The 72,089-nt window shown below is 35.8% G+C and overlaps 1 long non-coding RNA gene across 1 annotated transcript; it reads left to right on the top strand.

The window, feature by feature from the left end:
• Nucleotides 1–30,611: 30,611 nt before the first annotated feature.
• LOC108314388 lies at nucleotides 30,612–50,492 on the top strand. Its single transcript, XR_001829451.2, has 3 exons — nucleotides 30,612–30,624; nucleotides 49,414–49,419; nucleotides 50,376–50,492. It is a non-coding gene; the product is annotated as an uncharacterized LOC108314388 (long non-coding RNA).
• The last annotated feature ends 21,597 nt before the right edge of the window (nucleotides 50,493–72,089 follow it).

Below are 72,089 nucleotides of genomic sequence, written 5' to 3'. Positions count from 1 at the left end.
CCAAAGCTACACATTTATATTCTATAGGACTTCCAAATGCAGCCATAGGTTAAAGCCAAAATAAATGGCAGAAAGAAAGTACTAAAACATTCACAACAGAAATACAAATAACAGGCCTAATGTAAAAACTAATTATATACCTTCAAAAGTGAAATGTATCATTAGTTTGTGATACATTAACACACTGAATTGATATACAGCAATGAGAATCAAAAGTCTATGACACAGTATCTACACATTTTGAAACAATGTTGAGCACAACAGACCAGACAAAAACGCATACCATAGGTTTCACTTACATAAAGTTCAAGCATACACATTTATCTGTGACATTAGAGATTAGTAGGGTGATTATCATTGGTGACAGTGGAATGGATAATAAATGGAGGAGACATGGGGAACCCTCTGAAGGCAGGTAATAGTCTTTTGCTTAATTAGAGTGCTGATTAAAAGGTGCATTTGCATTGAAAATTCATTGAGTGGTTACATTATGACTCGTGCACTGTTTTGTTTTATTTTATCTTTTATGGGTAAATATTTTTTAAATGTCTTCACACTTTATTTAAAAGCTAAGTGAGTCTTTAAAGCAGCAATAATAACTAAGGATTGTGTGGTTAATAAAATTTCCAACAAAAACAAAAACAATGCAGCTATGCTTATTCTCTATGCTTATTTGGACAACATTAGGCCTATTTGTATTACACAGAAAAGTATTTTTGTTAATCTATTTCTTTTCAATTTTTGTATTTCATGCCCTGGATTTAAAGTTACAATTCACTCTTTTAACTGATTTCTGATTATATCTCTGGTATTTGGGACTTTTTTTTTTTTTTTGGTGGCTCTGTGGGCTGCTCAGACCTGTTTCCTACCATGTCTCTGGCCTTCTGGGAAAGCAGCCCATTTCTCATTTTCTTACCCACTGCCAATCAGTTCACCTTCGATTCTCTGCTTCCCATTGTTATCACAGAGTGCCGCTTTCAGAGCCCACCATGTTGGCAGGCTTCAATGCTTCTCTCTGGGATTTGCAATCTCATTCTTGTGTTGGCCTCAGGGCCTGCCAGGCCTGGGTCATTTCCAGCCCCTCTCCTGTGAGAGGTTCCCTCCCCCAGCATTGTCCAGTGGATTGGTGTTATTATGATTATGGGTAATGGGCTTTCCATCCTTCAGCTGTCAAAAGCTCTCGCTGCACTTTATTCCCACTGTCTTTTAATTTTCACTTTTTAACTGAAAGCAAAACAAAACAAACAAGAGGTGTATAATCACCTCAATTTAACATTTGGAATGACCAAAAAAAAAAAAAAAAGGAAAGAAAAGAAAAATAAATTGGCAGTATCTGAGTGCTTTTGAAAGCCTCAGCTGCCTGTTGGCTTTTCCTGTTTTGTTCTATTTCCCTGTTTACCCCCTTCCTCATACCACGCTCCTCTTTCCCCCTTCCTGGAGTCTGAGAACTGTCCACGTGATGATAGCTTTCAATACCACTCACTGGAGTCATTTAACCATGGGTTTTAACCTCTGGTTTGTAGCAGCTTGGTGCACCATTAAATCAGTAGTCTTGTTGTAGCACCAGAAAGAGTTGAAGTGCTATTAAATTCAAAATAATTGCTTTGAAAATCGTGATTGCATGCTGTACCCACTAGTTTAGTCATAGTTAAGAGTGCATTAATCTGTTTTTTCCCTTGCAACCAACTGTTTTGCAAAACTTTGTAGCCTGGCATATTCCATTATCCAGGCTCCTAGATAAGAGTTTCCTGTAAGAAAATTTATGTGTTCCTAATACTGTAATCATGAAATATACATTCAAAGGTACATGGAAATGGACCTTTAAAACTGGAACTGAGTGTCTATTTTGCCTTCAGCTAACTACCCAAGACCCCTTTTAGAGGAAAATGCTTTGACCCCGTGGCTAGAATTTTAGTGAGGGGCTATTTTAAGAACTAGATAACAATGATATGGCAAGCAGCTTCTAAAATAGCCCCAGTGACTTTCAGTTCTCAGAATTCACAACCTGGTGCATACTGTTCACTTGAATATGGATTGGACCTAATGAATTGCTTCTAATGAATAGAATACCAAAAAAAAAAAAAAAAAGATGGAATGACACTTCTGAAATTAAGTTACCAAGAGACTGTGGCTTTTTTTCTTGGGCATTCACTCTTGCTTGCTTGCTCCTGGGGAAGCCAGCTGCCATGTCATAAGCTGCCCTATTGAGAATTCCACATAATGAGGAACTGAGGGTATCCTGGGATTTACAGATAACTAGGAACAGAGGCCTCAGTGTAGTTGCCCTTGAGGAACTGAATTCTGCCAACAATAACGTGCACAAGCTTGTAAGTACATGTGCCCCAGTAAAGCCTTGAGATAACTGTAGCCCAGCCAGGAATTTTGATTGTAACCCATCTAACACGGCTCCACCAGAGGACTCAGCTAAACCATACCCATATTTCTAATCCACAGAAACCACAAAATTGTGTGTTCGTTGTGTTAAGCCTCTAAGTTCCAAGGTATTTGTTATGCCTTAATAGATAACTATGACAATGATAGTAACAACAAAAATTATTACCACTGTTTACATTGTTTCTTATGGTTTAACATTCTTTTAAAATATATTACTACATCTTCAAAACAAATATATACAATAGGTATTATTGTTTCCTGCTATTTCTTTTTCTTTTTTTTTTGATAAGAAAACTGAGATTTTTTTTTTCCAGAAATACTAAGAGGTTGACCAGTGTTCACTTAGCTTGTGAAATGGCAGAGTTTGTGTCAGAACCTTAAATGATAGCTCTAAACCTTGTGTCTTTCCAAAAGGAAAGAGCTTGCTAAACTGTTCAATTTATTATAAATGGAAGTTTCAAAAGCCAATGATTACAGGCATTAAAACTTCTACCAATAGACCTTCATGTTTAGAATATAATAATCTGAAACCTTTGATAATGCAAATTTCTTGGAGACAGCATTACTTTTAATCCCATGAATTCCTGGCATCTCAATATAGGGAAAGATCTCACATGAAGGGAAGAGGCAGAGGAGAATTTAAAGTCTTAGCTTACCAAATAAGGATGAAGAACAAATAAAGATTCAAAAGTTTGTGAAAACCATTACATAGCTCACAAATTAAAGATGGGTATAATTTCCAAATATTTCCTAATAATCCATTGAAATTATGCCATAAATATCCTAAAATATGAATTAATAAATGACTAGTATGTACTCCTAAAAGAAAGACATGTGATGATAATGCTTTTCATATAGTACAGGAAACTCTCTTTCCCTGTGTCACACACACACTTACTCATAGGATATCTAGGACATAGTAGATACTTAAAAAAATATTGAAGCTGAACCTGAAGTGTTTATTTCAGAAGGTTATATATTTGTAATGAACCACAGGAATGGGCTGCATTACTTTGTTTTGTTCAAAATGGCTTGTGTTGCCCAAAATAATGCATTACATAGATGTAGATTTAATAATCACCATGGCAACCCAAATATAAATCTTCCTTTGTATAGCCTCACCATGTATTATTTTAAATACATTTAATCTTTAGAACCTACAGAGAGTTGTTAGCTTGAATCTTTGTCTTTTATTCACTCTAAGACTAATTTAAGAAGAGATATTATTTCTTTAGAGATGGAGATTGGGACTTAGATCAGTTTGCCATTGCTGCTATAACAAATTAGTACAAACTTAGTGGCTTTAAACAGCAAAAATTTATTCTCTTGCTGTTGAGAAGGTCAGAAGTCTAAAAAGGGTCAACAGGGCTACCTTCTTTCTAGAGGCTCTGCTGATGAATTGTTTTCCTTGACTTTTTCAGCTTCTAGAGACCACCTGCTTTCTCTAGCTCTTAGTCCCTTTCTCAATATTTACAGCCAGCTGAATAGCTTATTAAAATTTCTGTCTTTCTGGTCACTGTTTTCATTGTCACATTCTCTACTCCGAGTCTCCTGCTTATAAGGACTCTGAAATGGTTTGGCTCTGTGCCCGCACCCAAATCTCATCTTGAATCATAATCCCCACGTGTGGAGGGAGGGAAGCCATTGAATCATGAGGGCAATTTTCACCATGCTGTTCTCATGAGAGTGAGAGAATTCTTATGACATCTGATGGTTTTTAAAGTGGCATTGTTTGTTTGTTTGTTTGTTTGTTTTTCCTGCACTCTCACTTCTCTTTTTTCTACTTTGTGAAGAAGCTGCCTGCTTCCCCTTCCACCATGATTGTAAGTTCCCTGAGGTTTCCCCAGCCATGCAGAACAGTGAGTCAATTAAACCTCTTTTCTTTATAAATTACCCAGTCTGAAGTAGTATTTTTATAGCAGTGTGGGCAGAAACAAATTCAGACTCCTTTGATCACATTAGGCACAACTGAATAATCTAAAATAGTCCTCCTATCTCAAAATCTCTAACTAATCATACCTGTAAAGTCCCTTTTACCATGTAAGCTACCATATACACAGGTTCCGGGAATTAGGATGTAGATGTCTTTGGGGCCATTGTTCTCTCTACCAGGGAAACTACTTTGGTTTAGAGAGAGAACTAAGAAAAAGAATTCTCAGAGAAATCCTAATATGACAACCCATGAGGAAAGAAAACAAAGGCAAATGTTTTTGTCTGACTGTTTGTTCACCGTAGTGGCAGAGAGCTTACTGATGCTCTGGTCCAAACATGTCTCATTGGCTCATTCATAAATTCACATTCTCACACACTCAGTGTCACATACTGTCATCTTTTGTTCAAATACAATAACAAAATGAGTATGAAATTATTTATATTATTTATAATTCATCCAGCACTACTCTGTACTCAGTACACAGTAGTATTCAGTACTCAGCATCTGATGTTGGGAATATTTTCTGACAGAGTCATTTGAGTGCTCTAACAGTCCTCAAAAAACATTGCTGTCTTTGTCTTGAATTGATATTATATGGCCTATTTGACTTTAAACAATAGCTTGAAAGGGATAGGATACTGAAAAAGATGCAACTCTTTTATGTTTTATACAGAAAGACAAAGGAGAGAAACACATATTATATATTTACTTTGCCTAAGGTTGGGAAATTCAGTTTCCTGATGGAGAAAAAATTAAATACTATTAGAAGACTCAAACTGAAAACTTCGTGTTTCGGACTCTGATTTTTTTTTTCTACTTTATGGCTTTGGGTAAAAATAATTTATGGTAAATAAAAAAGAATCTCTTGTAAACACCATTTTGATCCCCCACAAAAATAATGATCTAATGAGTTAAGAGATTACTTGGAGGCTTCAGAATTTATTGACAGTCTGTTCTAATAAAGGTGATAGTAAACTCTTAAAAAGAGACCACAAAGAAAAAAAGTTTAAGAAAAGAAACTTAAAAATAAAAGCCAATGCTTTCCCTGATTGTTCTCATTTTTATCAGTAAAAGCTTAACAACTGCCAACAATGATATAATATTCAAGTTTCAATAAAATGACTCAGAAAACTATTGTTACTCTCATCTTGATGTTTTACAAATAAGTAGAGAAAGTCAAAAAATCTGAGGAGGGGTCCAAGTTCTGCCATTTATCTACATATATCTGTAACTAGGTTAATTAATATCTTGAAGTCTTGAAGTTTTGTATTTTTTTAATCCATGCTGAAACTTACAGTGTCACTAGGAAATACAGTGATTCACGCAGATTAGTTTCTTGGAGTGCTTTTGGCCAGGATTCATGCTGTTTAAAAACAACAATATAAAAAGCATCCATTCTGCTTTATTTTAAATTTAAATCAGAGAATAATATTAGTTTGATTATAGAATAGTTCTCCAAGTCCCAAAAAGAACCATTTGCTTGTATTTAAAATTAATAACTTTTATAGTTATTTAATCAAAGGCCTATTGGATTCCAATGATGTGACCAACCCCTGCGAAGTACCATAGCAGGCTGTAAAGAGTGGTATGTGAGCCTGGTTTCAGAGAATAGCAGCAGGGAAAATACACCAAATATTCTCCAGAAATATATAATGTGCTTAAAAGAGAACTATGGATTTCTGATTCAGTCACTTCTTAAGTGCAGTAAAATTAGTAGCCTCTCATTGTTTCACCAACACCCTAAGCACTTTCTACCCAAATCATTTCCTCAACCATTTACCAGTGAACAGAAGCTGCTTCAACTCATAAGTATCATTTCCTACTTATTTCCTTCTTAGTACTTATCACAATTTACACGTTTTCTTCGTAGCTATTACTATGTGCTGCACATTTTTGTAATTACAAATGTTAGCCCATTAATTTTTTAATTATTCCTTTACATATAATTTTAATTTGTGCTTATCTGGTGTGTTCCCACCATAGCCACTAATAATTACTAAAAACATAGAGAAATCATGTTTGCATTGAGTATATTGAGTAAGACCTAAGGAAGATTTTGGAGGAAAGTGAAATTATTACATGTTTAATTGTCTAATCTTTCTAAATCAACTCAGTGAGGGTAGTGCCCATAAATTCTGTACGTTACTTCTTCAGTGTCTAATATGGTACCTGGCACAGTACCTAGCAGTTAAATACATGTTCTTTAAATAAGTGATAAAGCAAATGGATTTTTAATATGCCTAGCATCATGTATTGCAGAAATACAGGATTATGTTTAAAAATAACAAATCACAAATTACATAATGATAAATTGGTTATCCTTTTAAATTGTTTTACATCAATATTCATGTAAGTGGTCACTAAATATATTGTTGAACTGGATAAACATCACAAACATGATCTTTAGAGATGAGGCACTTGCAATCTGGTTGAAATATAGACCCCATTCTACCCCACTGCAGTGGATATCATGATATACTGCCTAGTTACCTTTTCAGAAGTTAAGGATTTATTCACCCAGTTGCAGTGTGTGTTGCTGCCATCAGGCAGTCTTCAGCTTTCCACCATCTTTAAGGATGGCCTCAGGTAAGAGTCATCTCTACAGAGGTTCCAGTTCTTCCCAGGACAGTTATCCTACACTGACTGGCCCATATGGACACAACGAATGGGCATTTTTGCCAGTTCTTGGGAAACACTGAAGTGTTATCCCAGTGTCAGACCTTCTCACGAAGATGGTGGCTTCTGTTGTACCTGAATCCTAGTCTGCCTTCTCTCTTGCCAATCTTGCATTATTTTCCCCCATTTTATAGGGGGGTGACTCCAATAATGTTTTCTAAAAAGTATCTGAGAAAATAATTTTCATATTAAAGTTTGCTTTCTGGGGAACTCAAAGTACGTTTGTTGTTGCCAGGGTATTTGAAGGAAGTAGGACCTAGCATGGAAGTTTGCAGCTTTCCAGCAGGCAATAAGGGACTCATCACTGGCTGTTGGTAGAGCAGATTGTTTCTGGTATAAGGGATCAATGCAATTGTCAAAACTTTCACCAGCATTGAATTGTAATATTATACTGATTCAAGCAAATGTGTTAGCTCTTGAAATGTTTACAAAGGTCTGAACTATGGGAAAACTAGTGACTATAAAAACAGTAGAACTGTACATTTTGATTGCTAATCTTGATTGCTTTGAAAAAAGAAACAAAAACAATTTTGGGAGAATAATTAAGCAGTGATTAGAGGCTGCTGTTAACAATAGTAGCATGAGGTTAGAATGTACATGAATATGAATGATGTTGAGAAAATCAAGGACAAGAACAATTGGGATAGAAGCATGTGGACTAACAAAAGAGAGCAGACATAAAATGTGAAGGTCTTCAAATCACATTTTAACACCCACTGAAATTATCTATCATAGAAAAAGCACAAAGCAATTTGGTGGAAACTTTCTATACTTTTAGGTGCAAGTTTACATTGACAATAGGGCCTCTGCTATCACCACTCTCTTACAGAGCATTTAGTACACCAATGGAAAATCCCTAACATCTCTTCAAGGACCCCAGTTAATAGAAAAAGTGGTATGAGGCCTTTACCATGTATGAGCTCTACAGGTCACACAATGTAGCACATTGAGCAGAATCTACCAACTGCCAGACTGAAAGAATGATGGAATAGCCAGTTTAATGCACCGATGAGGCACTAATTTGGGGATAACACCTTGAGGAATTGAGAGTCATCTCAAACTACACTTTGGAGCATAGGTCCAGGAACCCAGGCATGGCTCTGCTTACCATTACTTCCACTTATCAGAAATACAATATCTGATTTATTATCGTTCTTGAAATGTTGAACTCTAAAATTAAGGGTCCCAGTTTCTAAGGGGGGAATGCTTCCACTGGGAACACAGAGTCCTATGGAAATACAAACTACAACTTCTGCTTTGGTACTTCAGACTTCATGAAGAGACTAGAACTCAAGAAACAGAACTATTCTCTTTATGGGGATAGTTCATTCTATTCATAAAGAGAAGACAGGGCTGCTGTTATTGGTGCAATTGTCAAAATGAGAGTAGGATGAACAAATTTGGCATATGCAAATTATTCACTTGGGTGCCTCTTTGTACTCCCTTGCCCAATTTTGATAGTAATTGGGCAAGCTCTATAACCTCTGCTTACAATGAATATGATAAACATGAACTTAAATCCCTAAAGGGTACAGATCTGGGTTATGTCACTGGGGAGACCCGCTATGCCCCCGCTGGGGTACTAGCAGAGTGTGGAAAGAGTATAGAATGGCATCAGATGTGAGAGACAATATTAGTTGCAACTCTGACAGCAGCTGATGAGGAGGGATTAGAGTTCATTCTGCTAGCCTCCCTTACAGGATTTCCTAGAAATCCTGGGGCATCTGCTTCTAGAACTCAGTTGAAGAGAGTCCTCTCCCTCATAGATATACTTGTATTTGGGCACTACCTACCTGAGGATTAATCAATGTTAAAAGCATTAACAACTTGCTCTCTTGAGCCACCTTGAGACAATTCTGAAGGAGCCATCTCAGCTTCAAAGTTCCTCATATGATTGTCTGAGGCTTTTGTTGAGATTGCATAACTTCTTCCACTGCCCAATTCTGCTTTCTTCTGTTGTCTTACACACAGTCACCCCCAAGAGCACTCTCTTATGAACCTCAAGTTCCTGGGGAGCTCAATTTACAACACTCCCTTTCCAGAATAGTATTTGCCCATTCTCACCCCTCCACAGAGCCCATGTTTTTAAGACTCAGTGTCTTTGAACTCTGCCAACTTTGAATTTGAATTTCTGAATCTTGCCTTTTTAAAACTGCTTCTAACTCTGCTGATTGCATTGGTTATGACAGAGGCTTCCTGGCTCACAAAGCCAAAAAATATTTACTATTAAGTTATTTACAGAGAAAATTTAGCAATCCCTGATTCAGATAATACCCTTTCTGTAGTCTTCCAATATTACCATAGAGGGAAGTTGGAAGCTCAGCATCTCTTTCTATTTTATTTTGTGCTGTAATACTGTGATTTTTTTGTGTTTTTATTCTGTTTTACAGTCAAAATAATGCATCATTAACTTCCCTTTTCCTAAGTGCATAACAACTGGAATTAGTTCTGAAACTAATTGTGTTTTTGCATAATAGTATTGATGTTAAATCAATACTACTATGATAATATTGTTTATGATAATAGTTTTGATTTAATATCAATACTATATCATAATAGTATTGATTTAACATCAATAGTATCAATAGTATTATTGAAATAGTAAATCACTAGCATCGATTTAACATAAACTTTTGAGAAAAAAGGAAAAGTGCTGTCTGTCTGTCTTATCTGTCTCAGTCCTCTTCCAAGTGAAATGCACTAACAGAGAGACATATGGGAAAGAGAAATAATAAAATAACTAGTGTGATTGCTTCTGAGGCATATTAGCATAAATCATCAGAAACTTGACTTTCTGTTTGCTAAACTATTTTAGACAAGATAATTACATTAAAGTACTTGGTATTTTCAAGTTATTGCATAATGTCATGAGTCTTAGATGATTTTGTCTGGCTGTGCTCCTGATAGCGAAATCAATGAAAATTTACTGCAGTTAAAGGGAAAGATTTTGGAAGAAGTATGTGGGAGGTCTAGGAGGAACTTCCTTTTCTTCTTTTTTGGACTATGGAAAGATTACCCCAAATGTTGCCAAAGAAAACAAAATGAGAAAAGTTTTAGTGTTGCTCTTCTACTTACAAGAGTCAGAGGATGACATAGAACTCTTTACTAAATGAAATTTATTGTAAGATACTTGTGGTTTAAAACTGAGACAAGAAATGGAAATCAGGTAGAGACTGAGTAACCTTTGTTTGTCTCTCTCTCTCTCACTGCATCTTACTCTGTCATCTGCTCTCTTCTCTTACCGTGGTCAGGCATTTCCTTTATACTTTGGGTATATTTTTCTGTTTCATGTCTATTCACTTAATGGTTTCTGCTTCCGCAGGAGTGTAGCTTACAGACTCACATTCCCACAATTTTACCTAAGGCCTTTTCTCGACCCATGCCTTTAATTTCTGTTTAGGTATACAGTGGTCTTGCTTTCCCCCCTCATTTTTCTCATGTAAGATCTCACCGAGAATCGGATTGACCTGGCTAATTCTGTCATGCTAGCACCCCTTCTGGGATGTTGCTCAGTTTCTTTAGTGGCTATTCCATTCCTGTCTTTTGAAACATCAAGTAATACATTGGCTGAGATTGTAGGTATATCATTATAAGATCTTTATAGGGCTTTCCCTGAATTAGGGACTATGGACAGAAAGCTATACACATGACACACCTGGTAAGTTATTTGTTGTCAACCAATACTTCGACTTGGTTTCCCGTAAAAGCAGAAACTGAAATACAGGCTTGAATATGCAATTTTTTGGGGGGCATGGGAGTGGTTATTTTTGGCATAAATAGAGTGGGATTTTTGGCATAGAGTGGTTTATTTTGGCATACAGGGAGTGGGATTAAAGGACAAGAAGAGTAACACAGAGAAGAAAGAAAAGCTACATAAATTTGTGTTAAGGTGTTGGTCATTGCTATGGGCGATTAGAGGCTCTATCAACAGGGATCTTCTAAGTTTCTTTTTGAAATATATCTCAGACTGGAATGCTCCTGAGACAAAGGGGTGAATTTATCCATTGTCTCCACTTGGTCATGGATAACCCTGTGGGGATTAGCCGCCTACACTGTGGGGTACATATGTGTGAGTAAAGAGAAGATTCTGCGGGTGTTCCTTGCCATAAGTTCAGAAAAAACCCAGATTACGAAGGGAGAGGTATGCAGCATAGGCCAAGATGAGTCACTGTCTGATTGCATCTGTGCAATGTTGTTTGAGAACGTGGCCACGATAATCTTGAAATGGTACACAGGGAGGGTCCAAATCAATTGGTTATATGTTCTATGTATAGAATAACACATATTAACCTTGACCCTTGAATAGTCATTGTGTCTTCTGTCTCTCCTTACTGCTACTACTGTAGTTAGAACTCATCAATTCCTGCCTAGAAGTTGTTAATCTGTCTTTTCTTTTACCTAGTTCCCTCTATTCACCATGTTTTCTCCAGGATAATTAAAACCTGCTGATGTCATTATTATTGTTGTTGTTAATGTCATTTTGCTTAATTCTTAAATAAATTCTTATCCCTTTAGAAAATAAAATTTACATCTTTGTAAGGCACACAATGAACTTATAGTGCTATCTTTGCCTGCTTCTTGTTGCTTCTTTTCCCAGAATACCCAAATCTTGTTTTGAAACACAGTGAAATGTCATTTCCTCCTAAAACCAGACCCACTTTCTTCTGTTATTTTCTGCATACCAGTAATATAGGCTACATTACAATAAAATCTGTCTTCTTATGAGACTATATACTCCTTTTGACTAAGGAACAGATATTATTTTTATTTTATGTTAATTAATTAGTTTATTTATTACTTTGAGACAGAGTCTCACTCTGTCACCCAGCCTGGCGGGCAGTGGTGCAATCTTGGCTTACTGCAATCTCTGCTTCCCAGGATCAAGCAATTTTCCTTCCTCAGCCTCCCAAGTAGCTGAGATTACAGGTATGTGCCGACATGCCTGGCTAATTTTTGTCTTTTTAATAGAGATGGAGTTTTGTCAAGATGGCCAAGCTGTTCTGGAACTGCTGGCCTCAAGTGATCTGCCCGCCTCAGCCTCCCAGAGTTCTGGGATTACATGCATAAGCCACCACGCCTAACCCAGACATTATTTTTATATGTACCTCCAGCTTCAGGCACTACATGTGTCTTAGAGTAGGTGTCAATAATATATACTTGAATAAATAAATTAAAAGAAATTAAATATAATAAGTGTTCTTTTATTCCGTGTATTTTGGATGTTACTTCTAATTTTCCACTTTGTAGTAATTTCTTTATAACCAGCTTATGAGAGTTCAGATGTCCCTTTGCTTTAGATCTTACCAAAATCTTTCTGGCAGTAAATGCAGTAGTTTGTGTCTTCACAGCAAACCCTAACTACTCTAGTTTTGGGGGTACATCATTATGCTGAGCAAGTTGAATTCCATTTTATACACTCAAGTTTGTAAAATGATGTTGGAGCAAGTATTAATTTGAATGCAAATCTAAATTCTTGCCAAAAGAAATAACAGAAATATCTGTATAAAGTTTGATGTATTTTTTAAAAGCTAAACTCAGTGGTACCACTCTAGGTCTGTATAAGCAATATATTCAGAAATAACATTATGCTAATAACTAGTAATCTCTGCTATATATGCAATATATAAATACATATATATATATACAATGTGAACACTTGAAATATGAGAATAACTATGATAGATTCTAATTACTCTGAGTAATCAATTGTTTAACAGAATATAGTTTGAATTTGGCTTCTATACAGGTTTTTAATATAAAACCTTTTCCCCCGAGTGGGAAAACAATGTCTGCTCCCACATTTACTGAGTTTTACATCACTAGAGTTGTTCCAGGAATGTGCATTAGTGAATGTGCTAACATTCCTAGTCTGACAGCCAACCTTCATGGCTTTAGGCAAGTCACTTTGCTTCTTGACATCTCAGTTACTTTCTCCAAAACACAGCAATAGTAACTTTGCTGAATGAGATGAGGATGAGTAGTAATGTATATAAAAGTTCCCAAGACATCAAAGTACTCAATAATTATATAAATAACAATATGTTTTTAATCATTTTTATTGTTTTTAATTCCTATTTATGCTCTCAGTAGTGATATAATAATAATATAGTATAAGTACTTTTTGGAAATATTTACAAGAGAATTCAAGCATCAGGTGTTTGATAGTACCAGATCAGTATCCCCAATCCCATTAATGCTTCTGATAGGTAAACCATCTAACTTCCCTTTTGCAGAGTTGCAAATCATTGAAGGACATGGAAAGGGAAGAAGAGACCATACATAAAGATACAAGGGAAGGTACAAAATTTAAAGGAACAAATGAGAACTATATCAATATTCATAAAACTAAGTAGATAGAATAAAAGGTAAGCTTTTGTTCTATCTATTCCCAAGGTTCCATGAGTCTGTGATAAGTTATTGAGAAAATTCCAAAAACTATATTTCTACTTTTTTACTTCAAAAATTATTAGTTATTTCTACTTGGGTAAGTTCTAGAATTATCCAATATCATGAGATCTGTCCAACCAATCAAATAGAACACGTTAGAATTCAGATAGACAGATGGTTTAGGATACAACTACATTTAAGGGATTATTTATGTTAATTTATGCATTAGTCTTTTCCAAGGGTACACTCAAAATATCGGAGTATTATACACAAGCTAAAATGAGATTTAAGAAAATAAATGCAGAGGCAGATAAGGTAAAAGAAAGGAAAATCATGAATATGCATGTTTGAAATAAATCATTTTAAGCCTCTAGGTCTGGGTTTGAGAGGAAGCATTGCTTTTGCTATTTCCTTAAGAGTTGAGCAGATAAGGTGAGACTATATTGCCTAACAAGGGGGATGGTGTCTTGGTCATTTTAAAGAGTTAATTAGGTTGTTTCACAACATAACTATATTCTTAAAGAATAAGCATGAACACAAACCAGTTTAGACAATATCAAAGTGCAGTTGCATATACTATTTGTGGTATGCCTAGAATAGGTTCCAAGATGAATCCTTGGAAATCACTCGTGTTTGAGCTATAATAGAATGGCAACTCTTCTCACGAGTCTCTCAGGGTTCAAAGTCATATTTGGGATGCCTCACAGAGCAAATGAAGTAAATATCAGAAATGTACCCAGGACACTGACTGTAATTAATTTTCTTTCCCAAAAAAAACGTACACGCAAATGGCTTGTTTTCTTTTAGAAATCGAGCTTGAGACAGAGTGAGATAAACTAATAAGCACCTAAATCTCTTATTTCATTGATCCATTTCTTTCAGTAATTATATCTTATCTTCAAAAGTACACAAAACAACATATGGAGTGCTCAAAATCAATAATGCTAAGGATATGAACATAAATAGTTTGAGCTGATTTTTGTATTTTTATGAGAGGCAAAAACTTTATTAAAGGGTAGCCCTGGTGGGAATGGGATATTAGATATTAACAATTAACAATACCACCATTCTTAGTCAAGTTTCTCAATATATTAGTTAAGAAAGATTCTCTCTTATTTGTAAGCATTATATATATATATATATATATATATATATATATATACACACATACACACACACACAAATACACACATATACTTGTACATATACAAATGTGTATATTTGAATATTTATATACAATATGCATACAAATGTGTGTATTTAAAAATAGGCTTTAGTTTTTCCCCTCATATGAGATATGTCATTTTCCTGTTATATAGAATTAGCAAACTGACTAGAATACTATCTCTGGGATTTTTCTAACCTTTCTTATACTGCACTACTCTGAAAATAAGGAATTTACATCATCCTGAATTTCGATTCTGAAATTAATAGTTAAGAATTAATCATAAAGAGAACACAATATCTTAAATGTGTTTCCAAAGCTGTGTACACATACCAAAGCTACTTAAACCAAATCCAGTACTAATGAGAGAAAAAAGGAACCAAATGTATCTGTTTAACAATGAGTGGTTAAGACACATCTTTTGATTTAGATTAGACCTAATGCATTGTGTCCTGATATCAAGATAAGAAGTTGGTAGAGTCTTTCAAGGAAAAAGGGAGGGAAAAATAGGCAGATTTACTGCAACCAAATATGTTTTTTTATGAGTTTGCAAATTGAAGAGACAGGCAAAAATGAGTTGAGTAGTTAAGGGCGTGAGATGCACCTGATGATGAGATGGGAGGCATTATTATGAGGGTATTTGGGAAAGTGATGCAGATAAATAAACACAAAGTTATCCCAGGCTCCTAATATGTTGGAGAGATCACAATGTCTACGTAAAAGATGAATGCCAAAGATCATTACAACCTTTATATACAATTGCTGTATTCAAATATGCATCCAATACATCTTCTCTTTTTCTCTATTTCTGTCTCCATCCTAGGGGCTAATGATACAGAAGTCAACAAATCAAATTTATTTTCACCCTCACTAAGCATACATTTTTAGTAGTAAAAGAGAAAAAACTGAAATAAAGTGTCAAACAACATAAGTTATTGTAAATTTATCTAAATATTAAAAAGAGAAAAACACAAGCCTGATATGATGATGACAATAAGATCTAGGTGGGATGATTAGCAAAGGCATCTCTCAATGGGAAGCAGGTACGATTCTCAATGAACCATGGGACCGGCTGGCCATTGAAACAGCAGGAGGACAAGCATTCTAAGTAAAAAGATGGGAAGTGCACAGGCCTAGAAGCATAGAGTTTAGCCTGAATAGTGCATGTGACAAGTGCCCTTCCTAGGTCTTCTTTACATGCTGGAATATTCATTTCCTAGCTCCTGTGATGTTTGCTGACCATACACAGCTGCTCTCTTCTCTGCATAATTGTCTTTGGCCAAAGAAGAGACCCAAATGAGTACATTGGAGCGTCACTTGGTACACAAACAAGTCCAGCAAGCCTATGTGATCAGAACATGGTAATCAGCACCTCAGACTCCTCAGGGATGTGTCCAGATCTGCAGAAGTTCCAGCCTAGGAGGATTGAGTTACAGAACATGTGGCGGAGGAAGATAGGATTCAGTTAGGGCTGTGGGAGGATGGCAGCACGGAGTTTTAGTTTGTAAATGATCCCAGGTTGTGACTGTGTAGCATGCTGGAGATGCGGTGATTGTGGGGAATGAACTTAACATAAAAACAAGTTGATATGAGCAGTACAAAAATTGTCCTGTGAAATACATACTTACATTGGCCCAACCCCCTTTCCTTGGCTGGTGCAGCCTTATCCACCCAAGAAGCTGTAAGTGCTGACTGCTAGCAACTTATACCTGTTTCCTTAAGGAATAGCTCTCAAACAAATGGAATCAGCCTCACCTAGGAAGTATCACTATTCCCTCACCTAAGAGCAAAGACATAGTCCCATTACCTCAAGGTAGAAATAACTCTGTGGTGTAATTTGTGCCCAGAATTTTTGTGGAATTATTCAGAAGCTAGTCTTCATCTGAGACCAAATTACTGCTTAACTATTTTACCCTCATCTGTCTACTTTTCTCATATCTTTCCCCTGTAAGCACACCCTAACACATATCTCATCTTTTCCCCTTTAAGCACACCCTAACACAATTCTTTTTCATGAATACTCATTGTAGCCTCTATTTTAGGAAAGCAACTGAAGATAGACTGTTCTAATAACTAAGAGAATGAATGTGGCTGACATGTGGAGAGAGAAGAGATGGACCAAGATGAGACTGGAAAGGTAAACTAAGGAAATGAAATAATCCCTTTAAATTTTGTTTTGTAAGCAAATAGAAATATTGAAAGAATTTTTGATGACGGAGAGAGAAGACAGAGTGCATTTTATAACACACACACACACACACACACACACACACACACACACACACACACACTACTTGTTTTTTCAGCAGAGAATTGATTTGAGTTTGACAAATAAGCGAAGTCTGAACAAAAATGTGGTTAAAAGAATCAGAAAACAAATAGAAGTCTGAGGCTCCATCTTTGATTGATTGATAACCTGTGTTTGAGTTTCATCTTACTACTTCTTTGAAAGGGACATAGTGGAATCATAACTGTTAAAGTTTTGTAATGGTGCTCACACCAAGTCTCTTCCTGCAAAATGTTAGTAAACAGGATAAGACAGAATGATTTCAACAAAAGTTTTCTCCTCATGGAGTTTACAGTCTACTGTACATCCTTCTATGAGAGCACTATTCATTTGATTATGGATTTTATGTAGAGTAAAGCATTTGTTTCTTCTGCAATTTTGTGTAGAGTAAAGCATTTGTGTCTTCTTTTGCGTATTTAATAAAGCTAAAAGTTGTTTGAGACACCTCCGCTTTTTCAGTGTCAAGCACAATGAACACAGAATTAATACATGCATAATAGATATGTGTTAATGATGGTTCAAGGTGACCACCAAAGGTTAATAATATGTTATAATCTTGTTTATTTGCAATTATAATGTAGCTTCTTTGTCTTTTGCTCAAAATGATTTAGTGTTGTAGAACTTTCACACTACAAACTTCTCAAAAGCAATAAACCATCAGGGAAGAAATACAGACACAGAAAGAGACAGATTTTCTGGAACAGATTTATGAATGCATTAAATATTAAAGAGATAATCTCTATTGCTTTGTAGTTTAAGCAGCAATAAATGGGTGTTAGGATTGATTAAATGCTTGCAGTTTACTTCAATGTTTAATTTGCTTTGAACTGTTTATGGAAAGAATGGGTCAAAGGAATAGAAATGTCTCTATCCCAAAGAATTTCTTTTTCCACAAGGTGTACTTGGAGGTGACATATTGTACCTGCAAATATTTTGAATTAGATGAGTTAGGGTTGGCAAATTAAAAAGCAGGAAGTGTACTGCAAGAATAAAGAGTGCAAGTTTCAGAATTAGATTGCCTGATTTTAATTTTGGTCTGTCTTTTGAATACATGGTCTTATATAATTTGCTTAAATTATCTGTTTCTCTATTACATAATATGTAAAATTATCGCAAAATCCATAAAACAAAGTTGTGTGTGTGTATATATATATGTGTGTGTGTCTGTGTGTGTGTGTGTGTGTGTGTCTGTGTGTATAAGTGTGTATGTGTGTGTGTGTGAGTTAAGACATACACAACTTCTTCTTAGCATATAGTCTGAAATATAGTAGGGAATCAATGCATATCAATGGGTATAATTACTATTACATATAGAATTAACTGAGTTGTTACACTGTGGCTGGTTTTGTCCTTAGTCCTTTACCAGATTAATTCATTATATCTTCCACAATTCCATGCAGGCACTACCTTCTTTCTTCTATTACATGTGAGGTCTAGAGACATAAATAACAGGCATAGACATCTTGTGTGTTGCAGAATGGACTTGAGCTCATACAATTTGTTTCCAAAGTCCATGCACATAGATACTATGAAGCAGCTGCATCGGAACAGGTCTTGGAGAAATGCATGAGTGAGTGAATGCAAGAATAAAATATGAGGAAATTTAGTGTGGATGAAGTAAGTGATTTTTTAAGTAATTCAGCTCATAATATAGCACAATAAGAATTCAAGCACCCAGGTTTTAAATAAATACGAATGTTATCTTCATAAGAGCTAGCCAGTTTTCCATAGTTATTCTTTCCAAAATACATTGTAAAATTTCTATTATTCTTGCTCTCCTTGAAAGACCAATATGATTCAGAATTCATGACTGAGAGAAAAACAGCACGATGATGACACCAGCGCCATAATTTTGAGAGGTCTGTGACTTCACGGTTCAGGCATAGTTAGCTAGATGGTTACTTACAAATGTACACACACACACACATTTATAAACGTCATTTCACTTAGACAATAGGCACGTTTCAAGGAATGAACAAGACTGATCAAGATGTTCCTCATGAATGAATTGGATCAAAATGGTTAAAAGAGTCTGTAAAAATAATTCACACTTCAAATAATATCTATTGTAAATATAAGGGTAGTTACTGTTTAACAGCGTTAAATGTCTCATACGTATTACCAAATTTAACCTCATAATATCCCAGTGTGGTAAGTTATATTCCCCATTATTTTTCCTACTATCCAGAAAAGAAAATTGCCCTTCATGAGGTATAGAGTCAAGGTTGCAGTCTCAACAGTATAATTCTGGAAATCATGCTCTTATCCTCTACCATGTATCTCAACATTTTAATCATTTACATCACTTTTCAGAAACTTTAGTAATTACTTTTAGATGTGTTTTAAGTTGTATCAACTCAGACTTTTCTTCCTACATTTTGTTCCTAAAACATTTTGTAAATATCAAGGTTATGGAAAGGCTTTTTAAATTTTATAGAGTTTGTTCAGGGACCCACGGCAAAACATCAGTGTTAAGTTCTGTTCTGTCTAGTTTCTATGCCATATGGTATCATTCTTCTTTTCAATATATGTTAGTGTTAAAATAATATTTTTTTCCTTCAGTTTGCACAGTACCTTTTATAGAGATGGCATAAACATTGCTTTTTCTTAAAAATATCACTTAAATAATTAAATGATTTTACAAGGGAAGAAAAGGACACTTTAAATTTCCTTGGAACTTTCAAATCCCTTTATTAAAATACTGAATAATTTTTTCCCTTGAAACTCTTTCCTAGTGGTATATAGCCTTTTATTTATTTATTTATTCATTTATTTACTTTATCTGGGAATTAGCATTTGTTATCTCAGCAGTCAAGCCTTTCTTCAGATAGTTTTGTTAGTAGTTTGTTGTTTGAGTCTTTGGGTGACTTGTATTCAGGAGTCTTTATTTGGACACTGTGTTGTTGTCAGAATGAATGACTCTTGTACATTATAATCCTTTAATGTTTTAAAAATTGTATGTACATATTTAGATTAAATTTTCAAAATTTTGAGTTGAAACTCACCTACCATGCCATTCATCCATTAAGCAAGTGGAAAAGGATATTCAAAGTTTGTGTCTATCACAAAAATCAATTTGAGAAATTTTTATTTACTCCAGTAGAAAATCTTATTATGGCCAGATAACAAATTTAGCATAAATTGTTAAATCGTTTTAAAATTTTAAAATTTGTTTTATATACTAGCATATGTTCTTTTCCTAAGTATATTTTATATGTACTCAGGAAGAATGCAATTCTGCTGTTGTTAGATACAGTGTCCTACAGAGGCCTTTTAACTCTCATGTGTTTATAGTATTATTCAAGCCTTTATTTACTTGTTGAGCTTCAGTATTTTTTGTTCTATTCAATACTGAGAGTGTCCCATAAATATTTGACGTCCCAAACATTATTGGTAAATTGTCTGTTTCTCCTTTTATTTATTTTGGCCTCTGTTTCAAGTATTTGGCTTTTCTATTGGTCAGTGCATATATTTACAACTGCTATAATTTTGGTCCTTTTATTATCCTAAAATGTCCCTCTTTATGCAAGACCTAATGTTTAGTTTTATTTATTTATTTATTTTTGATATTAGAATAGCCATTTTTCTTATGGTTGCTTTTTTTCAAGAATGTATTTTCCCCACCATTTTACCTTCAACCTATTAATATATTTGAATATAAAATATATCTTTTGTAGGGGCTGGATGCAGTGGCTCGTGCCTGTTATCCCAGCACTTAGGGAGACCAAGGTGGGAGGATCACTTGAGGCCAGGAGTTTGAGACCAGTGTGGTCAACATGGTGAAACTCTGTCTCTACTAAAAGTAGAGAAATTAGCTGTGTGTGGTGACATGCACCTGTAATCCCAGCCACCACTTGAGGCTGAGGCATGAGATCACTTGAACTCTGGAGGTGGAGTTTTCAGTGAGCCAAGATGGTGCCACTGCACTCTAGCCTGGGTGACAGAGCAAAACTCTGTCTCAAAAAAAAAAAATTAGTGTCTCCTGTAAACAGTACAGGATTAGTCATTAATATTTTATCCAGTTTGAGACTGTCTCTAATTTGAGTATTTAATCCATTCCCATTTAAAATCGGTATCAATATATCCAAATTTATTTCTGCAATTTTTATCTTTATATGCCTAATATTATTTCTCAATTTTTAAAAATTATTTACTTTGAATGAATTGATTATTTTTCTAGTGTAACATTTACATTCTTTTAATGTTTTTTGTCTGTTGCTTATTGTTTTCTCAGTAATTACTCTAGGGCTTATTTTATGTGTGTACGTGTGTGTGCATATATGTGTGTGCATATTTTATGTGTATATATATATATATATATGTACATAAACTTACCAGAATTCATTTCAAATTTATGCAAACTTAATCCCAGTGAGACATAGAATTATTACTCCTGTGTAGATCTATTTTTCCTCCAGCTTTCTGTTACTATGATTACATATATCACCTGGACATATGTTATAAACTCAATGACGTTGTTTTAAGTATCGTTTATATATTTTATACCTACTAAATAATCTGAGATAAGAAAAGAGAGCAGGAATGTATGTGAAAAGTTTATTAGACTTGTATTTTTATTTACTGTTTCTTAGTCTACTCGTTTGTTCCTTTGAGTTTAGGTTACCCTCTGTGTCATTTTCTTACTCCAGTACAACTCTGCTTCCTCTCCCATTCTTTGTACTATTGTTGTCAAATGTGTTACATTTCTATATGTGACAGTCCCAACAATAACCATATGATTTTATACATGTTGCTTATAGAATTCCTTTTTAAACCAGGTAAGCTAAGAAATAATAAAATATAAAATCCTACTTTTTAGTAATTATATAATTGCCTTTACTCTTCCTCTTCATTTTTTGTTGTTGATTTATATTTCTGTTAGGATTTACTTACCTTAAGTATGAAATACTTCCTTTAGTATTTGTTTTTGTAAGTCAAGTAGGCTAGCAATGAATTCCTTTGAGTGTGTTTTGCTTTTTATTTTTTTTTTTGCTTTAAATCTCAGAATGTATTTACTTCACTTTCATTTTTGAAAAATAGCTTTGCTAGATATAGGATTTTATGTTTACATTTTTTCCCCTTTAGTTCTTTGTTCCATACCAGCATCTTCTGCACTTCACGGTTTCTAATGAAAAGTTAGACATTTTTTTCATTAAAAAACTTTTTTTTATTCAGTAACTTTTGTGATACAGCTGGTTTTCTGTTACATGGATAAATTATGTAGTGGTGAATTCTGAGATTTTAGTGCATTTATCACCCATTAATGTACATTGTACCTAATATGTCATTTTTTAAAAATATGAGACAACCTCCCACCCTCTCCCTCCTGAGTCTCTCAAGGGCCTTTGCATGCTCATAGATTAGCTCTTTCTTAGAAGTAAGAACACACTGTTTTTAGTTTCCCATTGCTGTGTTACTTCACTTGGAATAATGGCCTCTAGCTTCATTCAAGTTGCTGCAAAAGACATTATTTTCTTCCTTTCAATGGCTGAGTAGTATTTCATGTGTATATAAGCCACATTTTCTGTTTCTATTCATTAGTTGATGGGAATTTAGGTTGGTTCCACTTTGTAGTTGTGAATTTTATTGCTATAAACATACATGCGCAGGTGTCTTTGTCATACAATGATTATTCTGCTTTGGGTAGATATTCACCAGTGGGATTGCTGGATCAAATGGTAGATCTACTTTTAGCTCTTTAAGGAATCTCCATACTGTTTTCCATAGAGGTTGTACTGATTTACATTTCCACCAGCAGTGTATAACTAAGTGGTCCCTTTCCCCCACATTCACACCAACATCTATTGTTTTTAGATTTTTTAATAATGGCCATTCTTGCAGGAGTAAGGTATTGTCTCATTGTGGTTTTAATTTGCATTTCCCTGATGATTGAAGATGCTGAGCATTTTTACACACTTTTTTGGCCACTTGTGTATCACCTTTTGCGAAAAATGACTATTGATAGTCATTTGCCTTCTTTATAATAAGGTTATTAATTTTTTTTCTTGATGATTTGTAGAGTTTCTTTTAGATTCTGGATACCAGTTCTTTGTCAGATACGTAGTTTGCAAATAATTTCTGTCATTCCATGGGTTGTCTGTTTGCTCTGTTGGTTATTTCTTTTGCTGGGAAGACATGTTTTAATTTAATTAGGTCCCATTTAGTTGCATTTGCTTTTGGGGTCTTACATTTGATGTAAGAAAATATCTAGAAAAGTGTTTTTGACATTGTCTTCTAGAATTTTTATAGTTTCAGGTATTTGACTCATATTTTATTTACATATTTGATTCATGTTGAGTTAATTTTTATGTCAGATGTGAGATAAGAATCCAGTTTTATTTTTCTATATGTGGCTTGCTAGTTTTCCCAGCACTGTTTATTAAATAGGGTATCTATTCCCCAACTTATGTTTTTGTATGCTTTGTTGAAGATCAGTTGGTTATATGTATTTGGATTTATTTCTGCATTCTCTATTTTTTTTTTATTGGTCCACTCTGTTTTGGTAACTATAGCCTTGGAGTATAATTTGAAGTCCAGTAATGTGATGCCTCCAGATTTGTTGTTATTGCTTAGGACTGCTTTCACTATCTGGGTTCCTTTTTGGTTCCATATGAATTTAGGATTCTTTTTTCTAATTCTGTGAAAAATGATGTTGGTATTTTGATGGGAATTGCATGGAAACTGTAGATTGCTTTGGGCAGTATGGTCATTTCACAATGTCGATTCTTACCATTCACGAGCATGGGGTACATTTCCATTTGTTTGTGTCATTTGTGATTTCTTTCAGCAATGTTTTGTAGTCCTTGTAGAGCTCTTTTAACTTCCTGCTTGTATATTCTTATATATTTTATTTTATTTTTATTTTACAGCTGTTTTAAAAGTGACTTGAGTCCTTGATTTGATTATTAGCTTGGTCCTTCTTGGTATTTAGCAGTGCTACAGATTTGTTTACATTGATTTTGTAACCTGAGAATTCACTGAATTTGTTTATAAAATCTAAGAACCTGTGGAAGCAGTTTAGGAGTTTCTGTGTATGATCATGTAATCTGCAAACAGTGACATCTTTTTTTTTTTCAATTTAGATGCCCTTATTTCTTTCTCATGCCTAATTGCCCTGACTAGTACTTCCAGAATTATGATGAATTGAATGGTGACAGTTGGCATCCTTATCTTATCCCTATTATCTCAGGGAAAGTTTTCAACCTTACTGTATTCAGTATGGTATTGAGTATGATATTTTGGTCTCATAAAATGAGTTAGGGAGGATTCCCTCTTTTTGTATTGTTTGGAATAGTTTCAGAAGGAATGGTACCAGCTCCTCTTTATACCTCTGGTAGAATTCTGCTGTGAATCCATCTAATCCTGGATATTAATTGCCTCCTCAACTTCAGACCTTGTTATTGGTCTATCAGGGATGCAACTTCTTTTTGGTTTAGTCTAGGAAGGGTGTAAATGTCCAGGAATTTATGCATTTCTTCTTGATTTACTGATTATGTGCATAGAGGTGTTGCAGTAATCTCTGGTGGTAGTTTGTATTTCAGTGGAATCGGCAGTGACATCCCCTTTATCATTTTTTTGGCAATTTTTAAATTACCATTTCAAACTTGATGCTTGTTATTTGTTTGTTTAAGATTTCTAGTTCTTCCTTGTTTAATCTCAGAATGTTATATGTTTCCAGTAATTTGTTCACTTTTTCTAGTTTTCTGGTTTATACATGTAAAGGTATCCATAGTAGTCTTGAATGATGTTTTGTATTTCTGTAGTGTAGGATTTATGTCTCCAGTTTTATTTCTAATTGAGCTTATTTGAGTCTTCTCTCTTTTTTTCTTGGCTAATTAATAAATGGTGCATCAATTTTGCTTATTTTTTCAAAGAACCACCTTTTTGTTTTATGGATCTTTTGTATTTTTTGTATGGTTGAATTTCATTACTTATATTCTGATCTTTGTTGTTTCTTTTCTTCTAGCTTTAGGTTTAGTTTGCTTTTATTTCTCAAGTTTCTTGAGGTGTAGCATTAGGTTGTCAATTTTTGCTCTTTCACACTTCTTGATATAGGCATTTAACACTATAAACTTTCTTCACAGTGCTGCTTTTGTTGTATCCTGGCGGTTTGGATAACTTGTGTGATCATTATCATTCATTTCCAATAATTTTTAAATTTCCATCTTTATCTCATTGTTAACCGAGATATCATAAAATCAGATTATTTAATTTCCATTTATTTGTATAGTTTTTAGGGCTCCTTTTGGCATTGATTTATAGTTTTAGTCTGCTGTAGTCTGAGAAGAGACTTGATACGATTTTGATTTTTAAAAATGTATTGAGACTTGTTCTGTGGCCTGTCATTTGGGCTGATCTACCTTGGAGAATGTTTCATGTATGGATGAGAAGCATATATATTCTGAAGATCACAGGTGGAATGTTCTGTAAATTTCTGTTAAGTCCACTTGTTCTAGCATGTCATTTAAGCCCATTGTTTCCTATTAACTTCCTGTCTCAAAGATCTGCCTAGTCCTGTCAGTGGTATATTGAAGTCTACCACAATTATTGTTTTGCTGTCTATCTCACTTCTTAAGTATAGTAATAACTATTTTATAAATCTGGGAGCGCCATTGTTTGGTGCATATAAATTTAGGATTGTAATATCTTCTTGCTGAATTGATTCTTTTATCATTATATAGTGATCATCTTTGTCATTTTTAATTTTGTTGCTTTGAAGTCTATTTTGTCTTATATAAGAAAACCTACTCCGACTTGCTTTTGGTTTCCATTTGTATGAAATGCCTTTCTCAATCCTTTTACCTTGAGTTTATATGAATCCTTCTGTGTTAGGTGAGTGTCCCATAAACAGCAGATATTTGGATTGCAGCTTTTTATTCATTCTGCTATTCAGTATCTTTTAAGTGTAGCATTTAGGCCATTTACATTCAATGTTAATATTGCAATGTAAAGTACTATTCTCTTCATCATGTCAATTGCTACCTAGTTTTTTGCTATTGTTCTTGCGTTATTGTTTTATAAGCCCTATGAGTTTTGAGCTTACAAGAGGTTCTATTTTGGTTCATGTCAGGCTTTCTGTCCGATGTTTAGAGCTCCTTTTAATATTTCCTGCAGTGAGGGTTTGGTAATTACAAATTCTCTCAGCATTTGTTTGTCTGAAAATGAATGTATTTCTCCTTCATTTTTAAAACTTGGTTTTACTTCATGCAAAATTCCTGGCTGATAGCTGTTCTGTTTAAGAACCTTGAAGATAAAACTCGAATAATTCCTTTTACCTTGTAAGGTGTCTGCTGGGAAGTCTGCTGTTAGTCTGATATGCATTCTTTTATAGTTTACCTGATGCTTTTGTTTCACTGTTCTTAGAATTCTGTCTTTCATGTTGATTTTAAATAGCCTGATGATTATATGCCTTGGGTGAAGATCTTTTTGCAGTGAATTTCCCAGCAAATCTTTGAGTTTCTTGGATATCTAGATCCCTAGCCAGGCAAGGGAAATTTTCCTCAATTAGAACCTCAAATAAGTTTTCCAGACTTATTTTGTCTTCACCCTCAGGAACATTGATTATTCTTCGTTTTGTCCATTTTGCTCAATCCCATATTTCTTGGAGACTTTATTTCTTTTGATTCATTTTTTCTTTATTTTTGTCTTATTGGGTTAATTCAAAGGCTTTATCTTCAAGTGCTGAAATTTTTATTTTTTAAAAAAATTCTTCTAGTCTATGGTGAAAACTAGGAAGTAGTCTTATTGAGTGTCCCTTATGTATGATGAGTCAGTTTTTTGTTGCTGTTGTTTGGTTTTTGCAGCTTTTAATAGTTTCTCCTTTTCTTTGAATTTCAGCAATTTCACTCAGGAGCTGTTTGTACTTAGACTACTTAGAGGTAGTTGAGTGTCTTGAATGTGTAGATTTATATGTTTTCAGCAATTCTGGGAAATTTTCACTGGTTATTTTTTCTGCTTTTTTTTTTGATTTCCTCTTCTTTTTCTGGTACTTCTGTTATGCATACATTGGTGTGCTTAAAGTGCCCTACATTCCTCTGAGACTGTTGATTTTCCTTTATGCTAAAATCTCTGTTGTTCAGATTGCATGATATCTATTAATCTCTCTTTTACTTCACTGATTTTTTTCTTTTGCCTCTTCAGATTTTCTGTAGAAGCTATTTATTTTGGTTATCATTCATTTCATCTACAGAATTGACATTTGTTTCATCCTATAATTTACATATCTGCATTGATACTCTCTACATAATGAGATATTGTCTTCATATTTCCTTTGTATCTTTAAGCTTCATTTCCTTTAGTTCTGTGAACATATTTATAATGGCTAATTTGAAGTCTTTGTTTGTTCAATCTGACATCTTGTCCCTCTCATTGGGAGTTTCTGTTTCTTGCATTTATTCCTGTGTATTGGGCACAGCTTCCTGTTTCTTGCATGTCACATATTTTGTTGTGGAAAGTGGACATTGTGAGTAACACTTTAGTGATTTTGGATACTGACCCCTCCCACACCCCCAGGTTTTATTGTTTGTGTTCACTTAATTGTGCATGTGTATGTGTGTTTGTAAATTTGGTTAAATGTTTTAGTGACAGTTTTTTTCTTCTGTGGTCTGAAGCTTTTGGTGTCACTTTTTACCAGGTGCCATCTTAGGTATGTGTATAATCATACTGGGTGACAGTCTTTCCTTTGCTGTCCCTTTTTCTGAATTCTCTATTAAGCTGCCAGCTTCATTTGATATTATATCCAGGCTTCTAGGCTCCAATAATTATGGGCTGATTGCTCTGTTGTGTGACAATGCTCTGGGACATAAATTGCTGAGCTGTGTTAACTAATTTAATTCAGGCAGAGATGGGTTTTGATGGCAGTCTTTGAGGTTAATTCTAATGCCAGTAATATTCTTCTTGGCTTTCTCTTTCCAGGCTTCTCTGGTGAATTACTCTATGGCTTAAGTTGCTGGTTTTAATTAAGTGGTGTTTTTATTATTTATTTATTTATTTATTTATTTTGAGATTGAGTCTCACTCTGTCATCAGTCTGGAGTGCAGTGGCATGATCTCTGCTCACTGCGACTTCTGCCTCCTGCCTCCTGGGTTCAAGCAGTTCTCCTGCCTCAGCCTCCTGTATAGCTGGGACTACAGGCATGCACCACCATACTCAGCTAATTTTTGTATTTTCAGTAGAGACGGAGTTTCACCACATTGGCCAGGATAGTCTCCATCTCTTGACCTTGTGATCCACTCGCCTTGGCCTCCCAAAGTGCTGGGACTAAAGGCCTGAGCCACAGTGCTGGGTGAATTTTTATTTTTGAGAACACCTTTATACTTGAATTTTCCTCACAATCTGTTTCAACTAAAGTCAGTACTCTTCAGAAGGGACCTAGCATTTCTTTTTAATGGACTACCTTTCTGCAGGGACAAATTCTCTGAGACGTTCCTCTAGGTTCTGAGTGAGATGGTAGTTTCTGGATGTTTTTGGCTTGTTTCCACCGGTGTACAAACTCCATTCTAAGAACAAGATAGGACAATGATGATTGATGCCCCAGTAGTCTTACTCTGATAAACTTATAGACAAAGACCTGATGGAGGAAGGAGTTCAATTTCCTTTTGCTGCACTTAGTAAAAATTGAGCCTCTTAAACTTACAAGTGGAGGAGATAAGACAATACCTCTGGTATGCTCTACTAAGTGATATACAATATATTAATTGGGAGCTGAGGGAAGAGGGACTCTTGTATTAGCTATGCCCACCCAAAGGCAGGAGAATCGCTCGAACCTGGGAGGTGGAGGTTGCAGTGAGCCAAGATTGAGCCACTGCACTCCAGCCAGGGTGACAGAGCAAGACTCTGTCTCAAAATAATAATAATAATAATAATAATAATACTTTTCCTTAGTTATGATTATTTCACTGGGCAGCGGAGTTATTCATGCTGCCATCTCAGAAGTTAGCTTTTCAATATTGAACATTTATCAATATGCACATTATCTGAGATCAGATGAGATCAGGCATGTTCAGAGTGGGATGGCTATAGAAAATATGTACATTATCCAAATATACTGAGGACAACTTTTTGACAACTATCACTTTTCTCAATGCAATGAGGCCCATTTTACAAATCAGGAAACTGATGCTCAGAGAAAAATATAATACTCGCAAAAACAGCAACATTGGGAGCCACATTTGAAGTTCAATATGCCTGGGTCCAAATTGCCTTTTTGCCACTGTTCAAAACATTGTACTGGCTGAAACATTTTGTGGTGCCAGAACAAGAAGTGTGAAAAACTAATGGCGTGGGAGTGGTATGACTAAAGAGTACAGAAGCCAGTCAGATTACCCAGTGGCCACATTGCGATGGGAGGGGCAGGAAACACAAGCAAGGATAAACGTAATTCCTATTTTGGGTTATTGCCCACAGAATAATAAATATTCATAAGCCCATACTGATTAACTAGCTAAATACCTAAATAGATGGAGAAGAAAAAGGTTCTCACTAAAAATTTCAAATTGATACTTTTAAGAAATGAGAATAAAAAATCACAGTAGTTTAATACCATTTAACTTTAAATTTTTAATTAAATTTAAATTAATAAAAGTACATCGCAGTCATAAATTCTAAAGGCAAGATCCCATGGCAATAATACAATTAGTTCAAAGGATTATAAGCAAAATGAGTATATCTTCATAATCTCAAAATTTCAATAAATTTTTTATCTGTTGGTTATGAGAGTAATGTATACAATGTGACATTAGTGATGCATGTTAAATGTCACAGAAGGACAGAGGGAAAACGGGAGTTAATTTGGAAACTAATGAGCATGTGAGAATGAGATCAAGGAAAAGTCCCATGGGGAAGGTAACTGAGCAGTACTGTGAAGAGCAGCTCAGCTTTTTACCAGTGAAAGAAGAAGTTGAAGATAATAACATTGATTTATACAGCATGGCCGAAGGTGGAATAAACAGAGAGAAAGACAGATGTTTCTGAGCAAGTAAGTGCATGGAAAAATCATACATAAAATAAAGTCAGAGGTCTTGTAATCAAATCATAAAGGACTTCAAGTACCTAGAAAATGGATTGGGATGAGAAGTACAGGTAAAGGCAGCTATTTGAGGCCAAGGTTTATGTAATACAAAATAATCTTTGCACTTAGCAAAGTAATAAACACGTATCCATAAATGCTAGTTACCTTTGCTGAAAGTCACAGATATTCTCTGTGCTTTTAAAGTATATCAGTCAAAATACAATAATTGTCGGTAGCTTTTTCTTCGGAGACAATTGTTTACTACAAATGCTGGTTTTCTTTGCTGAAAGTCACAGAAACACTCTGTGCTTTTAAAATATTTCAGTCACAATATACTAACTGTCAGTAGCTTTTTCTTCTGAGACAATTGTATATAACAATTGATTGTATATTTATGCTACAAGTTTTATAAATGCATGGTCATCTTTCCCACAAATTCTTTTTGATTTTGTTTAGACATGGGGCACCAAGGCCAAATTTAGAAGGACATTGACATCCTTGAAATTTTGTCTAGCTTAGTTTTTGATAATTTGTGGGGTTTTTTCTATATGTATCTTTACTAACTTCTCAATTGTGTTTTCTTCTCTGATTTCTGCATTTTTTCCATTGAATCTGTGATTATTTTAAATTTCATCCAAGGGAAATATTGCTCTTGTTTAATAACAAAAAACCAACCATTTTCCAGTACAGCTATGTCCCTGTTATGTGAATTGAATAGGAGAAATTGAAAAATGGCTTTTGAAAAAGTAGTTTCCTTAAAACTTTTTTATTAGGTTTCTTTTTCTCCTCGGTTTATCTCAGCTTAATGATGATGATGATGATGTTTTTGCCTTTTGTTTATTTAGTCAATACCTCCTTATAGAACTCCTTCAATTTTTCAGGTTATTTAATGCTGGATGTGCAGAAAGTGATCCAGCTGTCATATTAAAGACCTTTAGAGTTCGATATGCACCATATAGGAAAAAAATATGGATGTCAGATTATGCCCAAGAAAATCCTAATAATGGTCTATTCTTTCTGTGAGACTTTTCTACGTCTAATCCCCTTATCCTTTATTTTTAGTATAGCTCTCACTGAATGAATATCATCGACTAGTTTTCTAATTTCTACAAAATACTTGAAAGTCTTTTCTTAAGAAGTCTTCTCAGGGTTATTCTATCACGTGCTAACGTCTACCAGCTCCATGCTCTTTTGCACTTACATGTGATTCTTTCTCGTTTTCATTGTTCTTGGTATTTGCCATCTCAAGCAAGGAGTTTCTGGATAATAAAGATATTTTTTTTCTCTCTTCACTCCATGTCCTGAGTTCCTAACACATTGCCGGGTACTTAATGAGATGTAGTAAATGCTGATTGATTTGCTCTCTTAGCGCAACAGTATACTTGATTTTCTCTAAAAGTAGTTATTTAGAATATTGGTTTTTGTAGCTTTCAAAAGATAGAAAATATAAATCTGAATTTCAACTACAGCAGTGAGATAATTTTCTTGTTTCTGTAAAATGGAGATAGATTCTATTCCTGAGATATTGAATCAATAAGTCATCAAGTGGCTGTTGGAGTAAAATTATCTCTTTCCAAAGCATTATTGTAGCTCACAAAAATGAGCATATAATTTGTAAATAGGTGTAGTAAATAAATTCAAGGATATTCATAAACTACAATGTAGTACAGCAACAGAGACATATGAATTAGCTGTCAGTCTGTATAATCATGGCTGACTCATTAAAACAACAACTCGAGCATAGTGGCTCACACCTATAATCCCAGCTACTTGAGAAGCTGATGTAGGAGGATCACTTGAGGCCAAGAGTTCAACACCAACTTGGGCAACATAGCCAGACTCCATTTCAATGAGAATTTAAAAAAAACCCTAGCATTGGTGCATGTTTCTGTAGTCCTACCTACTCAGGAAGCTGAGTTATGAAGATTCCTTATGACCAGGAATTTGAAGCTAAGGCGATCTATAATTGCACCACTGCACTTCACCCTGGGTGACAGACCTATATGAAGCTCTTCTTTGCTTATGTAATTTGTGTTTGTTACAAGTAAAAGAAAATATAATTTAGAAAGTACTATCAGGCCAAAAACATAAAATGGCATCTAGATTTTGTGAGTTACTGCATCATTCTATAAAGGGATGGAAATAATATATACATATACACACATACTGTTTTTTTCTTAACTAGAAGACAATACAGAGGTCATAAGGATTTATTTGACATGTATACTTCATATTTGTGTTTGTTCTTGACACCTTTTTCAAAGATCAATGGGCCATTGTCTTACTCTGTTTATGCTGCTTGTGATAGTTACATGTTCCAAAAATATTTATTTAAGAGATTTTTCCCCATTGAATGCTCCTTGTACCCTTGATGAAAAGCTATTGCAGTAGATCTATGAATTTATTCCTGAAATTCCAATTCTATTTCATTCGTCTATATATCTATCCTAATGTCACTATTATACTGCTTGGATTTCTGTGGGGCTGAAATCAGTCAAGGCGTTGTCCACATTTATTTTTTTAACATTGTTTTGGCTATTTCAGGCAAATGGCCTGAAATGAAATTCCATATGAATTTCCAATTTGGATGTATTTTATTTTCTTTGCTTACCTTATTAGTGTGGCAAGATTTTGCAGTATAATGTTGAATAGCAGTGAAGAAAAAAAGCGTTTTTGTCTTGTTCCTGATTTTAGGGAAAATGATTTCAGGCTTTCAGCATTGAACAATATTCACTGTGAGTTTTTCATAAGTGACTTTTTATCATTTTGAAGAATTTTTTTCTATTGCTAGTTTTCTGAGTGTTTCTATCATAAAAGGGTATTGTTTTTTAATGAGAGCTATGCCTACATCAATTAGGATGATTATGGAGTGTGTATATGTGCCTGTGTGTTTGTGTGTGTTTTTCCTCATTTGATTAATGTGGTGCATTACCTTGATTAATTTTCTTAAGGTCAATCACCCCTGTATTCCTGGAATAAATCCACTTGATCAGGGTACATAATACTTCTATACACTGTTGGATGAAGTTTGCTAGTATTTTACTCAGGATTTTTACATATCTTATTAAGATATATTTGCCTATAATTTTATTTTCTTCTGATGTCCTTATCTGGCTTTGGTATAGGATAAGGCTGACCACATAGAGTGAGTTCAGGAGTTTTAACATTTATTGTAAGATTTTGAAAAGACTATTGGAAATTTTTCTTTAAATATTTGGTAGAGTTTACCAGTGAATCAATCTGGTATTGGACTTTTCCTGGTTAGTGATCTTAAAATTATTGTTATTGTTGCTGATTCATTCTCTTTACTAGTTAAATATACTCAGATATTCCATTTCTTCTTTAGTCAGTTTCAGTAATTGTGCATTCCTAGAATTTTAAACATTGCATCTAAGGTTATATCATTTGTTGTTATAATTTTTAATAATATGCCCTTATACTTGTTTTTTTCTGTTAGGTTGGTAGTAGTATTCCCAATTTGATTTCTGATTATAATTGTTTTTTATTTTTGTCAGTCTAACCAATGGCTTGTTATTTTTATATCTTTTCAAAGAATTAAAATTTTTGTTTGTTTTTTAATGACAAACTTTTAATTTTGTCATTTTATTTGATATATCTTGCTAAGTGATCACCACAATCAAGTGAGTTTACATGTCCAAGGTTACCTCTCTGTGTGTGTGTGTGGTTAAAAAAAAAAAAAAAGTTAAGTTCTACTTTCTTAGCAAATTTCAAATATATGATAAGGCCTTACTACTATAATATATATAGTATATATACTATATATCATTATATATACTATAATGATGTACATTAGTTCCCCATAATTATTCATCTCATATCTCAAATGTATCATGTAACCAATATCTACTGATTACTCCTACCCTCTCAAACTCTGATGACCACCACACTACTCTTTGTTTTATAAGTTTAAACTGTAGACTACTCGAGTAAGTGAAATCATATAACATTTGTGTTTCTCTGACTTGTTTCACTTAGCATAATGCCCTCAATGACCATATTGTGCCCATATGACAGAACTTTCTTCTGTATTATGACTGGATATTTTGTTTTATATATGAATAAAACAGATTGTATGTGTGTGTGTGTGTGTGTGTGTGTGTGTGTGTGTATCTGGTATATATGATACTACAGATACTATATACTTTTCTTATATATATATAGTATATATACTTTTCTTATATATATAGGATGATACCCTCCAAAATTCAGTGCTTGCCAATGTGAGGACATTAAGAGGTGAGGTCTTTAATAGGTAATTAAGTCATGAGACATTCTCCCTTCCTGAATATGATTATGTGTCCTTATAAAAGGGCTTGAGAGAGAAATTTCATCCCTTTTGTGCCTCTGCCTTCTGCCATGTGAAGAAACAGGAAGAAGGCCCTCACCAGATGCCAACACTGTAATGTCAGACTTCTCAGCCTCCAGAATTTTGAGATATAGATTTCTGTTCTTTATGCATTATTTAATCCCAAATATTATGTGATAGCCAGATAAAGACATCTACCTAATAGTCAGATTTCTGGATCATACAGTCGTTCTATTTCTAATATTTTGATGAGCCTCCATACTGTTTGCATAGTAGATGTACCAAATTACATTTCTACCAGTAGTGTATAAGAGTTCCTTTTTCTTCATATCTTTGCCTACACTAGTTTCCTCTTGACATTTTGATAACAGTCATTCTAACAGGTGTGATGTGATATCTAATTATGATTTTGGATTGCATTTTCCTGATGATTAGTGATATTGGACAACTTTTGTGTACTTTTTGGCTGTCTATTTTCTTCAAAAAAAAAGTCTATGCAGTTTTTTTTGTCCATTTAAAATTTTAACACTGTTGTTTTTGCTATTGATTTGTATGAGTTTCTTATATATTTTAGATATCTCTTATCAGTTACATGGTTTCCATATATTTTTCCCATTGTATAAGTTACCTTTCATTTTAATTTGCTAGTATTTGCCTTTATGGGAAACTGTGTGCTAGACTCTATGATGGGGTGTGATTGCAGGCCAGGGCCTACAAGTGGAACCACAAATCTGTTTTCTGTTGCTACAGTTTTGCTTTTTCTAGAATTTCCTTTGTGCCTGATTTTCATTGGCATAATGATTTTGAGATTCATCTATGGTGTTACCTGTACCAGTAGTTTTGCTGAGTGCATTGCATTGGATGGATGTATCATATTTTGTTTATTTTTCACCAGTCAATGGTTATTTGTATGATTATTTGTACTTCTGCTTCCCAGTTTTTTGGCTCTTATGACTGCTGACCTAATATTCACATAAAAGCCTGTGTATGAGCGATTGTTTAATTTCTCTTAGACATGCCTGGAAGTGTCATTGCTAGAACTTACTCTTGTGTGTATGTTTGATTTTTTAAGTAACAGACAAATTATTTTCCTTAGTGGTTGTGCCATTGTGCGTTACCTCTGTATTAGTTTGCTAATTTGGGCATAACAAAGTATCACTGACAGAAACTAGAGATTTATTTCTCATCATTTGGTAGCTACAAGTGCAAGATCAAGGTGTCAGCGGGGCTGATTTGTTTCTGATGTCTGTCTTCTTCATTTGTTGTTAGCCGACTTCTTCCTGTGGCTTCATATGGTTGTTGTGTGTATGTATATCTGCTTTTAATCTCCTTTCCTTATAAGGATACAAGTCATATTGCATAAGATTAGCAGCCACCTATTAGACCCCACTTTACCTTAGTTACCTATTTAAAGGCTTCAAATACACAGTTTGAGGCATTGAGGTTTGGGACTTCAACATTTGAATATTGAAAAACACAAAATTCCCCCAATATGCCCACCAACGGTGTATGAACATTTCAATTTTTCCACATTCTCATCAATATATGATAAGTAGTTGCTGTTTTACTAGGTGTGTGGTCATATCTCATAGTGGTAGTAATTTGTATTACTCTGGAATTATATTGAAATTCAAAGAATCATACTGCAGAGATGTATTTATGAACTCACACCTCTGTTTCATTGTCTTCTCACAAATTAGGTAGCTTAAATCTTTAAACCTTTTATTTCTAAAAATTGTTTCAGTATTTTGTCATTTACAATTAACTATTTTAAGTCCTGGAAGTGTGATTTTTTACAGAAAACAACTCTCCGTTGACATTACTCTGATTTCCTCTTGAATAGTCTTGTCATCTTTATCTCTAGCTACAGTTTGCCTCTTTTTGCATTTATTTTGCTTCTCATATCATTTTGGAAATACAAATGTGTCTGTGTGTGTGTGTGTGTGTGTGTGTGTGCACGTGTGTGCATGGTGATGATTAGCAATATTTCAGCCCAGGTTTGATACTTCTTCCTTAGTAGGTACTCAGTCAATATGTTTTGTTTATTTGTTTGTTTTTCTTACACCCGCTATTGACTTAGTCAAGTAACACAGTTGTAACTGAAGGAGACATGGCAGAGATACAACACATGGGCCCAGGACATCATTATCACAGACTGAGAAAACAACATGAGTAATCTTCCCTAGAATAGAATAAGAACACTAAATGGCAGAGTACATGAAAGAATGGTCAGAGAGAAGTTTAGGAATAGGGATTCATCCCAGAGCAAATCTGGCATTAGCAAAATCACTGAAGTTGCTAATGGACAAACCTAGAATCCAATCTATTTCTCCAGTTTGCTGACTGTGCAGTCTTAGATGAGTGCACTTGCCTCCTAATCTGTAAATCAGAATACTGAAAATATAGCATCATAAGTGAGTTTTAATTTTACCATGTAAGTGAACTTGCTTTGCCAATGCTTGACATGATAAGAAACTTAATAGATGTTAATTGAAACAAAAATGCTCAAATGCCTCAATCATTTGCTTTTGAGAAAATGATTATTTTTTCTGCAAAACTCATTTATATCCATGGCCAACCAATCACCACTCCAACCATTATCATCTCCAAAATGTATCTCAAAGGCACCCATTCCTTTCTCCAAGCACCGATGCTGCCTGGTTCCAATTCACCGTTATTACATATAGAAAAGTCTTTAAAACATTCTCTCTGTGTCCTGATTCTATTCTAACTTCTTTCAAACTATTTCCTTTGAAATAATTGAAATGATTTATTTCTTTCTTCCTTCTTTTCTCCCTTTCTTCCTTCCTTCCTTTGTCCCTAAAACTTCTATTTGATCATGTCACTGTCTGTCTTCCTTCCCATTATTCTTACACTAAAATAGAGGCTCTCTATCAGAGTATCTTCTGATATACACCATACAAGATCTGGGCTTGTGATGATACTGGATTTTATTCATGTCATTCTTCTTAGGAGAAATTAATTGGGACAAATAATATATCTTAAATTAAACAATCTCCTGGAACATGTTTGGTTTTATGTGAAGGTTTTAACTTATGAGGAAGTTCACACTAAGACAAAATAATTTTAGTAAGGAAGAAATAAATCCTGTAGTTGGAGGAAATGGGTGGAGGAGATCATTTCATTTTAAGAGTTAGTTATTTTGGCTCCTTTTGGGTGGTAAGATAGGTTTGGGGAAGATATTCAATTGGATTCAGTCGATTCAGGAACATCTAACTCAGCATTAACCTAGCTTCTCTCCTCCTCATACAGTCACTGCGAAAGAGACATGGAAAGAAAATATGAAATGAAGATACGAATTCATGATCAGCGGAGTTCTTTGATAAGCTGGGTACTTAATAATTCCTTAACTTCTTAAAATATTTTCAGTCTAAACATTACTTCTTCAGGTAATCATTCTCCGTCTATCCATTTAACCACATCTCCTCTGCTTTGTCACCCACCATTGTTTTCCTTCACCCTATTCATTTCATTTTGAGCATGTCACCTAATTTGGTATCCTATGTATGTTTGTTGGGCCACTTCTTCATTGTTTCTTCTATTATTTGATTGACAACTCTGTAAATAAAGATACATATGTAATTGTCAGGGTTCTTAGAAGGGACAGAGCTAATAGGATAGGTGTGTATGTAAAGGGAAGTTTAGCAGGAGAATTGACTCATACAATCACAAGGTGAAGTCCCACAATAGGCCATCTGCAAGCTGAGGAGCCAGGAAGCCAGTCTGAGTCCCAGAATCTGAAAAATAGGGAAGCTGACAGTGCAGCCTTCAGTCTGTAGCTGAAGGCCTGAGAGTCCCTGGCAAATCACTGATGTAAATCCAAGAGTCCAAAAGCTGAGGAACTTGGAGTCTGATGTTCTAGGGCAGGAAACATTCAGCACAAGAGAAAGATGGAGACCAGAAGACCTAGCCAGTCTAGTCTTTCCATGCTCTTCTGACTGCTTTTATTCTGGCCACACTGGCAGCTTATTAGATGGTGCCCACCAAGATTGAGGGTGGGTCTGCCTTTCCCAGTCCACTGACTCAAATGTTAATCTCCATTGGCAACACCCTCACAGGCACACCAAGGAACAATATTTTGCATCCTTCAAACCAGTCAAGTTGATGCCCAATATTAACAATCAAAACATGGTTTCATTCATCAATGTACACTAAGCATGTAGCACATTGCCTGTTAAATTCATAAGAGCTGATATATAACACCTATTTTTACCACTGGATTTGGATTAAGCAAAAATAAAGTTATAAAGGGGCTGGAAAAATTTAGTTGGCCAAGTTTATATATAACTGCAGATAAAATATATTTAGTGTAATTTTTGATTTTGAAAAAGTATTGCATGGAGAGATGCTAAAACTACAAAATTACATTTTTTACCCTTACAGACATATAGGGAACAAATATTTATTTCACTATCCTCCTCAAATTATTCCCTTACTTTACCTTTTTTTGTGTTGTGACTATAGGTGTGGCTATTTAATAAAATGGTGGGGAAGAATTCACTATCCCACCAATCATGTCCCTTATTCCCCACCTAAGGGCTCTTGCCTTCGTTCAATCACAACTATTCAAAAAAGTTATTTTCTTCCATGAACTTAGTAAATGATTCTCCTAAAATTAGGTAACATACAGGACACTTCCTAGAGAGAAGACTCCATACTGGCTTTGATACATTATTTACTTCAAATTTCTCTCCCCCAGTGCCTTTGAATTCTAGTCCTTTGTAACTATTTTCTTCTACAAATTTTAACCTTCAGCTCTACTGACAATTAGAAACACTAAACTGACTCTTTCTCTTCCTGCTCTTGCCAAGTAAATTCCACTGTATAACATCATGCGTTCATTCATCTCCACGCAGAGTTTAGTTATCGCAGGAAAACATATGGAACTTGAAGCCTCGGAGAATCACTCTTTTATTATTTCAGAATATTTGAAAGCAGACAGAAAAATAAACACAGCTTTGGTGAAGCAGTCACCACAGAAACAATTGCTGCTTTCATTTATCTATTTTTATAGGGTGCATTTTAGTTTTATTCAAAGATACATATATTTATTGTGGGACCTGGGTTTGCATTTATTTTCACAGATGGCATAAGAAAATTTTCCTTCTATCTTGCTGCTAGTCACCAGATGACAAATATATGCCCATATTTAATGATTGAAATGGAAAATAATGAAAGCTGAGCTCTCAGTATTCCTTCACAAATTAATAAATCTCTTTACATATAGGAGTCTCCTCTGGGAAAGGTTTGGGTTTATGTGAAGGTTTTACCTTATAAGGAAGTTCACACTAAGGCAAAATAATTTTAGTACGGAAAAAATAGATCCTGTAATTGGAGGAAATGGGTGGGAGAGAACATTTCATTTCAAGAGTTAGTTATTTTGGTGCTTTTGGGTGATAAGATAGGTTTGGGGAAGATATCCCATTGGATTCAGTCAATTTAGGAATATCTAACTCTGTATTAGCGCAGTTCCTCTCCTCCTCATACAGTCCCTGGGAAAGATACATTGAAAGAAAATATGAAATGAAGATACTAATTTATGATTAGTTGAGCATCTGTCTCAAACCTTCATCCAGAGCTCTATACACTGAGCTGGAGGTTATGCCTTGTTATCTAACAAAATAATACTTGCTGAAAGAATATACACCCCCTCTCCCCACCAGCCAATCCGAATTTGGGGCTTGTTCATCCTAAGCTTAAATTTGAAACTTTGTATGTTAGCAGCTTCTAGATTACACCAGGAACAGAAGACAAATCCAGGAGAATTCCAGGGTATAAAGTAGAAAGGACCCTGTCCCATGCAGGGCATGTCCTTGTTTTTAATGAGCTTTCAACCATAGTGATGGAAGAAGAGCAAGACCCACTAATAAATGCGGCCCAGCCAGGAGGCTGGAAAGAAACCAGGTCAGTTACTCTTGAAGGATCTAAAAGTCAACAGAGAGCACAGGCTTTAATACCACACTTCTCACTAAGCTTCCTTCTTTGAGTTCTCAAAATGTAAAATATACTGAAGATTTAAGCATCTCTTTTTTTAAAACAGGAAACATGTTTTTTTTTTTTTTTAGATGGCATTTCTCTCTGTCACCCAAGCTGGAGCGCAGTGATGCCATCTCGGCTCACCACAACCTCCAACTCTCAGATACAAGGATCCTCCCACTTCAGCCTCCTAAGTAGGTGGGACCTCAGGCCCAGCTAATTTTTGTATTTTTAGGAGAGGTGGAGTTTCACCATGTTGGCTAGGTTGGTCCCTAACTTACGACTTGAAATGATCTGCCCGCCTCCGCCTCCCAGTGTGCTGGGATTATAGGCAGGAGCCACAGTACCGTTATCAGAAACAGGGCATTATTAAACACTGGGTTTGTACTAGATTCAAGTAATTATTCTATGGTCTATCATAGAGCAGAATTGTTGCTACAACATTCTGCAAAGCAGCAGGACAACATAGCAGTCCAAATAATTGTTTGTGGAACAAAGCATACCCTGTTTATAAATCTGAGGGGACCAGACTTGTTTCTTTCTCAGAATCCCAACCAGCCTTGCACAAATATGTTCTCACCACATAACTTACGTGCCTGAACATGTGCTGAGAGATCCTCCTCACTGGCCTGAACGCCTTCAGCTAGGAGATGAATACTGACAGTAGTTATTCTGGGAAATGATTAATTAAATTCCTTTCCTGGCAGTTCCATTAATATCAACACAACATGGCAGAGATATTGACATAGTGAGAAAACATTGCCTTCAACAATAGGGCTTTGTTGACAAAACAGTGAAATGCCTAGACCATTAGCAACAATTTAGGAATCCCACTTCTCCATCAATCTCATTTAGCTTACACATCACACACACACACACACACACACACACACACACACACGCACGCACACATTTCTCTCTCTCTTATACACACACCAAATGTGCAGCAGTTAGAGAAAGTGAAATGGAATTATCATTAAATATGAATGCAGGCGGGTTAGAAACACACTAACTATTTCTCCTCTCTCTCTCTCAGTTTTTCTTTATCTCCTCTCCCTTTCCCGCACCACACTTAGCAGGCGTGGATATTCAAAAATATATTCTGATGTTGACTGACGGTATTATTTAATGTAATAACTAACAGAGAATGATTTCACTTACTGATTGTCTGCTATATACCTGGTACTTTACTAATATTATCTCACCTCCTCACAAAAACTTTTAAATATTATTGTCCATTTTACTGCAGACTGAACTGTAGTTCAAAGAAGTTGGGTAACTAACTAGAAACCACACACTAGAAAAAAGCAGAATTGAGATTTAACTGAATTTTTCTTTCTCTAACTTTTACCTTTTTTGCATCAAAGATCTTCTCCTTTATTGTTGATCCCAGCAAAAATTGCAGTTCTCTCTTTCAGCTTCCTGCCATACCTGAGCATCTGTATGTCCACTAAACTGAACTCTAAGATTAATGATACATTGGCGTTTCTCTCCATCAGAGGTTCTGCTTAGTTGTACAGGTGTCTGTCTCCTCTGTAAAGGCTGTTGGCTTTCAGAGAAGCTTTGATTCCTCATAGCTCATTCTAGTAGCACATAATGTTTCATCACAAGTAATTGAAATAGGTGGATATTAATGTTTCCAAAGGAATCACTTAAAAATAAAATTCACAAGGTGCAAAACTACATAGCATTGTCTATACTTAAGTTAATATATGCATTTACGATATGTTATATATTCCTAATCCTGATTCTCAAAGCTTCCTAGAAATCACTATCTTTACCATTTGCAGATCTTTCTTTCACATGTCCCATTCATGAATCCATGTTTCCCTTCCTTTTATTCATTTTCTCTTCCTTCCTTCTTTCTAAAAGCATCAGTGTGCAGGTATCTAGCAGTCAACTGCTCAAAAACATCATGGGAAATAGACAATTATGATGTTACTAGTACAAAGTTAGAGGTATGTGCAGGATATAATGAGAATACTGGACACTTCCATTCTTTTGAAAGTTCAGGAAAGACTACTTGGACAAGGTAACTAGTGAACTGAGTTTGGAAATATAAAAATAATCAGGCAGAAGTAAATAGAATGTTAAGTATTTTATTTTTCAGCAAGAGAGATCAACATGTTTGAAAGATACTAGTTTAAAATCAATCAGTTTCACTTAAGCTCCAGATTCCACAAGTTTCAGATCCAAGGACGAAGACATGATGTATATTATTTCCTATAGATTTCCTCCAGCTTGTTTGTTTGTTTGTTTGTTTGTTTTAGGTCATGGATTTGAATGAGATGAGCATATATTAAATATGAAAAGGTGTACTTGAAGCCATCAGAGTTCAAGCACATGGTTAGTGTTAGTTCTCACTGCTCAAGTCTGGAGAGATTACAAACAAACTGTATGTCACTGAAAAAACTCCCAACATGGAACAAGGGTCATATTACACCCAGTAGGAATGGCTATCACCTATAGACTTGGTAGATTCGGGTGTGAATATCATTTATATCACTCACAGATTCTGAGGCCATGGGCAAGTTATTTAATCTCTTAGGGCCTCACTTTACTCACTAACAAAGTGACTAGAAATACTGTAAAGATTCAGTGAGATAACATATGTGAACTACTTCGCATAGGCCCTAGCAATTAATATTAAATACATAATATCTATTATTACTATAATTATTACTATTGACTATTTCTGCTGTTCTAAAGAGTGGGCAGTGGGTCATGCCTGTAATCCCAGCACTTTGGGAGGCTTAGAGAGACTTGAGGTCAAGGGTTCGAGACCAGCTTGCCAAACATGATGAAACCCTGTCTCTACTAATAATACAAAGATTATCTGGGCGTAGTGGGATGCGCCTGTAGCCCCAGCTACTTGGGATGCTAAGGTGGGATAATCAGTTGAATCCAGGAGTTGGAGTTTACAGTGAGCAGAGATGGCACCACTGCATTCCAGCCAGGGTGACACAGTGAGACTCCATCTCAAAAAAAAAAAAAAATTGTTTTAAAGACCGGGTATTTGTAAGATTTACTTTAGGGCTTTTGTAAAAAATGGGATGCCCAGGCCTCTACAGAATTTGATCACAATATTTGCAGAAGTTTGAACATTTCTGTTCCAAAAAGTACTATACACAATTTCTACATCGAACTAGGATACTCCCAGAGTATAATACTTTAAGACATATTTGTCTTAAGTTGTAAGAATGATATTCTTTTAAAACTCCATTATACAGAGGCTCTGAAAGAGTGTGGCGAAAAGCTGGACACATTTTCGGTGTCTAAGTAATGAAGCAGTTGGGCTTACACAGTGTTTCCCAAATTTTTCCCCCAAATTATTTGTTTCCTACCTTAAACTTGATTTATAAAATGCTAATTAGTAGTTACAGATTTATAGTTCTTATTTCTAAGCATCCTATGTTCCAGGAAAAAAAAGAAGTTCTTTGCATAGATATATTATTTCTTTTTCAAAAAACACGGTAACTCAGTACATTGCTTATCATGACGTCTGGGTTAGTCGTCATTGGTCTTTTGATTAGAGAAGTGCAAATCAAAACCACATTGAGATACCATCTTACGCCATTTAGAATGGCGATCATTAAAAAATTGAGACAGGATGTGGAGAAATACGAATACTTTTATACTGTTGGAGGGAGTGTAAATTAGTTCAACCATTGTGGAAGACACTGTGGTGATTCCTCAAGGACCTAGAAATAGAAATTCCATTTGACCCAGCAATCCCATTACTGGGTATATACCCAGAGGATTATAAATCATTCTGTTATAAAGACACATGCACCTATGTATTCATTGCAGGACTTTTTACAATAGCAAAGACCTGGAACCAACCCAAATGCCCATCGATGATAGACTGGACAAGAAAAATGTGGCACGTATACACCATGGAATATTACCTAGCCATAAAAAAAAAGATGAGTTTGTGTCCTTTATAGAGATATGGATGAATATGGAAACCATCATTCTCAGCAAACTGACACAAGAACAGAAAATCAAACACCGCATGTTCTCATTCATAGGCAGGTGTTGAACAATGAGAACACATGGACACAGGGAGGGGAGCATCACACAATGGGGTCTGTTGGGAGGGGAGGAAAGGGACAGCATAGCGGGGGAGGTTGGGAAGGGATAACCTGGGGAGAAATGCCAGATATAGGTGACAGAGGGATGGAGGCAGCAAACCACATAGCCGTGTATGTACCTATGCAATAATCTTGCATGGTCTGCACATGTACCCTAGAACCTAAATTAAAATAATAAAAAAAAATTAATGTGATTACTGTTCATCCTAAAAACATTTTATAGGATAATTTGTGTAACTATAGCTGGTATAAGGATGTCATTTTAAAATGTTAGGGGAAAAACCCTCATGTATCATCTGAAGTCCAGTCCAAATGGACTATGGTTAGGTAACTTAGAACCACACTCTTGCTTAATTTCCTGTGCCCAGCACTGAGGCGTCTCTTCCTAAAGCATTCTTGTACTTCTATAGTCACTTCCTTATTAAACCCATTATTTCAGCATTCTTACTTTTCTCCATGCACTGTTCCACTCCACTGAGCTGCCTCTGTGTGGATTACAGGCACTGTTTCATTGTGACTGAAACCTAATTGACTTCCACGATAAATATTAAAGGAAGATAGCAAACGTGACTAGTTGTCCATTCAATATGACATGAAATGGCTAATGCCCGTGTGTAATGAGGGAAGACTCTTCTGAGCTTCAACTCTTGTTTTATGGGGGAAATTAGGTGAATTCTCAAGTGATTGTTGACAAGTCTGTGGCAAATATGTGCACCAAGTGAGAATTCGAAATAAAAAGTCCTGTACAAAGTCGTTAAACATCAAGCCTGATGAATTATTCATGTAATGGCTTCACAGGTGGACTTGAAAAAATGTAAATAAAATACACAGAGAACTTTCTCCTTTCTGGAAATGATTTTATAGTAATGAACTAAATGCAAGGAGCACTTAAAGTGTTTAACTGCATTGTATATTTTATGTAAATTAAGAATATTGAACAAATTCCCCATTTGGTACAAAGGAGAAAAAGAAAATGCACCTTTCCTGATGATCAATGCCTCTGAGAAAATGAATTATCTTTATTTTCTCCATTATCTTTTATTGCCACTTTATATACTCTATAAAATATTGACCTGCAAGGTATTCAAATGAAATGTGATGTAATTTTTCTGATTCGCAAGCCTTTTTTATACCCATCAGGCATGACTGTGACCTACTCTGCCTCCCGGTATATGCCTCACAGCTAGCCTGCCAGAATAGAATGTGGTCTAGTGATAGGCAGAATACATTGTAATTAAGCAAATGTAGTCTTTGGAGTCCAAATGTCTGTGTTCAAATCCCATTTCTGCATTTAAATGTGTTACTCTGGACATGTTCATTATAATGGCTAAATCAAAATGTTGTACAAGATAAGAGAGATTGAATACTCATCCATCAAATACATAATAGGATCACACTAAAGTTTTAGCTAATGAAGTAGGATCTGATAAAATTCTTATAGTGGCTAGGCCCATACTACTCCCCTTTAATCCAAAATAATAGCTTTTACCCAAAGTCTAATATTTATGAGCCACATGTTTTTATACACCATTTAAGGTAAGACAGAGAAATGCATCATTTGGAAGATAGATGTGATTGATCCATAAAAGAACAGCATTCCAATTTGTATTGAAAGCCAACATGTACCCGAGATCATGTCAAATGCCAGTTCCTCAATGAAGCTACCCTGATAGAGCTTAGGAGTACAAACAGTGGAGTCTATAATAAAGTTTCCACTGCCAACAGCAAAATAAAAATTATGTGTGAATATATATGAAAAAAATTTTAAGAGACACATCTAAATACAAGTGCTTTAACCTAAGTTTCTTAAAATCAGGGCCTAATATGAAAGGCTTGCAGCCTTGTGGTTTGTGTGAAAAATCATGCCGGTGTACAAAAAAAAAAAAAAAAAAAAAAACAACTAGTTATGCAACCAAAAAAAGAAGGAAAACCAATATCATATGGTTTTTCATATGCATAATGCATAATAAATATGCATTATTGGTCATTTATTTGTGCCACTCATGCTTAGTCACAACTTCTGAGGAGCCTGGTGCCATTTCTCATAAAACTGACTGTTCAGCACAAAAATGAATAGCATTTACTTATGAGCTTCCATCATGCATTGGTCAAAACAGCCCCCAGGCTTCAACTCCCATACATTTCTGTATGGCACCAGCATAAATCATTAGAGTGCTCTTGGGCAGCCCATGTAGAGACATCAAAGAAGTCTCTGGACAGGAAGAAATAATTCCTTGGCAATGATCTAAACAACGTTGCATTACAGTGAAGCTAATGGAACGTGCATGAATGTGGCTGCCTCCACAGTGGCCACAGTAAGAACTGTCAAGAAGAGTGCACTTTGCAGCACTCAGATTGGCCTGTATCCTTCATTGGCTTCATTCTCTCCTAGAGTACATTTCAGGAAGGCCAGTGATGTAGTTTGATGCTTGTCCCCTCCAAATCTCACTTTGAAATGTGATTCCTCAGTGCTGGAAATGGGGCGTGATGGAAGATGTTTGGATCATGGAGGTGGTTTCCTCATGAATGGACCAGTGCCATCCTCAGGTAATGAGTGAATTCTTGTTCTATGAATTCAACAAGAGCTGATTGTTTAAAAGAGCCTGTCTCTTCCCACATTCTCACTTTGTCAATCTGTCTCTTGCCATGTGACACACTTGTTCCTGCTTCACCTTTCACCATGAGCAAAAGCTCCCCGAGGCCTCACCAGAAGCTGAGGAGCTGCTGGCAACATGCTTTTTGTACTGCCTGCAGAAACATAAGTCAGTTATTCCTTTTTCTTTCTAAATTAACCAGTCTCAGGTATTCCTTTATAATGATGCAAAACTAATGTAGCCAGGCTCTGCAAAACATTAGAGAAGGTTTGGTAGAACAAGTTACTAACTCCACTGCTGTGGCTGGTACAGACAGAAAATTTATTATCTTCTACTCCAGCACTTATTTTATATTTCCCTCACCTTTACCCAGCATTGCTGCTGCTGTAGGATGTTAGTCCTACAGCTGGGTCCCTCTGACTCTTTACCTTAATGGGGAAGTCTGAGCCCATGTTTGTCTTGCTCTTATTGAGCTATGGTTCCTGTAATTTCCTATGCGTTCATATTACCAGGCACAGAAATACCAAAAGACAACCCAGTGGCATGATTGGGGCTCATTGTAATCAGAGGCATTTGCCTCTACTCGAATAGCAGTTCTTTTTGCCTGTTGGACCACTGACAGAATGCCAAGGTGATTAGGTGGTAGCATTAGTTTCAAATTCAGTAGAAAACATATTTTTTTTTTCTGGTGGAAATGATCCCCTCCACCAAGCCCAGACCAAGAACACTGATATAGATTTGCCTAAGGTCATAAGGATGAAAAGCATACTTTATGTTTTCCTTAATGGAGTAAAATAACTAATATTAGGTCAAGCTGAAATAAAAGAGTTGCGTCTGAGTTCACAGTGTGGTTCCTCAGCTTATGTATTCTAGCTTCTCTGGACATAACACTATATTTTAGAGCTGTTGATTCTGCAAATATCCCACATATGGGAGTGTGGCACCTGAATTCTTCAAGGATTTGTTCCTTACTAGTACTCTGGCTAAACTTTTTTTTTTTTAAGTCAAAGTCTCCCTCTGTTACCCAGACTAGAGTGCAGTGGTGCAATCCCGTCTCACTGCAACCCCCGCCACCCGGGTTCAAGCAATTCTCCTTCCTCAGCCACTGGGGTAGCTGGAATTACAGGTGCCCGCCACCGTGCCTGGCTATATTTTGTATTTTTGTATTTTTAGTAGAGATGGGGTTTCACCATGTTGGCCAGGCTGTTCTTAAACTTCTGACTTTGTGATCTGTCCACCTCGGCCTCCCAAAGTACTGGGATTACAGGCATGAGCCTCTGTGCCCAGCCTGGTTAAACCTTTAAAGGACTATTGTACTGTTTTTTGAGTTTGTCTATTTTAAAAAAAATTAGAGACTATGTATTACTGTGTTGCCCAAGTTGCGGTGCAGTGGCACAATCACAGTTCACTGCAGCCTCAAATTCCTGGGCTCAAACTATCCTCTTGCCTCAGCCTCCTGAGTAGCCAGAACTGCAAGTATGTGCCACCACATCTGACTAATTTTTGTTGTTGTTGTTGTAGAGATGGGGCCTCATTTTGTTGCCAATACTTTTCTCAAACTTCTGGCCTCAAGTGATTCTCCCACCTTGGTCTCCCAAAGTGCTGAGAGTACAGGTACAACGCATTAAGCCTTACCAAGTTTGTCTAATTTTATATAATGAATGTGTAATTTAACCAAGCCTGCAAATGGGTTACATTCGCAGGTTTATTATTGTACGTTTTTTGCCACAAACTTGTGTCCTAGTCTGAAGAAATGTTGTGCAGAATATCATGAAAACACTAGGAATTTGACAAGTATTTGGTTGGTAGTGTTTCCATAGGCACTGCAAGCAGAAAAGGCAAACCTTTATGTAAATAATCACTGTCTTCTTCAGTGCAGATTTCAAGTAGTTATCCTATCATTACATGCCTATTGGTTCATTAAGGAGAGGGTATCATCTTGAGGGATCAGTGTTGGGCTCTGCTATTTGTTTTAGACATTGAGAGCTAATAGCCACTTGATCATACTTGGTTGGAGGGAGACAAGGCTGTTTGGTCCATTCTAGCCTTCATCCTTGCCAATAAGGCCATTCCATTAATGGACCCTTGCACTAATACTTGTGTGGCGAGCTGTATTCATGTCTTACCTGGATGCCTTCTCTTCAGTGAATACTGTGTGACCATTAACGTGAGACACAAATGTTTTCAAACTTTTGTGCTGCCTTCTCTTTGTTCATTTGTGTACCTTACTTCCAAATTCCTTTGTCCGAATCCTTCACCCTTGCACCTTCTCAGTCTTTTACTCAACAGCCAACCATTCATCCGGGGCTCCCTTTATATCTTTACCCCAGGGCACTTACCTCTTTATAAATAATTGATCACTAGCTATGCTGCACAAAGCTTCACTCATTGGAAAGTTTTGCATCATTGTCCTTTGGGAACACCCTTGGGTGTCCTTTGGTAAAGAAGCAGTCCCTCTGTGGTCAGCACCAGGTAATCACACTTACCCATTTGTGAACCAGGTGTAAAATTTTTCCTCCTCCATTAGTTGTTCATAAAAACAAAGATGAGGAATTGGTTAGGGAGGTGTGTGAGTCAAGGTAAGCATTGGTGAGACACGGGTAATTGATGTGAAAGACAGGGCCACATCTTTGTATAATTTATGTTCACCTTCCAAATCAGTATGTTTCAGCCTGTATATAAAGCATCCATTACCTTCCATGGTGGACCCCTGCTGCACCTGCTCAGCCTCATGTCAGGTCATGATGGACAGCTCTGTCCATGTAGACACTTAATGTCCCTCATTTTCAGTCTCTCATTGTCTCTACCAGGGCCCAGCATTAGGGTGGGAGCTGTTTTTCAGATTCTGAGGTGTTCTCCTCTGTTGGAGGCATAGGTTCTCTCAAGGTCTCAGGAATTTCATCTAAGGACCTCCTATTGGAACATTCCAGAGATTTCACATACCAGTCTTAGCCAGCCTGCGTAACTCTAGCATTATTGAATGAGCTTTCCAGTGTATTAGTGGTTAAATGATCTTCTGTGTATATATTTTTGAAAAAAGCTAAATGCAAAATGTTGCCTGTTGTGTATCCATTCTTATTCTCACAACACAAAAGCACACAGAGACATACACACAAAACCACAAAGAAGCATACACACATCTACAAAATTCAAAATTTTTTTAAATGTATGGGGAAGGCATGCAGTTACTGCAGCTGGTGTGAAAGTCAAATCTCCAACTTTGTTGATTTGATGATAATTGGATATGTTACAAAACATTTCTGACCTTTAATTCCCTTATATGTAAAACCTCAGTATTTGCAGGTTCAACTGACTATGTATTGAAAGTATTCAAAAAGTTAAAAAACAGTAAAAAAAATTTAAAAATCAATACAAGTGGAAATGCATATAAGCACTATTAAGTTAGTGCAAAAGTAATTGTAGTTTTTGTCACTAAAGTAACAGCAAAAACTGCAATTACTTATGCACCAACTTAAATATATAACATTCAAGCTTTTATTTGGTTTAATAAGTAATCTAGAAATTACTTAAAGTATATGGAAGGATGTGTGTAGATTACATGCAAATACAGCACCATTTTATATTAGGGACTTGAGCAGTTTCAGATTTGGGTATCCATGGAGGTCCCTGGAACCAACCTCTCATGAATACCAAGAAATGACTGTATGTATATTTTGCTGCAAAGAATAGCTTGGAACATGCACACACACACACATACACACACACACACACACGCAACATGCACCCGAAAGTATATCAGAAAGCTTTGGGAAATCTGGGAATCTACTGAAGTGGAATGTAAAATTGTGTGTGCATAAGTGTACAATCATATGTGATTTTTTGTTAGCTCCAGTTTTGATGAGAAAAACAGTTTATTTTATTGCATTTCTTTTCTTTATTATTATTATTTTTAAGTCTTTTCTTTTATTTTTTCTCATTCACTCACCTTCTACAACTTATTAAAAATTTTCCATTGGAAGGCAGGTCTAAATCCCCTATCTTGCTTTACCTTACCAGGGGATGTTCTGCATATTCAGCCTTGTTTCTGACCTTTATTTATTCACTTATTTATTGCCTTCAGTTACATCTTTTGCAGATAGAACGATTGGAGTTTCAAAAGAAAATGATAAATTTTCACTTGAAGGAAGAAAATATTAACTGTGCTTTATTTTTATGAGATGAAGGCCATCGTTGTGTCTGAGCAAAGGATAAATGTTTAAGAGTACAATTTCCTTGCCTCTGGGTGTGAAATACTTCAGAAAGGCAAAGTTGACTCAAAACTTTTAAAATTCCAGGGCAGTTACAGTTTGCAAATTTATCTTTCAACTCTTCCATCTGAAACAATCATCAGACTTCCAGGAATAGGTTTCATAGGTTAGTCTTCATTGCAACATAGTGTATTGTAGATGAAAAATGTATTTTGCAGCACAATCAAAATGATAATTTTTTCAATATGCTTCTTGAAGCTGTTTTTGCCACAGAAGACAAAGCATATACAAAGTGTATTGTGCCAAACCTATACTAGCCAAGAATGTATCAGGAAAAAGAAGTCATTATTCTGGGAATTTATAACATTTCTTTTCCATGTAATCCTATATATCCACATCCTTGTTGGATTTCAGTGAGACATCTGAATCTCTGAAATGGAACTGTAGCATAGTAATTTAATGATTTTAACACAATATTTGACTTTCTTTTGATAAATTTTTTAAAAATATACAGTAAATAGAACAAAGAACGTCTAGGAGTTGCTTTCAATATTCTGTGAAAACAACATACAGTTTATAGTTTTAACTATATGTTAAACATATAGTTTAAACAACAGGTAGTTAGAAACCTTGGGATGTTATGGCCTTGGGCAAGATACTTGTATAGGAGGCTCAGTTTTCTCATCTGTTAACTTAGGTCAGTACGTCTTCTTCAGATTGTGTTTTGGAGGTTTGAATAACACAATATATGTAACACAATTAGCATAGGCCCTGATAGAAAATAATTAAAACCTGGCTTTTATTATTATTTAATAATGCTGTCATCAAAATGATAATACAATTTCTATTTATCTTTATTTTTATTTATTTTTTTTTTGAGACGAAGTCCTGCTGTTCCCCGGGCTGGAGTACAATGGGGTGATCTTGGTTCACTGTAACCTCTATCTCCCAGGTTCAGGCGATTGTCCTGCCTCAGCCTCCTGAGTAGCTGGGATTACATGCTCCTGTCACCATGCCAGTTAATTTTTGTATTTTTAGTAGAGACGGGGTTTCACCATGTTGGTCAGGGTGGTCACGAACTACTGACCTCGTGATCCACCTGCCTCAGGCTCCCAAAGTGCTGGGATTATAGGCGTGAGTCAATGCACCCTGCCATATTTCTCTTTCTTAAACCAAATAAGAAAAATTTTCAGGACATACAGTGGCAGCTGTAATTAATCACTAGAAACAATGCCAAATGCATTGATTACAGATGGTGCAATCAGAGTGGTGAAGGAGTTAGATACCGTGCCCAATGATAAAGCGTTGCTGGGGCTAAGAGTATAGGCTGGACAAGAGATAAGATTAAGATGAACGAAGATCAAAATGTCTTTATGTGGGAGAAGGCGAAAATTTAAAGTGCGGGATTCCAAATGACATCATTTGGACCTACAATAATAGTGAGTAAATGGTTTTTTTGAATGAGAAGGGCTTTACCAAATGGACTTGTGTAGTAATGCAAATTATACAAAGAGTAAAGCCAATCATTTCTTTGTGTATTTCATGCAGGTCTGCAGTAACTTCTACCTTGGGAGAGTAGATCCATTACAAATAACTAGATGATGAGGTGGGAGGTGAAGCAATATTTCAGTTTTTTTCCTATCAGCGTGCCCTCTTGGGGTCTGCAGCAAGAGACAGAATAAAAGAATTTTTGTTTGTTTTTCTGTACCATTTCCTGCTTGGTAGGTGTCAAGAACAATGTGGCTGCCTCTCAGAAGCATTGGCCATTCACTCCATCCTTCACCATCATTTGTTGTCGATCCCTTGTTTGTCCCTGGACACACAGAGATGAGTCAGACGTGGTAGTTGCTCCTGAGCAGTCAGGAGGAAACGATGGAGCTGTAAATCCGTAATTACCACAGAGTAAAATGTATAGAGAGAGGTGTAAAAAGCGACATATAATCTGAAAAGCAAAAACAGTTCATTGACTGCATTAGCAATGTGTGTGACCAATGGGGAATGCTCATGACTGAATAGGGCCAAATGAGGGAAGAGTAGTTCTGCATCTTTAGGGCCTATGGTGTGAGGAGGAAAAGAAGGGAAGAGACAGGAGGTAAAAAAATAATAATAATAATTTCTCAGCCAAAGTATAAGTACAGGAAGTAGTTCTATGCTAGGTCTGTGGATTAATTCAAGAGAAATACCAAAGAGAAGGTGTTCTTTGTACACAGTGTCCTAAATGATATATAGTGTTTCCAGCATACCAAGGGTGATGTGACAGCATGGCATGCTAATTCATCTTATGCAAAGTGGACTGACTGAGCAACAGTATAGAAACATGAAAGAAAACTGGAGTGTTCACAGGGCAGCAAGTAGTTTGATAGCTGTGGAGTCAAGAGGCTAACTGGAGAAATAGTGGTACATTATTCTACAATGCAAGGCTGGGTGCCTAGAGGCAGTGCCTTGAAAAACAAAACCAAACAGTTTGCACTATGCTATGTGCTTTGAGAACTTGACATTTTACCCTAGAATTGTGGCAATAGATTGGGGAGGTCAAGAAAGAAGGCTGGGGAAAGAATTTGGAGCATGTCGGAATATTACAGGTAACAGGTGATGATGAGCTGGTGGCCATGGCAGCAGACTAAGGAATCAACAGGAAATGGGACTATTGGTTGTTACACCCTATTTGCTAAAAGGCAGCACTCCAAGTTTCATGGAGGGAAATAATGAACTTTGAGTGAGAAGGAGTCGGTTCAAGGTCAAGCTTTACCACTCACTCACTGTGTTATCTTGGACTTGGATGGCTTCCCAGGATCCTTTGGGCTTTCATATTATCTTACTCTATTTTTCCGATGTAGAATGTTATGCTAAATAAATATTGACTGTATTTATGCTTCTGTTTCTTGAATTTAAGAAATCAATGAAAAAGCCTCTTTGGAGTACACAAAATTGTATGCCATTTTGATCTTTTTACCATGATGAATTTAGTCTCTTCTACTAAATTCATTAAATTATGTCAGTCTTTAAAGGATACATTTTTATTCTCTCTGACCCTTCCTGCATGGCTGTGAAAAAGCATCTTTCTTGACTGTAATTAATAAACTACAACTATTCAATTAACAAAATATATTTAAAAACAAAACTTGGACCATATTCAAAGCAAAAGCCTGCTAAACACAATTTCAGCCCTCCTCCAGGAATTAGCAACTGATGTGCTGACATAGTACATGCATATTTACTTTTGTTATCCTCCAAATGCATTGTTACCATGGTAACTCATGTAGTGCCACTGAGACCAAGAAACAGAAGTTCTTGGTGGCTATGAAAAAAAAAAAAAAAAGAAAGAAAGAAAGAAACAAAGAAAAAAATATCAATGGGGAATTACTAGAAATAAAAGCCATATTAACATACCGCCATGTAAACTACAGCAAATTATCTCAGGAAATTCTAGACAAGGGAGACGCCAGTAGGTAAGTGCTTCAGTTTAACATACTGCTTCTAATTGTTCCTTTATCAGGGAAAAAAATTGTAAACAGCTTCACTGGTTACGTGTCAAACTGTTTGAGTAGCTTTATTAATGTTTGGTCTACTTAATTCCTCATGAAGGAAGAGGCCTTGAATGTTTCACTTAATATTGTATGACCAGCATGCAGTACAATCAATACCAACACATAATAAGTATTAAAAAATAGTGAAATAAATGAATAGATGAAAGAAAGCAAGTTTAAGGCAATGCCTACAAAACAAAGGATTAAAGGAGACTCTGTTGGAGTAAAAAAGAAGGATGTTTCCTAATTTTCAAAGTACACTAAGAATAATATGGGGAGCTAATAAAATACTGGCCGTAGATGATTTTGATTCAGTGAACCTAAGATGGGGTTCAGGAAACATTAGCTTATGTTTGACATGTGCACAAGGTGAGCCTGATGCATTCTATCTAGGGACTTCCCTTTGAACATATTCAGAAAGAGCATTAGACTAGAAGTCCAAACATTCTAAATTTGCTCTATTGCAGTACATCTTTGTAGAATTTCTAAGTTAGGATTCTTTACTCAGAGTGACACGAAGTGGAATTTCAATTGTTTTTACATATCTGAATTCAAGATATCTCTCTTATTCACATAAAATGGCTCTGATTACAAAAAAATGTATATACAATGTTTGACATTTGGGTTTTATATAAAGTTTCCATTTTTCCCCCCAAAGAAGGTTTCTGCTGTTGACAATAATTTGCCAATGATGAATTGAAATGCAAAAACAAAACAACTTTGATAATTTCAGGGATATATATATATGTTTCAAAAGTAAATCTATGTTTTGGAAATTACCTAATTGATTTGATTAAGGCAGGCAATCTTTTAGAATTTTCTAGACTAAAGTAAAAACTATTGGCATATCATCAATACACTTTTAAAATAAGTCGTAGTCATCAAATAATTAGCTTATTTTGTGTAGAAACTATAGAATAATATATTTATTATCAAATAGATTTATTTGATTCTTTTTCCCAGGGGAGAGAACCTTGCTTTTTATCCTGTTACCAAAATTGGAAAAGTAAGATTTTATTGTTGGGCACGTTGAAATATTTTAATATAGTATGTAGAAAGATGGAAAGTCTTATTTCTGGTGTTCTTTTTCTCTACTCAAATAAGGAAAAAGTTGAGTTAAAAAAAAATTAAGTTTGAAATTTCAATTGTTATGGTAATAAAAATGACTGGAAATCAACAGCAACAACAAAACCTGTGGCTACATAATCAGCTATTGCTTTTACTTGTAAAGCAATTTGTAATTTCGCAGCAAACTCTGCCCTAAATGTGCTGAAGGTTAAAGGTTGTTGCATCTTGATCAGGTTCTAGACAAACTGATTCAATCTCTTCTTTGTGGATTTGGCTAAGAACCTAATTTTTTTTTTTAACCTCCTGTCTCCTCTCTTCTATTCCTCTTCCCACCACGGGCCCTAAGGATGCTGAACTACTGTTTCCTCATTGGCCCTTCTCAGTCATAAGCATTCCCCATTGGTCACACACATTGTTAATGCAGTCACTGACCTCATAAAACAAATAAATTCAAAGATGAAAATGGATGTGCCTATTTAAAAGAGGTCAAGCAGCAAGTGGGAATCAAGTGTGAATAGCAAGCAGATGGCAACTGCATTTCAATGAGAATAGTACTTCCAAAATGCTGGGCTGCCAACATAATTACTGTATCATTGTTTTTAAAGAAAAGGCATTTATAAAGAATCATTTATGTAAGCTGATTTTTTAGATGTAAAACATTTTATATAGTTAACTATTTTAAATGAAAAGCAGATTTATTTCAAAATTAAATAATAGATTGACAAACAAATTTCTAGGATCATTTAATTTCAAGGAGTATATGTATAATAAACTTTTACTACCCCCCTATGTGCCAGGATTGTGCTAGTTTGTTTCACACACCTATTTGGATGAATAACCAAAGCAAATAAGTAGAACGTCACCACATTTCAGATGAAGAAACAAAGGTTCAGAGAGAACAAACTACTTTCCAAAGTTAAAGTTACAAAGTTGGCTAAGTCATCACTCAGATCTAATTGTCATTAGATTATATCACCTCTCTCAAGTATTAGCTACATTTAATAGGTAAAGAAAGTTTATAGAGATTAATTGTGAGTAGCGAATAGGTAAAGGCTAAGGATGAATTGCTTTTCTATAGACTTTGAAAGATACATGTCGAGTAATACCATGTTAAAGAAGAACATGAACAAAGACATGCAAATGAGGGCTTTCAGAGATTGCTGGTTGAATTCTAAGGACTAGGCAGAGACTAACGGTATTAGTTGAGGGATTTTTACCGAGACAAGAAAGCTATCAGGCCCAGCCAAGTCTTTCAAAATTTTACTACTGACAGTTTTGTAGAGAAAAAAGCTAAATTTAATAATAATAATAATAACATAATAAGAGCCTATATTGGTTTGCATTTCTTGGCTCACCTGCTTCTTCATTCATTTATTTGTCCATTAATTGGCCAAAGTTTTATCCAATGCTCACTCTATGCCAAAACAACTATAATACTCGGGGATGGGATAGGAGTATAGTACAGGAAGATATACTGAGGATCCTGAGCTATGGTAACACAGAAACACGTATCTACGTAAATTTGGGGACTGAACTCAAACTTGAAAGAACAGTGTGAGCTGGAGAGATAAGCCAGGGATGGATGGAAGGAGGTCTACAAAGATAAGGGAAACATAAATTTAAAAAAACATATATCCCACACAATAAAAGTATAAAATACACCCAGATGCCCGGAGAACTCCAAGAGGTTGAGTTGAATAGAACATGAGGCTATAAATGTATTTTGAGGTCATACTGAGTAACCTGTATTTTATCCTATCAAACAATGGAAACAAATGTTAAGCTGAGGAGAAGATCCTTGGTTTCGGAAGATGACTCAAGCTTTGTTACCGGCACTGTGCCCTGGGCTCTTTTAATGTTCCCGGTTAGAAATCAGAAAGATCACCAGATACAGCAGCAAAGTGAAAGTTAAATTTTATTGAGCTTGTGCACAAGGGAGCCAGCGCAACAAAAGGAAAAAAATGGGCTGCTCCCCAAGGGTAGTAGGTGGTTTAGTTTTAAGTAGGCTTTCTATTGGGAAGGGTTTCATCAACACATGTATTGGAGGGGTTTCTATAGTGCTTGCACAGTAGCTCTACAGGCTTCCTCATACTTTGCATGTAACACTGACATTTTATTTATTTATTCATTTTGAGACACAGAGTCATGCTCTGTTGCCCAGGCTAGAGTACAGTGGTATGATCTTGGCTCACTGCAACCTCTGCTTCCCTGGTTCAAGTGATTCTTCTGCCTCAGCCTCCCAAGTAGCTGGGATTACAGGCACCAGCTAACACTCCTAGCTAATTTTTGTATTTTTAGTAAAGATGGGGTTTCACCATTTTGGCCAGGCTGGTCTCAAACTCCTGACCTCGTGATCCACCCACCTCGGCTTCCCAAAGTACTGGGATTACAGCCATGAGCCACCATGCCTGGCCAACATTGGCATTTTAAATCTTCACCCCTTGGCATGATTTTTAGCATTAAAATGAGGAAAAGCTCACCATCAAGTGAAGTTTGGAAAGTGGACTTCCTGCCTGTCTCAGCTTCAGTGTGAAAAATGATTTTTAGAACCTAGAAAGGCAGGTGGGGATGTACATGTTACTGTGATAGAGTCAGGGTTGAGGAGGAAGAATTCACAAATACTCCCCCACAGATACAAAAATGTATTAATTTTACTAAGTCCCATATTTTGGCACAAAATAAATTTTCTGGTGCTCAAAATGAAAATATTACTTTATCTCCTTCCCCAAAATGGTTTATCTTGTGTTGTTTGTTGAACAAAGTAGAGTGGATCATTGCACACCACCTTCATTCCCATCTCAATAAAATTGAAAGAGTTTTTTCCCTGTTTCTGCTTCTGAAAAGATAATTTTTTCCCCACATTGCCTGGAGGGAACTGGCCCTGCTTGAAAAGCGAAGTGACCCTGTCCCCTGGAGAGGCAGAATATTTGACCTTGAGGCTGCTGCAGCCTTTGAATTACTGCCAAGATGCTGCTGGCATCCCCTGGAGAAAGACTGCAGGATCTAGAAAAGATGAGGAAGATTTTTAACATGTTTAAAAATATTTATCAATGCAGAAATTGAACATTGAGAAACAACTTTCATGAAGATTAAATTTGCACAGTCAGGTTAATAATGGCTAACATTTTGTTGAGGACTTTAACGTAGGGCAGGCATTGTTTTCAACATTTTATGGAGACTTTCTTATTTTATTCTGACAACCTATGAAGTGCTGTACTAGTCCAGGTTCAAGTGGGAAAACTGGAGATACTCAAATTAGGATATTTAAAAGAGAGGTAAGTTAAGGCACTGTTTGCAACTGTGTGCTTAAGATGGAAGAGAATCAAAAGAGATATGACAGAATATCTGGACTATAAACAGGTGGGCTCTCTTTATCACCTTCCAGGGCTAAAAGGGAAAGGAGAGGAAGTAGTGACTGAAAGTGCATATTGAGAAGAGAGGTAAAGAGGGCCACATTATGGGAACTGAGAGTAGGATGGAGGCATGCAAATGCCAGCATTGACCTTGCAAAAGAGAGCAGTGGAACCAGCATTGTATTGGTCAGGTTCTCCAGAGAAGCAGAACCAATAGGAGATACATCCTTGTATTAGATAGAGATAGAGAGGTAGAGACAGAGAGAGAATTATAAGAATTATTTAAGATAGTTGCACATGTTCGTGCACAAACATGCGCACGCACACTCAATTTATTTTAAGGAATTGGCTACTATAATTGTTGGGCCTAAGCAGTCCTAAATGTGTAGGGCAGAAGGGCAGACTGGAAACTCAGATAGGAGCTGATGTTAGGACCTTGAGTCTGCAATGCATAGGGCAGGCTGGCAGGCTGGAATGTTAGAACAATTTCTATAATTCAGCCTTGAGGCAGAATTCATTCTTTAAGAAACTCAGTTTTTGCTCGTAAGGCCTTCAACTGATTGAATGAGGCACACCTACACTATCAATATTCATCTCCTTTTCTTAAAGTCAGCTGATGGTGTATTTTAATTATATCTAAAAAATACCTTCATAGCAACATCTAGACTATAGTTGGATCAAACAATTCAGCATCGTAGCGTAGCCAAGTTGAACCATGAAACGTAATCTTCACAAATAGCCAGGCTTTTCTTTTCTTCCTCTCTTTAGTCTACTGCTGGGGCAATTAACCAAACCCAGCTCATAAATCAGAGGTTAAGGAAGTTTCTTGACATAGTCTGGAAAAGGTAGGCTCTCTGGCATATGTGTATAGCTCCACAGCTCCCTCTCTGTCACCAGTGAAAACCACAAATACACAGGTGGGAAATATTTTTGTAAATATTTAAAATATTTTTGAAAAGGTGGTTTGTATTTTTTAATTAAAATTATGGTACTTATTACTCTGTCATTTTCTCATATTGATTATTCTTACTTTTCAACTTAGTTTTCACAACAGGTACACTTAATAGCTCTATTTTGAAAATATTCAATGGATAGGCTAGCTAACTTGCTAAAACCAAAAAACTACAGAGTGATAGGTTTATGATTTGATCCTATGTCTTCAAGAATTAATTTGCCAAGTGCCATCTACCACAGTTCTTCAGTATTTGTCATGCACATGAATCTGGGATATCAGTAAAATGTCCATTTGGAATCAGCTGAGATGGGGCGATGTTGCAAAATCAGAAGTTTTAGTTTTTTGTGTCAATAATGTTTATTATTAATGGATTTACCTATGAGGAGAATGTGAAATAGTTTTTGACATCTAGACTTAATTTAGATAATCCATTATATATCTCTCCAATAAAATGTTATACAGATATGCCAAGTAATACAAAAAAGAATTCTTTTTCTAAAAGGCATTCTTTTTATTAGTATGATTATCTGTACCTTCTGTCTTGGCTATTTTGGTTTATAGTTTGTTGTTTAGATAGTTTTGCAGACCATAGCCAAACAGTATATTTGCTAACAGAAAAAGATTCTTAACACCCAGATTCTGATGCTTTTATCTGAATAGAGATGTTAATTTATCCAAGATGTTATATTTCTTTGTTTGTTTTATTTTGAAAGACAAATTATGCTGATTTGGTTTCTTCTTTGAAATTTTACTGTTAGCTCATGAACTTTATTTTGCTCAAATTGAGAGTGGCAGTTACTACTCTTTAATTGCTTGATTTCTTCTTGGCACAATAAGGGCAGAATAGGATAAATGCGTTAGATACTGATTTCTAGGAAATAAGCCAGCTATTGCCTAAACACCTTTAGATCGGTGGTCACCAGAGTTACTCTGTAAAGGAACTCATAATATGTAATTTAGGCTCTGTGAGACATATAGTCTCTGTCATAATAGCTGTACTGTGTCTTTGTAGCACCGGAGAGGCAATACAAAATAGGGAGAGAAATGGGCATGCCATTGTTCAAATAAAACTTTATTTATAAACACTGGTATTGGAATTTCACGTAATTAGCCATCTTTTGATTGTTTTCAACCACGAATAATATTGTTGAAAACTATTCTTAGTTCAAAGGCTGTACTAAAACAAGAGGTGGGCCATAGTCTGCAGACTCCTGCTCTAGGGAAATCTCAAAAGGACACTTCCCAACAGAGATGCGCCATATATTTTCTTTTCTTTCTTTTTTTCTTTTTCTTTCTTGAGACAGAGTCTCGTTTGGTCACCCAGGCTCATCATCTGGGCTCACTACAACCTCCACCTCCTGGGTTCAAGTGATTCTCCTGCCTCAGCCTCCCGAGTAGCTGAGATTATAGGCACACACTAGCACACCCGGTCAATTTTATTATTATTATAATGATTTTGTATGTTTTAGTAGAGATGGGGATTCACCATGTTTCCCAGGCTGGCCTTGAACAATCTGCCTGCCTTGGCCTCCCAAAGTGTTAGGATAACAGGTGTGAGCCCCTGCACCCAGCCGATGCGTAACATTTTTATTACACAGTTTTTGAAGGAGAAGATGAGAGAGATGCCAACTGATATTCAGTGTTCATTTTCTGTTGTATGTTTCATAGGGTTGCTCAGTTAGTCCTCCCAGATGACTGAGGACAACACACTTTCTCCCTTTCTTCTGTGTAATCTCCATGGATTCATTGCAAATCGTAGAATGCCATAAAGAGGCAAACGAGAGAATTCATGAGTAGGGCCTTTGTCTACTTTATGCAACAAACCAGAGTAGACGTTTGCCTTATACTCTTGAAGACATTTTGTTATCTAGAGATTTATTGGTCAAGATTTTTATTTCTTAAATATGGCAGTTTACACTGATTTAAATATCTATAAGAAATTTATACACCCTATTTTCAAGGATTTTAAAAAGCAAGACCCTAAAGCAGTGTTTCTCAACCTTAGTAACACAATCATATCACCCAGTCTTCAAAATTTGTAATGTCAAAGCCACAGGCCAAAACAATTAAAGCAACATCTATAGAGATGGAATTCGGGCATCAATATTTTTTAAAGCTCTGTAAGATAATCAAATGTAAAGGCAGAGCTGAGACATTCTGTTCTAAACAAGGATGCTATCTTCGAAAGTACAGCATTGGGCCAGGCGCGGTGGCTCATGTCTGTAATCCCAGCACTTTGGGAGACCAAGGTGGGCAGATCACGAGGTTAAGAGATCAAGACTGTCCTGGCCAACATGGTGAAACCTCATCTCTACTAAAAAATACAAAAATTAGCTTGAAGTGCTGGCACGCGCCTGTAGTCTCAGCTACTCGGGAGGCTGAGGCAGGAAAATTGCTTGAACCCGGGATGCGGAGGTTACAATGAGCCAAGATTGCGCCACTGCACTCCAGCCTGATGACAGGGTGAGATTCCATCTCAAAAAAAAAAAAAAAAAACAGAATTGTTGCTTGTAAATACATATGGATTTTAGGAGGTATAGCAGGTTGTTTGTGTGTATGTATATACACATATACATACACAGACACAAACAGACGTATAAAGTCCCTTAAAGATCCAAAGATTTCTGTGTTTTCCAATGTAAAATGATTTTATCTGGTTTTGTAATTCTTTATTTAAAAAAATTTTATAACTTGCTTACATAGCAATTAACCATGTTCTCCGGGAATTCTTGCTAAACACAGAGTTTTACATCTAGAAAATCAGGGAACATATAAGGGGCATTTAATTAAAAACTATACATTATATATACTATATATTATACATACATATATACTATATATTATACATATCTATCTGTCTGTTCATATGTCTATTGATCTATTACTCTAATAAGATAAATACAAGATTACAAGGGAAGGGGAGCCTGTCTTTTGATTTGTGTATGACCACATTTTATGAAATTTTGAAACACAAAGTATGTTAGTAAAATAGATTTATAGGCAATACTATGGTTTTTGTCAGAAGCTGGGGAATGCTGTGGTAAGATCTGTGTTTGAGAAGGAACATTACTGACTTGTGAGAAAGATGGATTCAAAGCAAGAGAGGCAAAAACCAAAGCAGCAGATAGGAGGTAAGTATAATTATGCTCATAAGAAAAGATGAAGGATAAACTGGGAAGTTTCAGTAGAAATGTTTATTCAGTGAGATGTGGTGATTGAATACATGTAAAATAAGGAATAGAAATTTCTAGGGCTCTGGAAAATATTAAAAACTGAAATTTTGAGGCATATGTTTCAATTCTGTGATGTATATCACAGTGGTCTCTCCAGGTTGTAGTTTTTTCGACAATAACTAAATATTTAAATGCTGACAGACAGGCCAAGGGGAATAATAACGAACTTGCAGATAGGAAATGTCACATCTTTTCCTACTTTTTCATCTATACTTTTTGTCTCTGTATGTTTAATACAACCATACAATCTGGAATTAATTGTACCTTCTTAGCGGCAATTTCTAAGATTTGCATTTTAATGCTTCTGTTATTTGACATGTTCCACTGGCTGAAATGTCCAGGACAACACTGGATGATAATTAGCTGTCATTGTCAGTTCCTTTTTTGAAAATAATGGACTCTAGCTTTTAATATTTAGCATTATCTGATGAATTTTAGGATAAGTTTTTGATAATTTCTCTTGAATAAAGTTAAAGTCTCATATATTCCTTTCAGATTTTCAAATCTAAGAATGCATCTGTTTCATCTGATATTTTTACAGTTCTTAAAATCTGGGGCTAGATGTTATTTCTAAGTTTTGAACATTCATATTTTCTCTGATGTTTTTCTAGATATTTGAATTATACTCAGCTGTATTATCTACATTATTTTTCTGTTTTCTTATTCAGTGTTTTCAGCATCTGATTACTAGACCAGCAACACCAGTATTACTTAAGACTTGTGAGGAGGGCTGAGCACAGTAGCTCACACCTGTTCCTAGCACCTTGGGAGGGTAAGGTGGGAGGATTGCTTGAGCCCAGGCATTGGAGACCAGCCTGGACAATATAGCAAGACCCCATCTCTAAAAAAAAATTAAAATTAGCTGGACATGGTGACATACACCTGTAGTCCCAGCTACTCTGGAGGCTGAAGCAGGAGGATGCCTTAAGCCCAGGAGTTTGAGGCTGTAGTGAGCTATGATCGTGTCACTGCATTCCAGCCTGGGACAGAGAGAAACGATGTGTCTTTAAAATACAAAAACAGCAACAACAACGAACAAATGGTAAGAAAGGCCAAATCTTAAGTCCTGCTCCAGGCATACCAAGTTAGAAGCTCCAAGAGTGGGGCCTACATTCTGTAGTTTACTAAGTCCTTCAGGTGATTTAGATGCCCACTCAAGTTTGAGAACGACTATTTCTGCTCTTTGTGGAAGTATTTTATTAAAACAAATTATTCTTGCTATGTTTCAGGTGTGTGTCTATTTATTTATCTATTTATTTATTTATATTGAAAAGGAGTCTTACTCTGTCACCCAGGCTGGAGTGCAATGGTGTGATCTTCAGCTCACTGCAACCTCCACCTCCCGGGTTCAAGCAGTTCTCTTGCCTCAGCCTGCCAAGTAGCTGGGATTACAGGTGCCTGCCACCATGCCTGGCTAATTTTTGTATCTTTAGTAGAGATGGGGTTTCATCATATTGGCCAGGGTGGTCTCAAACTCCTGACCTTGTGATCTGCCCTCCTCGGCCTCCCAAAGTGCTGGGATTACAGGTGTGAGCCACCGCACCTGGCGCACAAAGTAATATTTTTAACCACCGTCATCCTACTGTGCCATAGTAGGATGACATATCAAAACTTATTCTCTTTCTCTTTGTATACAAAGAGAAGGGCAGATCACAAGGTCAGGAGTTTGAGACCACCCTGGCCAATATGATGACGGATAATTTCGTATACAATAGAACGCATGACTCTTAAGTGAAGATGATGAGTTTTGGCAATTGAATACTTCCAGATAACTACTGCCAAAATTAGAAATTAGCACATTTCTATGACCAGATACCTCCTTACAGTCAACCTCACCCTTTCTCAACTTCTATGCCACAACTTTCTGATTCTATTATCATAGATTCTTTTTGCCCATCCTTCTACTTGCTATCAACAGAATCAGGTGCGTTTTTGCTTCTTTCATTCACATGATGTGTTTGAGATTCTTCTTTGTTGTTAGATAAATAAGTTGCTTCTTTTTATTGATAAGTAGTATTTCATTCTGTTAGTATACTGGAATTCGTTTCTTCATTTTCTAGTGACTACATATTTGTGTTACTAAGTGTTTCGGCTGTAATGAAGAAGGCTGCAATAAATTATTATAGAAGTTATTTTTGGTGGACATGTGTATTCATTCCTCTTCAATAAGAACAAAGGAATAGATTGTTAAAAGGAAGATTCAAAGGGAAAATGAGTGTTCAAATTTATTAGAAAGTTAAAGCAGTCTTCTAAAGGCACTGTACCTTCCTATACTCACACCAGCAATGTATGAAAGTTTCATTTGTTTCACTTTTGATGTTGTCATTTTTTTATTTTAGAAATTTTAGTGGCTATGGCAGATCTCATTGTGGAATGTTATTTTGTTTTAAACATTAGTTTTTGTTAATAAATTAGTTTAAAATACTGAACTTGTTTCTAGATTTTGTTTTCCCTTAATCTTATTATTAATACCCAAATAGTTGTATTCTCATATCGTATTTTTCCTAGTTGTTTTTTCAGTTGAAATGATTAATGCTTACCCATATTTATGTTGATGATTCTTGGAGCAGGAGCCAGTTTCCTTGCTCACAAATGTGTGGGTAAGAAATTGAGAGAAGGCATAGTGAGGATGGGTTTGTCTCTGTTTCACAAGGCAGGAGTTGGGTGGTAGCTGGAGTAGCTGGGGCCAGTTCAGATGCACCTGCAGTGATCATGTGTCTGGGCCTTGGGATCTACATTGTCTCTATCCCTTAGATCTTGTCTGGTAGCCTCTTCATGTGATTAATTTGGGCTTCTCAACCATGATAGACTCAGGGTACTTAAAATTCTGGCTTTCTTAAAGAGGCAAAATCAGAAACTTCTAAGTCTTAAACCTTAGGCATGGAACTTACATTTTCACCCCACCCTATTGGTTACAGCAGTTCTTATGCTTAGCCCAGAATCAATAGAACAGGAGTACACAGGGACATGAATGCAGGAAGAAATCATCCATTAGAGTCCACCAATATAACAGACTACGAAAGTTTACATTACTAATACAAAACTAATAACACAGGAGAATTAAAAATATGTTCAGAAAATATCAATGAACACAAAAAGAAATGAGAAATTGCATTATTACTTGGCCAAAATATTAGCTTTGAAAAAAATACATTAATTGGGACAAACGGTGCCATTTTATATTGAAAATAAGTTAATGATTAAAAAAAAAACTAGCAATCTTTAAACTTTATATGTCAAATAACATAATCATGCCACATAAATAAAATATGCTGATACTTTAGGAGAAATTGTCTAAAAGTACAAGTATGGAAAACCTATTTTTGTAGCACAAACCAAAGACTCCATTAATAAAGTTGATATAAAAAACTACGTAGAGAACAATACACCCTCATAATTTAACACACATTGAACAGAGAAATATTTGCAAGTTCAGTACTTACTACAAAAATAATTTGGATATTATTTATAGGCCATCTCACAGTAGTACATCTGGGTTCTGTTCATGTCTTCCTCATTTTAAGGTGGGTAGTCTATTTGCACTGACTCCAAAGTTTTGGTGCTTGATTGGACTCTCTCTTCTGTCATGAAAGATTTTATTATTCCTATTGCCTAGAAAGTTTACCATAAAAAAATATCTAAATACTTTGCAATAACGTGTAGGTTTCTCTTTGCCAGAAGCACTGCAGCATAAGCTACAAAATTCAAAGGGCAATGTTTTATGGCATGATTCCTCCTCAGTCTGACAAGCCCTTGCCTGCCTACCATTTCCCAGCTAGGATTGCATTACTGAAAACTCTTGTCTCCAAAGAGATGTAGAGAGAGAGGTGGTGACTGAGTGTGTGGGGAAAATGGATGACCTTGGATAATCAAGAGGCCGAATTCCTTGCAAGGAAGATGGGCTGCAATATTTCTGATAGGTAATGTCTGCTTTTGATTAAGAGTGGGTATTCAGTAACAATGTATGATCATTCCCTTTCCACTCTGTTTTGCCTTTAGGCTTCCCTGTGTTCTGTTTTTAAAATTATCTGTTGTTAAAAAAGAAAAGAAAAAAAATGATCTGCTTTGGTTTGTATCTCCTCCTGGTTTGTAGGCTCTTTGAGGCAGAGACCATAATGTATTCATAGTTCTCCACCTGATATATAGGCTCAATGCCTGGTATATTGGAAGCAAATAGTGAATGCCTGGCGTATGCAATATCCCCATTCCCACCAAGAAACAAAACAAAACAAAGACAGAGCTCTACATCGTATTACAATAGAATAGGATCGTCGAAAATAAGTTTACTAAAAGCCAAAGACATGAAAGTAGTTTTCAAATGAGAGGCAGCGAGTAAAAGAACAGCAGAAGTCAAAAGCTTAGAGAGTTTTAGTGATGGGCTTGAAGACTTTCCAGCTGGAAAGACATAAAGGGATTAGCTAACCGTGAGCATGACGAATCGGAAGTGGGACCACCTTCAGAAGCACGTAGGAGAATTGATCATACTTTCCTACCTTCAGTTTTCTTCTTTAGCAGTAGTTTTGGTTTTAAATGTATGCCACATAAACATGCGTGTTTATGGCTGTGTATGCCTTCAAGATAATGTGTGCTCCTCCTGTGAAACAGCAGCTGAGAGATAAAAAGCCTCCAAATTTCTGCAAACTTCAACACTGATAACGTTTTAAATACACTTGTCATGATTATTCTCTATATACTTCTTTTCTAAAATATTAGCATCATTTATACATGTGTGTGCACACACACACACAAATGCTTTTCAATTATTTTTCTTTGGCTTTTTATTATAATTATATACTTTTTAAAAGTCATATGTAAATGACTAAATGATAATCCAGCTGTAGGGATGCAATAATCTTTTACTTTCCTAGTCAAACATTTTCATTATTCTTTGGTTCTTACTGTGATTTTTTTATCCCAGTTCTTAAGCTTGCTTCTGGAAGCATCTGAGACTTAGAAAAACAGCAAGAGTGAAAATGGGACTTTCTCACAAAATTGTGCTGTATTTTTTTTCTTCTCCTACATGCTGAATGTAATATTCATACAGTAGCAATTAATTGATATTTTCTTAGATATTTTTTCAATATAAACTATTTGTTTTTCAAATGACACTGATATCTTTGTCATTGTAAGTGGCATTCTTGAACCAGGCTTCTGTTGGATTTTTGTGAGTCCCATACCCTCTTTTAACAGAATTATTTAAGGAATTGTTTTAGCAACAATTCTGTCATTTTTTTGACATCTGGATTTGTTTTACTGCAAGACTGTCAGAAGACAAAGGTAGATTTATATATAGACATAGTATGAAAATTGTCTATTCACTGAAAGTAATATACATGTACTACAGCTTTATCATATTGCTTTTGTGACGTTTTACTTGCTTGCCATTAGGAAAGAAAGTCACTTTTTGTTTTAAGAAATGGAATGCCAATCAAAGTCCAATAAGTTTTTTGAGAAGTTGATCCCCTTATTTAAAAGTTTGAATCTTATATCTCACAGATTATTCTCAGGAGATCAGATTAAAGTAATCTCTGGGTGTTAGCATAAAATCATAATCCAAATGCACATAAATAATGGAAATAGGACTATTTAGAAACACTAAAGAACTAACCATTTGTGGGGGGTAAATAAAGCAGATAATTTTCAATAGAAATTATAGTTAAGTTTTCAGTATTATAACACAAATTGCGCATAAGTCATTTCAAAGGGCCCTGACTTCATGCAGAGTTTTCTTTAAAATAACCAGGGAGATTCAGTTGAAATAGCGTGTGTTGGCTGGATTTCAAAGGGAAATACATATTCTAGAGAGAGTATATTAGTTGACTCTTACTTCCAACCTCATCAATATGCTAAGCAATTTAAAGAAAGATTAGTTGAGCTCTTACTATGTGCCAAGGGCTATGTCTCATTCTTTGCATTCATTATTTTATTCAATTCTCAGTCTTCCTGAGAAATAGTATTTTATCCCCGTTTCAGAACTGAAGATTTTAGATTTAAAAACATGAAAGAGCTCGCTCAAATTCACATTGATATTAAATTGTACAGCTAGATGTGAATCCTGATCATCTGAAAACATAGTTCCTTTTCTTAATGACTATGCTGAGGTTTGCTTAAACTCTGGCACCTTTCCGCAGTAGTATATTATCAATAACAGGACATTAATACTGAAAAAATACTAAGAACTAGATTACAAAATGTATTCAGGATTCACCAGTTTTTACATGCATTCACATATGTGTGTCTGCAGTTCTATGAAATTTTATCATATATTTTAGATTTATGAAAACACCACCTTAATCTACTCAATGTTTTACTTCTGAGGAGAGTTATGGCTTGTACCTAAAGATTAATTTAATGATATGCATCCCAAGCATGGAAATAAGACAAAAGTAATCTTTGTAAGGTTGGAGTCAGCCTCATCATGGCTTAACAGGCTTCATCTCAGGCATCTACAATGAGGGAAACGATGGTGGTGAATAGAATGCGGCACTTTGAAAAGGAATAGAGAGTCTCAGGAAAGTCACAATTACGTGACAAATCTAAGGAGACAGAAGCAGGATTTCAAATGGGACTCAAATTTTACTAATTTCAAAAGTAGTATTGATGGTAATGCATCCACAAGACTCTTGAGTTATTGTCAAAAATGGAAATAAAACTTGTACAGCTTTTCTAGTTACTATGCTAATGAATGTGAATGGGTTGGAGTTGCTTAAAGGAATATAAAGTTGTAATGGACAATTTAGATTTCAAATGTATTACACAGATGATAGAAAATGTGTTCCAAAACCTGGTACAATAAAAATGACATCATCTGTTTTTTACAGAGTTTAATCCCTGTATATTCACACACAGCTACGTGATAAGAACACTAGCACCTCTCTCTGCCAAGGTACTGCCAGGCCCTGATTCTCTGTGTTAAGTGAAGGTCAGGGAGGGTGAGTTGAAGAATGGTGCATTGGAAATGATCATAAACTCTCTCAGCAATGAAAGTTTTGAGTTTGTATATGTTGCAGGGCTAAACATTTGTTGGAATTATTCAGCCATTTCTGGTGAAGAAAAGTTAAATAAATAAATAACACGAAAGTGCACAAACCTGTCAAAATTATTTTTGTGCTCTCTGTATCTGGAAAATGATCACTGCATCCTTCCCATTTCAGTATGTGGCCTATTTATCAAGCATTAACATATTTATATAATGTGTAATCCCCAAACATATTTACACTCTCTGCATAGAAGCTTCTCTAGGACATGCCTCTTGTGTTAGTCACATTATTCATTTTTTTATTGTTGGGGTATGCTGAATTGACACATGGTAGGTGCTCAATAAATGTAAGTTACATGGAACAAGAATGACATTTATTGAATCCTTAACAAGTGTCGTAAGAGTATTTAGCACATAAAATACTCAAGTATGTCTTCCTATCAACAGTAATTAAGAAGGCATTTTGCAGAGGAATAGGCTAAGCACCATGGAGAGCGCCCAACAAAGTAAGACCACCCAACTATTCAGTTAAGAGATCTAGAATTTTTTTTCTGAAATCTTAGAAGTGGCCCAGAATATACCACCCCAAAATATGCTATTTTGGCTTAAATATTACTTTGAGCTGAAGGCAAATGAGAATACAGAGGATTCCCTCTGAGAAACAAAGGGAAAAAAAATACAAATACAGAGGATGCCCTCTGAGAAACAAAGTTTACCAGAAGTCTCTCCCCCAGGGAAAGTTTTGTGGCCATAAAATCCAAAAGCTGGCAGTGATATGGATCTGAAAATAAATCTTACTAAAATAACCTTTGTCTCCCACCAACTTCCTTCATATATTTCCTACTGACTTTTCCACAGTTTTCTGTTGTTTTGTCCTCACAATTTATTAAATTTTTGAGAAAAGACAAATTTTCTTTAATAAAAAATTATACAAGCTCTCAGGCCTAGCTGCTTTTGGGGGTTTATTCTTTTTCTTTTCTCTCTTTTTTTTTTCCTGACACACAGTCTTGCTCTGTCACCTTGAAAGCAGTGGTATTATCTAAATTGAAGGGAATACTCTTCCCTCAGCCTCCTAAGTAACTGGGACTACCGGTGCACACCACAACACCTGGCTAAGTTTTCTACTTTTAGTAGAGATGGAGTTTCACCATGTTTGTCAGGCTGGCCTTGAACTCCTGACCTCCATTGATCCACCCACCTTGACCTCCCAGAATGCTGGGATTATAGGCAAGAGCCACTGCGCCTGACCAGGGTTTTTATTTTTCTATGAAGGTCTCTGTATGCAGGTGTAAGAATAAAACTTTGCTCCTGTTTTTTTTGTTGTTGTTGTTGTTTGTTTGTTTGTTTGTTTGCTTTTTTGGCAGGAGGCGGGGGTTGACGTAAAATCTCACTCTGTTGCCCAGGCTGGAGTGCAGTGGAACGATCTTGGCTCACTGCAACCTCCACCTCTTGGATTCAAGTGATTCTTCTGCCTGAGCTTCCCAAGTAGCTGGGATGACAGGTGCATGCCACCACATCCAGCTAAGTTTTGTATTTGTAGTAGAGATAAGGCTTCGTCATATTGGCCTGGCTGGTCTTGAAATTCTAACCTTGTGGTCCACTTGCATTGGCCTCCCAAAGGGCTGGGATTACAGGAGTGAGCCACCACACCCAGCCAAAACTTACTCCTGTTAATCTGTCTTCTGTTAGTCTAATTTGCAGGATCCCAACCACAAAACTTAAGAGAGTAGAGAAAAAGTTGTTTTTATTTTTCTCTCTTGCAGCTTGCATTTACTTTTTCTGGGGAGAAAAAGATCTAATTTAATTTATTTTTATTATTATTATTTTTTAGAGACAGGGTCTTGCTATGTTGCCCAGGCTGGAGTGCAGCAGCTATTCACAGGCGCCATCCCACTACTGATCA

This window comes from Cebus imitator, unplaced genomic scaffold, assembly GCF_001604975.1.
Source record: "Cebus imitator isolate Cc_AM_T3 unplaced genomic scaffold, Cebus_imitator-1.0 Scaffold151, whole genome shotgun sequence".
NCBI lineage: Eukaryota > Metazoa > Chordata > Mammalia > Primates > Cebidae > Cebus > Cebus imitator.
This window is presented reverse-complemented; position numbering and strand designations above follow the sequence as displayed.